The sequence below is a fragment of the Symphalangus syndactylus genome, chromosome 19, assembly GCF_028878055.3.
Source record: "Symphalangus syndactylus isolate Jambi chromosome 19, NHGRI_mSymSyn1-v2.1_pri, whole genome shotgun sequence".
Classification (NCBI taxonomy): Eukaryota; Metazoa; Chordata; class Mammalia; order Primates; family Hylobatidae; genus Symphalangus; species Symphalangus syndactylus.
The window spans coordinates 88,551,703-88,623,791 of record NC_072434.2 but is presented as its reverse complement, the minus strand read 5'-3'; the positions used below and the strand labels follow the sequence as shown (position 1 = coordinate 88,623,791).

Sequence of the window (72,089 nt, the reverse complement as noted above, 5' to 3'; positions counted from 1 at the left end):
CTTCTTTGACTTGGTAAAAGAGAACTAGAAACACAAAAATGTGAAGTAGAAATTGGCCAGGCATGGTGGCTCATGCCTGTAATCCCAGCACTTTGGGAGGCCGAGGTGGGCAGATCACCTGAGGTCAGGAGTTTGAGACCAGCCTGGTCAACATGGTGAAAAACACAAAAATTAGCCAGGTTTTGTGGCGGGTGCCTGTAATCCCAGCTACTCAGGAGGCTGAGGTGAGATAATCACTTGAACCCAGGAGGTGGAGGTTGCAGTGAGCCAAGATCACACCACTGCACTCCAGTCTGGGTGACAGAGCAAGATTTCATCTCAAAAAAAAGAAAGAAAGAAATCACTGGATAGTTGGATAGTTTTTTTTTTTTTTTTTTGGAGACGAAGTCTCACTCTGTTGCCCAAGCTGGATGGAGTGCAGCGGCGCGATCTCGGCTCACTGCAAGCTCCGCCTCCCAGGTTCACACCATTCTTCTACCTCAGCCTCCCGAGTAGCTGGGACTACAGGCACCCGCCGCCACGCCCGGCTAATTTTTTTGTATTTTTCGTAGAGACGGGGTTTCACCATCTTAGCCAGGATGGTCTCCATCTCCTGACCTTGTGATCCGCCCGCCTCCGCCTCCCAAAGTGCTGGGATTACATGCGTGAGCCACCACATCTGGCCAATCACTGGATAGTCCTAAGTCCATTTTTAAAAAAAGCCTAAACATCTTTTTCCCTCTGTTTCCTATCTCTTCCCTCTGATTTTCCTTTCTTTCTTTTTTCCCTGAAAACACTGGTGATCCCCTAAAGATAATATCTCTTCTCGTCTCTGCTAAGCAATTGTTGTCTCTACCTAAACAGGTACAGTGTAAATAAATCACAACCAAACATTACTTAAGGGCAACATCCTTCTTGCTCATCTCTCCTGAGTCTCTGCCAAGTGAACCAAAGAACACAAATAAACTACACTCCCACTCTTTAAAAGTCATGTTTATTTTCCTTGATTTTAAAATTACTCCACTCATTATGGAGAGTTTGGAAATCACAGAGAAGAAAAAAAAAGTCACAAACTCTTATAATCCCACAAACTCTGGGGTCATCTATGTTAAAATTTTAGTCTTATTTTTAAGTCAAGAAAAGGGCACTTATATATAAAAAAAGAACTAATACCAACAGTAATATTCTGAATTTTTTGTCTTTTCTTGACCTTATAGCAGAAGGTTTTCTCCAGGTCATTAAACGTTCTTTGAAAACATAATTTTTAATGGCTGCCTATGATTTCTTCATTTAGCTCGCCCTTAATTTATGTAGCCAGATCACTGTTGTACCTTTAGGTTTCCAATTGTTCAATGTTATATATCATTCTGTGATAAACGTCCTTGTACACCAAGTCCTGGGCTAATCTCCGAGAAACCCAGATGTCAGTTGAGATCATGACATTCCAGGTGACATTGTCTCAAAAGTCCCAATTCTGGTGGAAGCCAAAGTCATCCTGAAGGTTTCTGCCAATTGACGGGGGCGTGGCCTGCTGGGGGCTGCCTTCTGCTCCTAGACCATGTCGATCCTGCCATAAAACCGGCTCCTTCTTTGGATTTCACAACAGAAAATCACTCACAAGAAGCAGTACTGTGTTTAGAAGACACTGCTGAAGATTTTGGGGGTCCGGAGATGGTGCCACTTAGTGATCCTCTTCCTCCTTCCCATTTCTACTCTCCACTCTCTGGTCCTTCTCCTGAGTCATGCAGAGCTGTGACCGCATCCTGGGCAGTGGTGAGGCCGCTTGACAAGCAGACCCTTAAGCGTAGGGCTCATTTCCTACCCAACCATTGACTATAGCATTGTTTTCTCAGCAAAAAATTCTGATGCCAGCGGTTAATTCTCACACTTAGGAGAGATGATAGCATACCAGGAGAATTACTAGGTCTAACAATATGAATACGAGACATTGAAAAATGTTAAAAACCAAGGATGAGAGATGTGTGGATAAGAAAAGAAACAACAGCACCGTTCGTTTTGATGTTACTGTTTTAGAGACAGTGTCTTGCTCTGTTGCCCAGGCTGGAGGGCAGGGGAGCAATCATAGCCCACTATTACTTTGGATTCATTCAAGCCTTCCATCTCAGCCTCCTGAGTAGCAAGGAGTATACCACCATGCCCAGCTATTCATTTATTTATTTATTTATTTATTTTTGAGATGGAGTTTCGCTCTTGTTGCCCAGGCCGGAGTGCGATGGCATGATGTCTGCTCACCACAACCTCCGCCTCCCAGGTTCAAGCGATTCTCCTGCCTCAGCCTCCTGAATAGCTGGGATTACAGGCATGCGCCACCATGCCTAGCTAATTTTGTATTTTTAGTAGAAATGAGGTTTCTCCATGTTGGCCAGGCTGGCCTCGAACTCCCAACCTCAGGTGATCCACCTGCCTCAGCCTCCCAAAGTGCTGGGATTACAGGCGTGAGCCACTGTGCCCAGCCCCAGCTATTTTTTTTATTTCTGTAGAGTTGGGGCTTTGCTATGTTTTCTAGGCTGGCCTCCATCCCCCAAAGGGTTGGGACTATAGGAGTGAGCACAGTTGTTTAATTGTTAACATTGCCAGACTCCAGGAGCACCATTTTAATGTGAACAGCCAACTTAGCCCTTGGGGCTGGGCCCGGGAATTACATTTACCTATTAACAACCTGAGAATTGTTCATTAGAAAGGGATTTATAGAAATAATGCTGCACACCTACAACCATCCGATCTTCGGCAAAGCTGAAAAAAACAAGCAACCAGCAAAGGACTCCTTGTTCAATACATGGTGCTGGGAGAACTAGCTAGCCACATGCAGAAGACTGAAACTAGACCCCGACCTTACACCATGTACAAAAATCAACTCAAGATGGATTAAAGGCTTAAATGTGAAACCTGAAACTATGAAAACCTTGGAAGATAACTTCAGAAATACAATTCTGGACATAGAACTTGGCAAAGATTTCATGACAAAGACATCAAAAGCAATTGTAACTGTATTAGTTCATTCTCACGCGGTTATGAAGAAATATCTGAGACTAGATAATCTAAATATAAAGAAAAGAGGTTTAATTGACTCATAGTTCTACATGGCTGGGGAGGCCTCAGGAAACTTACAATCATGGCAGAAGGCACCTCTTCACAGAATAGCAGGAGAGAGAATGAGTGCCAGTAGGGGAAATGCCAGACGCTTAGAAAACCATCAGATCCCGTGAGATCTCACTGACTCTCATGAGAAAAGCTTGGGAAAACCACACCATGATTCACTTATTTCCACCTGGTTCAAATAATCCCCATTTGACACATGGGGATTATTACAATTCAAGGTGGGATTTGGGTGAGGAAACAGAGCCAAACCGTATCAGTAACAACGAAAATTGACAAATGGGATATAATTAAGCTAAAGAGCTTCTGCATAACAAAAGAAACTATCAGCAGAGTAAATGGACAGCCTACAGAATGGGAGCAAATATTTGCAAACTATGCATTCAGCAGAGGTCTAATATCCAGAATCTATAAGGAACTTACATTTACAAGCAAAAAACAAACAACTTCATTAAAAAATGGGCAAAGGACATGAGCAGACACTTTTAAAAAGAAGACATACATGTGGCCAACAATCATATGAAAAAATGCTCAACACTCCTAATCATTAGAGAAATGCAAATCAAAACCATAGTGAGATACCATCTCACACGAGTCAAAATGGCTATAATTAAAAAGTTAAAAAAATAATAGATGCTGGTGAGGTTGTAGAGATAAGGGAATGCTTATACATTACTGATGGGAGTGTAAATTAGTTCAGTCATTGTGGAAAGCAGCGTGGTGATTTGCCAAAGAATTAAAAATGGAATTACCATTCAACCCGGTAATCCCATTATTGTGTACATACCCAAACAAAGGTAAATCATTCTATCATAAAGACACATGCACACATATGTTCATCGCAGCACTATTCACAATAGCGAAGACATGGAGTCAATCTTAAATGCCTATCAACGGCAGACTGGATTGAGAAAATGTGGTACATATACAACATGGAATACTGTGCAGTCATAAAAATGAATGAGATCATGTCCTTTGCAGCAACATGGATAGAGCTAGAGGCCATTAGCGTAAGCAAACTAACAAAGGAACAGAAAACCAAATACTATACGTTCTCACTTATAAATGGGAGATAAACAATGAGAAAACATGGATACTAGGAGGGGGACAACATACATGGGGGCCCCCTTGAGAGAGGAGGGTGGGAGGAGGCAGAGGAGCAGAAAAAGCATCTGTTGGGTACTGGGCTTACTACCAGCATGCCAAAACTGTCTGTACACCAAACCCCAGTGCACACAGTTTACCTATGTAACAAACCTGCACAGCCAGGCGTGGTGGCTCATGCCTGTAATCCCAGCACTTAGGGAGGCCGAGGCGGACAGATCACCTAAGGTCAGGAGTTTGAGACCAGCCTGGCCAACATAGTGAAACCCCGTCTCTACTAGAAATACAAAAATTAGCTGGCAGTGGTGTCACGCACCTGTAGTCCCAGCTACTCGGGAGGCTGAGGCAGGAGAATCGCTTGAACCCGAGAGGTGGGGGTTGCGGTGAGCCAAGATCACGCCACTACACTCTAGCCTGGGCAATAGGGTGAGACTTCATCTCAAAAATAAACAAACAAACAAACCTGCACATGTAACCCTGAACCTAAAATAAAAGTTAAAAAAAGTGATTTATATATGATCTAGAAAACTGAAAGTCTGAAGAGACTCTAGTCTCTGCCTAAACTCCACCCCTTCCCCCTAATCCCCTGACCCCTACTCTTTCTCACACTTTTGTGAGATCGGATTTAGAGGACAGGTAACATATTACCTGTTATATTAACAGATTTATCCTAAATAAATCAAAAAGAGTATCCTAAAATGAGATCATTTCTCCAAATAAATCAATTCATTAAATTGTATTTAAAGGTGGCAGTGCCCCCTTCTCTGCTGTTTTGCTGTCAAATTTTCCAAGCTTACAAGTGTCCATTTGCCAGTCCTGTATGTGAAGGCATCCAGTCAGTCTAGCAGTGGACTCTGACACTCTCCGCCTCTGGCCTTCTGGAATCTTTTAGCCTCGTGGCTGGCACTCAAACCCAGATGTCTGAGTTTCCAAGGCTGGTGTTTTTCCATGTATCACAGAAAACTCCAAGAGATGTCTGCAGTCTTACTGTGGCCATCATCACTTTCACTCTTGTTAGACAGTGGGTGCTTCAGGTCAGATTTGGCCACCATACCTTTAATTCCCACTCTCATTTGGCTCATGTGAAGTGTTTAAAAACCTCTGAAGAAAACCTCTCCTTCTCGCACCTTCCTGAAAGAAAACACAGACTGCTCTCTCTCCCTCACTGCTATCTCTCCCTGACTGCTATCTCTCTCTCTCTGACAGCTATCTCTCTCCCTGACTGCTATCTCTCTCTCTCTGACAGCTATCTCTCTCTCTCTGACAGCTATCTCTCTCCCTGACTGCTATCTCTCTCTCTGACAGCTATCTCTCTCTCTGACTGCTATCTCTCTCTCTGACTGCTATCTCTCTCTCTGACTGCTATCTCTCTCTCTGACTGCTATCTCTCTCCCTCACTGCTATCTCTCCCTGACTGCTATCTGTCTCTCCCTGACTGCTCTCTCTCTCTGACTGCTATCTCTCCCTCACTGCTATCTCTCCCTGACTGCTATCTCTCCCTGACTGCTATCTCTCCCTGACTGCTATCTCTCTCCCTGACTGCTATCTCTCTCTCTGACTGCTATCTCTCTCCCTGACTGCTATCTCTCTCTCTGACTGCTATCTCTCTCTCTGACTGCTATCTCTCTCTCTCTGACTGCTATCTCTCTCCCTGACTGCTATCTCTCTCTCTGACTGCTATCTCTCTCTCTGACTGCTATCTCTCTCTCTGACTGCTATCTCTCTCTCTGACTGCTATCTCTCTCCCTCACTGCTATCTCTCCCTGACTGCTATCTCTCCCTGACTGCTATCTGTCTCTCCCTGACTGCTCTCTCTCTCTGACTGCTATCTCTCCCTCACTGCTATCTCTCCCTGACTGCTATCTCTCCCTCACTGCTATCTCTCCCCCACTGCTATCTCTCCCTGTCTGCTATCTCTCTTGCTGACTGCTATCTCTCCCTCACTGCTCTCTCTCTCCCTCACTGCTCTCTCTCTCTTGTGGAAGAGAGGAGAGCCTCCTATTTTGAGCTGTGGCCTGTGGAGGAGAAAGCCCCAGGTGCATCCACAGGGCGGTCTCTCTGAAGATTCTGGGATAGCCCTGTAAGAGTTTGGTGTAAGAGGCCAGGTGCAATGGCTCACACCTGTAATCCCAGCACTTTGGGAGGCCAAGGCAGGTGGATTGCTTGAGGTCAGGAGTTCGAGACCAGCCTGGCCAACATGGTGAAACCCTATCTCTACCAAAAATACAAAAGTTAGCTGGGCATGGTGGTGTGCACTTGTAATCCCAGCTACTCGGGAGGCTGAGGAAGGAGGATCACTTGAACCTGAGAGGCGGAGGTTGCAGTGATCTGGGAGCACGCCACTGCCCTCCAGCCTGAGTGACAGAGCAAGACTCAGTATTTAAAAAAAAAAAAAGAGTTAGGTGGGAGGAATGAGTGCCTTCTCTGATTCAGGCGTTCTGGCATGTCACCTCTAGGGGATTGAGGGGGGACCCTCATTCTGTAGGGCAGAGGGATAACCTTTTACCTCCATCCCCCAGATGTGCCCCAGGATCTCCTGTAGACACAGCCTACCTCCCCATCCTATAACCCTCACCAGCGAGCACACTTGGGGTGCTGGCGACTCATCCTGGATCCTAAAGGAGGCTTCCTGAGGATGGGCCTAGTGAACCAAACTTGGAAACAGAAGGTGAGCATGGAGACAGCAGAGCCCAGCCCGGAGGGAAGATGGCCTGGACATGAGTCATCCGTCCTCATCATTCACCCAAGGATTCGATGTTCCTTTGGCTGGCATCTATTTTCTCTTTGCAAAACTATTGATCCTGCTGCCAAATGTACCCTAAGCCTACCTTATGCATCAGTGAGATGAATGATAAATTCAGTAACCCGAGGGCACAGTAACTAGAGGGCACAGAGGACAGTGCCTTGGACTTTCATCAGTAGACTTAACACTGGTTGGGCCACGGTCCGAGCAGAACTGAAATTTAGCAGGAGATGAGGACAGTAACATTTGGGTTTGTTCACCAAGCCCCCAGCTTGGCACCAGAAATTTTTGGCTTTCTGCAAACAGCTGCACAGAAGCAGTGGCCAAACCCAGCTAGTGTGTGATGAGTCATCTTGCGTCAGCATCGTGCAGCACAGACATCCTATGAGGGCTCCTTTAGCTGCTGTGTCTGGTTTGGGCTTTTTCCAAAAGACGAGGGAGCCAAATACCTAAGCCCCCACACTAATGAGCACTTTGCGATTCCATGTAAGCAAACTTACTTCACCTCCCAAGACGCATCTACACTCCTCATTATTCATTGGCTGGCCCCGTGCAGCAAGGCCGAAGAAACTGACTTGACTTAAATCAGAAAAATGAAAACGGAGAGGACTTGGCAGTATGTATCTTTAGGAAAGCATAAGACAGTGTAAAGTCCTTCTCTTTCTTCTGAGGCCAGGGCTTTAGACTACAGTAAGGTTAGTCATTGAAACCGATTTCGAGTCTAAAGTTTTACCAAGTATGATGATAGAATCAACTTCTCTAGAGATTTTTAATATATTCATGTGTATATGATTTTAAAGTGGACAAGGCACTTTTCATACGCATGATCTTATGTAAACACAACAAAACTCCAAGAATCAAACATTTATTATGACCTCAATTTTACAGATGAGAAAACAGGTCCCTAAAAATGAAATGATTTGCTCAGGGATGATGTCACAAATCACCGATAGAGCTTAAATGCAGGAACCAACATTCTGACTCCAAATCCCATTGATGTTTTCCCCAAACGATACAAGAAATGTCTTAAATGAAAGCCCACGTAAATATTTTGAAGAATCCTTCCAGCATCTTACCTAGACTGTTTTATGATGCTGAGAAATTGATCTACACGTGTGCATCCCTCACATGGCCACAAGATGGCAGGGTAGCCTCGATGATTGAGAAATTGGCTTCACTCCTTGCACCAGTAGAGGGCTGTAGTTCCATGTTTCAAAAAGTAAGACATGGGGGGGAAAAAAAAGAAAAGAAAAGAAAAACAAAACAAAACAAAACAAAACCCATCAGTGTCTACACTGATGAAATAGGATGGTGGGAGGTTTGTTTTTCTTTTTTCCTTTTCTTTTTTAAATTAGGCAGTGAGAGTTCAAACAAACAAGTCTCCATTTTCACCTCTGTGTTTGCTTTTGGAGGCACGAGGTCAGGACTTGGGCCAGCCGCCTAGCCTACATTATTCATCTGTCCAGTTCTAGCCCTGGAACAAATGTGAAGAAATGAAGTAGCTTCAGTGGAAGGAAAACAGTGTTGTTATTGTTACTGGTGACAGTTCTATTTGCCAACAAACATAAAAACATACTTTGGAACCCAAATGGGCTTGTCAGAGGGAACTTTTGTTCCATGTTTGGGCTGGGATGCTTCCAGATAGAAATCAGGCTGGCATTTGAACTTCAGGAGGCAGGGAGAGAGCTGTGCACAGCAGCTACGACCCGAAAGGCCAGGCCATCAGCTGCAGTTTTCATCTGGGTGTCGTTTGACCACAGCCCACGCGGCTCCGGGTTGCCAACTGGGGTCACTGCCCTGAATGGGTATTATGGGGGAGGAGAGCAGGGCAGGCAGGCCAGAAGGATGGGCTCGCCACAAAAGGGGATTAACAGGCTTTGGATTCTGAGTTTTTGGAAGGTGGTTCTCACTTTGGGGCTTTGGGATAGTGAAAGCGGTCCTGATTCTGGGGGATTTATTTGCTGTAAGGTCTCAATTATCCCAAGACTGTTGGCAACACCTCGGAGATCCCTTTGCTACATGGATTAATTACTCCAGGGATAAAGCCATCCTCGCTGTGTCTGCTGGTGAGTGTTTAGGGTCTGCAAACTCATGTAAATGCCAGTCTAAGGAAGCATAATTCAGAAGGCCAATCTGCCCATCCCCTGCTACTGTTACATAATTCAAGTTGAAGGTCCCATCCACAGCTGTCCGGGGGCTGCCTCCTCCCTCGCAGATGGGAGAAGCTTGCTCGATGGACTGGACTTACGCTAATACGATATCTATTTGGAAAGAAGAGATGGTGATAAATTACTACCATGGTGAATATCATTAAAACGCCGCAGAACCAAAAGCACTGTATGAATGTTAACTCCAGGCGCCTCACATCGCCACTCTGCAAAGCTCCAGTATCACCGAACACTTTAAATTGAGCTCTGAAGCTGGAAAGGCATCTTAGAGATTAGCGGGTCCAGACGTCCGTGTCTAAGACAGCAAGTTCCCCCTAGGAGGAGTTCAAGAAATGTTTGGTGAATGAGTGAGCCCTTCATTTTACAAATCATGTAACAGCCCCTGGGAAATGAAGCGATTGACCCCATTGCACACCTCATTGGTGGCAGACCAGGCACTACAGCACAGCTGGCTAACTCTCAGGTTAGTCCTGTTTCAATTCCATTTTGCTGCCTCGCATTTAAAAAAACTCATTTTTATTTTGTTGTTTTTTTCTTTTCAAGCCTCTTTTGATCTACAGTTTGCTTCAGAACTACACAGTAATGAGGCAGAAGCCTCTTGGTTCTCACCTTCAGATTCCTTTGGTCTCAATTTCCGACCTCTGGGCCTTGTAAACCTTAACTGGCTCTAGAGCTAAATAGTTCAATTTCCAGCATTCGGCCTCAGATTTATGGACACTTATGATAGAAGACTCAAATGTATTCAATAGATCAGGGGTTGCAAACTTTTCTGGAAAGGGCCAGATAGTCAATACTTTAGGCTTTGCAGGCCATACAGGCTCTGTCACAACTATTCACTTTTGGGGTTTTAGTGCACCAGCAGCTGTAGAGAATACATACATGAATGAGCATGGCCATGTTCCAGTGTAAGAGAAAAACAGGCAGGAGGGGAAACAGATTCGGCCCTTGGGTCAAAGTTTGCTGACATCACAAAGGAGGACTTGGTCTGTGACTTAGAATTTTCCAGCATATTCCAGATCTAAGCAAAGATGTATCATTCATTTTTGTAGAGTCCATTCACGTTCCCAGTCTATCCACCCACCTTAAGAAATAAAATTCTTAATTTTTTCAATCAGAGACTTGACAGTCCTTATGAGGAAATGTATCTGTATGGTGCTCTTGGCTTTATGTGTCAGGCAGTTGGGGTTTGTGAGATAGTGTCTTGGCCTGGGCTTCTTAACAGGCTGGGTGGTTTAAGCAACAACATTTTATTCCTGCGTTCTGAAGGTGGGAGGCTGGGAGCGGGCCGATCCAGAGTCTGGCGAGGGTCCCCTTCCTGGTTGGCAGGTGGCTTTTTCTCACTGTATCTTCACGTGGCAGGAGAGAGTGAGAGAGTGCTCTTGTGTCTGTTCTCATAAGGGCACTAATTCCATTCATCAGGGCCCCACCCTTACGACCTGAGCATCCCCCAAAGGCCCCACCTCCAAATACTCTCACATTAGAGAGTCAGGCTTCAACATGAATTTTGGGGACACACACACATTCAGTCCATAGCTATAGGCAGGTAAAGCCAACACAATAGCAAACTTTAGAGATAAAGAAACTGAAGGAGGAGAGTTGGAGGCTGGAATCTTAACTGTCTAATATGTGCCCAACACTATGCTATGCCAAGCACGGTACTTCATCACTGACTCCTTGCAAGATCTGGGGGAGATTTTCATTATTATGCCAACTGTATAGATAAATACTGAGAGATTAGATAATGTGCTCAAGTCTTATTCTAGGAAGCAGCAGTGCTCTGTCTAGAACTCTATCTAGTTCTGTCTGACTCTAATGCGTGCTCCATCCCCTGCCCCACACTGAACAGTTCAGTCTTATGAGTCATCACCTGTTCGAGAGGCAAGGATGGCATACTAATAATCTGTCCACACTAAATTCCCATACACTCGCTAGGAGCCTGATGTTTGTTGAATGTTAAAGTAAGTGCTTGAAGGGATGATTAGTTGTGTTTTTTTGTTTGTTTGTTTGTTTTGATGGAGTCTTGCCCTGTCGCCCAGGCTGCAATGCAGTGGTGCGATCTCGGCTCACTGCAACCCTGCCTCTGGGGTTCAGGCAATTCTCCTGCCTCATCCTCCTGAGTAGCTGGGATTACAGGCGTGCCTCACCACGCCCTGCTAAATTTCTGTACTTTTAGTAGAGACAGGGTTTCACCATGTTGGCCAGGCTGGTCTCAAACTCCTGACCTCAAGTGATCCACCCCCCTCAGCCTCCCAAAGTGTTGGGATTACAGGTGTGAGCCACCACACCTGGCTGACAAGATCTTTTAATTGTACACTTTAATCTAATATTCTCTTTAAAAATAAGTGTCTATCCCTGTCCCAAATCAGCTTCGCTACCAGATTTGAGTTATTAGGTGCAGGAATTCCCCCCTTCTTGCGCATGATGTTAGGAGAGGTGGTGGTAGTTTAGGAGTCCTCCCGTGCCCAGTCAGTGCTGGGGCAGGTGTAGCGGTGCCCATGGGAGGCAGGGCTGCCAGGCTGTGTGTGGGGCCTGGGGACAGAGCTCCTACTTCCTCATAGAATCCCTGTCTTCCGCTCTGGGTGGTCACAGGGAAGTCACTGATGGAAACAAAAGCACCATCCAGAACCTCAGAGACTGATTCTCAAAATTCACGTCCAATGTAGCCGTTCTGGGATGAACACAGAGTCTTCGGGCCGACGCCCTTTCCTTTGGTTGGTTGGGAGTGATGGCTCGTGTTCATGTGACTTTGGAGAGGCTGTTTCTCTCCTGTCAGTTTCACTTTCCTTCTGGGGCTGAACCGGGCAATCCCCGATGCCCCTTCCTGTTAGAGGAAGAGAGAGCAGCCGGCGACATGCCACGGGATCTCCCTGCGAGGCTGGAAGGGTAGTGAAATCATTTGAGATAAAAATGTAAGAAGGACTGAACTTCCCGCGGATCCAGAGGCCACCCAGTGTGTGGCAAATTCTGGAGACTTTTTTCCTGTACCTGGACTTCTCCTTTTTGGAGGCAGACCTCAATTCATCCCCAAAGAGAAATCTGAAATAGCAGAAAGCATTTCAAACAGGATAGGAATTTGGGTTCTGCCAAGATCCAGGGAAGACGCAGGGTGTGAGAATTTCAGGGGAGGTGATGGAGGGGGTGGGTGGAAAGCGGCTGGTGTCCCCACTCCTCTCTCAGGAGGCCTTGCTGGGACAGGCGAGCTCAGGGTGTGCAGCTTGTTTACTTGGGGCATGTGACTCACCAGCTTCACGTCCGTTTTCTAGTCGGTAAAATTAGGGCATGGGTGATCATTTCAAATGTGTGCTACATGCCAGAATCTGGGGCTGAAGGGGCAGGGCTTGCTTTTTTATTTTTTCTTTTTTCATTGTAATCCTTTATAATATAAAGGATTTGCCTCCTTGCCATATTTGGTGCTAAATTATTTTCCAGTTTTTGTTAACAGTTTTTTTTTTTCTTTTTGAGACAGGACCTCACTCTGCTACCCAGGCTGGAGTGTCGTGGTGCAATCACAGCTCACCGCAGCCTCGAACTCCTGGGCTCAAGCGCTCTTTCTGCCTCAGGCTCCCAAGTAGCTGGGAGCACAGGCGCACACCGACATGACCGGCTAATGCTTTTGATTTTTAGTAGAGATGAGGTATTTCTCTGTTGCCCACGCTGGAATGCAGTGGCACAAACATGGCTCACTGCAGCCTTGACCTCCCGGGTTCAAGTGATCCTCCCACCTCAGCCTCCTAAGTAGCTGGGACTACAAGTGCACACCACCACACCAGGCTAAGCGTTTTTGTTTACTTTTAAATTTTCTTTATTTTTTGACATGAGAGCATTTAATATAATTAATTCTAGAAATATTTTCTTTTTTTGAGACAGAGTCTTGCTCTCTCACCCAGGCTGGAGTGCAGTGGCACCATCTTGGCCCACTGCAACCTCTGCCTCCCAGATTCAAGTGATTTTCCTGCCTCAGCCTCCCAGGTAGATGGAACTACAGGCACCCGCCACCATGCCAAGCTAATTTTTGTATTTTTAGTAGAGACGGTGTTTCACCATGTTGGCCAGGCTGGTCTCAAACTCCTGACCTCAAGTGATCCATCCACCTTGGCCTCCCAAAGTGCTGGGATTACATGCGTGAGCCACTTGTGCCTGAAAATAGAAATATTTTCTTTCATAATTTTTTTCGCATTGTTTTTATGCTTACAAAGTTTTTCTTTCTCATGTGGAAGAGATCAGGTATTTATGTACAACTTTTAATGGTTTTATTATTTATGTTTAACTTTAACATATTTTTGTTTTTAAAATTTGAAATTAATTCGTACACATTAAAAAATTCAAGAAACGTGTTTTGTGAGAAATGAAAATACCACATTCACACACAATTGCACTACCTTTCCCAGAGACAACTACTACGGTTAACAATTGATGGATGAATTCTTCAGACTTTCTCTCAATTTGAGGCGTGTGTGTGTGTGTATGTGCACACATGTATGTGGCATTTATTTTTACATAGGAAAATATACATGTATATAGTACATATCATTCAACAGCTTGGTTTTCTTCACAGGACACTAGCTTTTGGAGATCTTTCCATGCCAGTGCACATAGCTTTGCCTTATTCTTCTTAACTGTGTAATATTATACAGTGTACATGTACTGTAATTTACACGACTTTGAAATTCATTTAAAATTTGTGTCAGTGAATGGTGTTAGGTGAAGATGCAAATGGATTTCGCTCTCCCAAATAGCAATCCTCTCCTGTGTGCTGGGGGGATGTTTTCTTTTTTTTTCCTTTTCTTTTTCGTTTTTTGAAACAAGGTTTTGCTCTGTTGCCCCGGCTGGAGTGCAGTGGTGCAATCTCGGTTCACTGCAGCCTTGAACTCCAGGGCTGAATCGATCCTCCCATCTCAGCCTCCTGAGTAGCTGGGACTACAGGCACATTCCTTAAGCCTGGCTTATTTTTTGCAGAGACAGGGTTTCACTATATTGCCTGGGCTGGTCTTGAACTCCTGGGCTCAAGCAATTTGCTCCCTTTGGCCTCCTAAAGTGCTGGGATTACTGGCATGAGCCACTGCACCCGGCCCGGATGTTTTTACAGTTTGCTTTTTAAGATAATGCAGTGGACAACACATTTTAGAACTAAGGAGAGCAAAATCTGTATACCACATGGGAAGTATCATTTTTTCCTGTTTTACACCTGGGCAGGTAAGGTGTAAGGTGGGAAGTGGGAGGTCAAGGGGTCGCCCGGGCTACACATCTAAGTGTGGAGCTGGGACTTGAATTCAAGTCTCCTGACTATGAGTCCAAGCTTTCCTTGCACTGCAGCCAAGAATTTAAGAAGCTTCACCAATAAAGAGGCAAAGAATCCCTTCCTTTCTCCCTGCCACCTGCTCTCCCTTCCTTCCTTCTTTGGACAGTTATTTATTGAGCTTCTACTGTGTGGCAGGCACTGCGCGAGGGTTTGCCATGAGAAAGCCTCACGACTTGCAGAAGGTAATTATTCTCAGCTTCAGCTTCCTTATGTGTGTAATGATCTGTGAGGTACAACGAAGCTCTAAGATCCCATCAGAAAGATTCATCCAGTTAACCAGGAAATTAAATTCACCAAATCACCAGTTGCCTTGAGCACTTTGTTTAAACAGCAAGGATTTACTATCTTATTTGGAGAACTTCATAGGGTTCCCTCACTGGAAGGGGTTCCGTATAATCCATTGGTCTGTCCGACCCCTTGCTTTGGACAGGTGAATGATAAATTTTTCAGGAGAGACATTGCCTAGTCTTTCTATTTCTTTTTGTTGTTGCTGTAGGTTTAAAACAACAATTGATTATCTCACGGGCTCTGTGGCTCAGGAATCTGGGCCTGGCTGGGCCGGGTTCCTCTGGCTCAGGGTCTCTCACCAGGCTGCAATCAAAGATGATCTTGGGATGGAGCCATCTTAAGGCTGGGCTGGGGGAGGATCCACTTCGCAGCTTACTCACTGGCTGTTAGCAGGATTAGTTGGCAGGATTCCTTTCCTTACTGGCTGCTGGCTGGAGACATTCGTTCCTTGCTATGTGGGCCTCTCCACTGGGCAGCTTGCAACATGGGACCTCACTCTCTTCACAGCAAGTCAGCAAGAGAAGGTGTGCTAGGATGGAAGCCACAGTCCGTTGTCACCTCATCTTGGAAGTGGGGTCCCATCACCTCTGCCACAGAGGCGGGGACCATGGGGGGACATCGACCACAGTAGGAATTGCCGCGTTCCTTAGCAGAAGCATAGAAAGGCCAGGGAACTCTGCTGAGGTCATACAAGAGATGGTGGAGGAGCTGGGTGACAACCCAGGTAGTCTGGTTGCAGAAGCTGCTCTCGTTGCTCCCATGCTACACTGTACTGCCCCACAGTTAGAATGCCAGGGGATGCATTCCCTGAACTTAGAGGACCAGAGGGCACAGGCTCAATCATGAAAGGTACTGGCTAGGACAGGGACACTTAGCCTTTTCCTTGCCACTGCAACTATTGTGAAATACAATTAGAGGAAAAGTTAGCATCTACTTAATGATGGCTATCTGGTGCCTTTCCTTTGTCTCAAAGTTAAAAACACATGCATTTGCACATGATGATTTGAAAAAAAGTATGCAAAAGGACACAGAGAAAAGTGTATCTCCCACACCTCCTTCCCCCGGCACTTCACTTCCCTCCTCAGTAGCAGCCCCCAGTACCAGTTTCTTGCCTGTCCTTCTAGAGATATTCTCTGCATGTACAAGCTTGTGAGAACAGCCTCTTTTGGTTGTTTTTAAAAAATACACACACAAGAGTAAAAAGGCAACTCACAGAGTGGGAGAAGATAAGGACGCATCCAGTATTTAGTAAAAACAAGCAAAAATCCTACAAATCAAGAAGAAAGAGATGGAAGACCCAACAAGAAAATGAATGGAAGACATTTTACCAAAGGAGAAAGCAAAATGGGCCTTGACACAAGAGATGCCAAACCTCACTGGTCATCAGGGAAATGTACAAAATGGCAACGAGATGCCCCCTTAACACGTGGGGATGGCAAAAAGAGGGTGGGAAATGCCAAGAGCTGGTGCATGCCAGCAGGGTATGAGTGAGCCAGTTTCTCCACAGCCTCGTCAACATGTGGGTTGCCACCATATTTTATAAATCACTCTTATAGGTGTGCAGAAATATCCCATTGTGGTTCCAACATGCCTTTCCCTCATAGGTAGAGAAGCCTAAAGTCCCTTCACATGCTCACATGCCATCTGTAGGTCTTCTTCTGTGAAATGCCTGTTCAAGTATTTCCCATTATTTACTTGGATTATCTGTCCTCTTATGGTTGAATTTTGAGAGTTATTTCTATATTCTATATTAAAAGAAAGGAAACTTCTTTTAAAGTTTCATTGATAATTTTTTTTTGAGATGGCATCTTGCTATGTTGCCCAGGCTGGTCTCGAGCTCCTGAGCTCAAGGAATCCTCCTGTCTCAGTCTCCCAAAGTGCTGGGATGACAGGTGTGAGCCACTATTTCCGGCTCCTTGTTCTTTGCCTTCAAAATGGACGTTAGCTATTTCTGGCCTTTGTTCTCCCATATACATTTTTTTTTCTTGCATCAGCACGTCAAGTTTTATCTGAACTCATCAGATTTAGAGAACTGTGGAGAGTTTCTAAAGAATTGGCATCTTTATGATATGTAGTCTTCTCATTCATGAATGCGGTCTAATCCTCCATTTATTCAGGATTTCTTTCATGCCTTTTGATAATATTTTGTAACTTTCTTCAAAGAGCTTTGAACATTATTAGAGGAGAACCTTGCTCTTTGATCTTGGTTTCTATCTGGAAGGATTTTCCCCAAGCACACTTCCTTCCCTTCACCCACTTCACCCTTGGAGAGAGGTAATGGCCCATCTAATGTCAGATTAGCAAAGACCACCTAAGTTTAGCTCCATCTTTTTTTGGTGGGTGACTAAAAGCCTGCAGTGAGGAGGCATTTTGTTTGTTTCTCTAGGGTAGGTTTGTATTTTGCTGGAGGTCCTGTTGAATACAAGCTGTGGCAGTAGCATCGTTATCTCATTCCTCGCCTCAGAGAAAAAGTTTCAACATTTTCTCATTAAATATGATGTTTCCTACAGGTTTTATATAGATGCCCTTCATCAGTTTTAGGTAGTGTCCTTCTATTTCTAGGTTGCCAAGAATTTATGTCATGAATGAATGTTGAATCTCATCAAATTATCCTCTGCATTTATTGAAATGATCATACGATTTTTCTCTTCTATTTTGTCTACGAGGTGAATTACACTATTTTTTGGGATAATTTTTAATTTTGGTGTCATTTAAAACATATAAAAATTGAAGATTTGCACAAGAAACTCTTATAACCCTTTACCCAGATTTACCAGTTGTTTACTTTTTGCCTCATTTGCTTTATCGTTCTTTCTTTACACACATATATATGAGCATGTTGTTTATTTTCGGTACCATTTTAGACTAAATTGGAGATAGTATGTCCTTTTACCCCTAAATACTTCACTTTATATTTACTAAGAACAGAGACATTCTATGGCAGGAATTCAATGAAGGCAGGAAATCAAACTCTGATACATTCCTATTTCATATGTGTGAATATTAAACCAACTTTGCATTCTTAGAATAAACCCCACTATGGATGACATGATGTTCTATCCTTATCATATTTTATTGATGTTGATTGGCTTGACTTTGCCTATCTCCCTTTTTTCCCTTTTTCCCTCCCTTCCTTCTTTCCTGCCTCCCTTCCTTCTTTCCTGCCTCCCTTCCTTCTTTCCTCCCTCCCTCCCATATTTCCTCCCTCCCTCCCTCCCCCTTTCCTTCCTCCTTTTCCCCTTTATTTCTCCCTTCCTTCCTTCCTCCCTCCTCCCTCTCTTCCTTCTCCCTTTCTCTTTTTCTTTCTTTTGTATTTATGAGAGAGTTGACCCTATAATTTTCTTCTTGGTAATGAACTTGTTGGCCCTCAAACAGTGAGTTGGGAAGTATTCTCTCCTTTTCCATTCTCTGGAATAGTTGTGTAAGATTCGTACTATTTATTTCCTTAAATATTATAAAGAATTTACTCCTGAAGGCATGGAATTTTTTTTTTTTTTTTTGAGATGGAGTCTCTCACAGTCACCTGGGCTGGAGTGCAGTGGTGTGATCTCCACTCACTGTAACCTCTGCCTCTTGGGTTCAAGTGATTCTCCTGCCTCAGCCTCCCAAGTAGGTGGGATTACAGGTGCCTGCCACCATGCCCAGCTAATTTTTTGTATTTTTAGTAGAGACAGGGTTTCACTATGTTGGTCAGGCCGGTCTCAAACTCCTGACGTTGTGATCGGCCCGCCTCTGCCTCCCAAAGTGCTGGGATTATAGGGGTGAGCCACCACGCCCAGCCAGGCATGGGAAGGTCTTTTATTTAAGATTCACTTTAATAGCTGTAAGAACAGATTGTCTCTCTTTTTGTGTCCATTTAGTAAGTGATTTTTTTTTTTTAAAGTGGTCATTTAATCTAATTTTCTAGTTAATTGTTATAAAGTTGCTCATAATATCATTCTATTATCTTTTTAATATATGAGGATATAGAGTTATGTCTCCCTTTTCATTTCTAGTGTTTTTAATTGTCCCTTCTCTCTTTTTCTCTTGATTAGTCTTACTATGGGCTTATTAATTTCATTAGCCTTTTCCAATAACCAGCATTTGGCTTTGCTGATTCTCTCTTATATTATTATGTTTGCTTTCTGTTTTATTAACTTCTAGTTTTATATTTTCATTTTGTTCAGTTTACTTTGTTTTGTTTAATTTGCCATTTCCACCTCCCCCAACTTCTTGAGATAGATGCTTGAAACACTGATTTTCAGTCTTTCTCCTTTTCTAATCATACTCATTTAAAACTAAAATTTCTCCTTTAAGCATCACTTTAGCAGACTTCCCTAAGTTTTGATATGTAATATTTATCATAATTTCTAAATACTTTCTCATTTTTGTTGTGATTTCTTATTTGACTCTTAAATAATATAGCAGTGTATTACTTAATTTCTAAATACATGTAGGGATTTTCTAGCTTTTATGTGATTGATTTCTAGTTTAATTTTAGTATAGTAGGATAATATACTCTATGATTTTGATATTTTCAAAGTTGTTAAGACTTGCTGTGTGGTCAGTATTGTAAAGGGTGCAGGTGCACTTGAAAAGAATGACTACTATTTAGTTCTCGGGTACAGGGTTCTAAATGTGTTAATCAGTGCAAGTGTCTTAATCATATTGTTTAATTTTTTTATATTATTACCAAGTATTTAGGTCTTCTTTATTAGCTACTGAGAGAGGCGTGTTAATATAATATCTCTCCCTGTGATTTTGGATTTGACTGTTTCTCCTTTGGTTAAATCAGTTTTTGCTTCATATATTTTTGGTCTATGTTATAAGCTATGTGCAAATTTAGAATTATTACATCTTCCTGACAGATTGAATCTTTTTTATATATAGCTGTAAAATTCTAATCTGATAATCTTTGCTTTTTGTTGAATTTAATTAGGTTTCATATGTGGGATATATTGTGACTTATCATTTCCAATGTTTTTCTTCAAGTATCTGTTTGGCTACTTTTTCCCCTTCTGATTCTTTTTGGGACATTGATTCCCCTCTCCTGATCATCCCTGCCTCAAGACTCCCCATTTCACCTTTGTCCCTCGTTGGTTTGGAATTCCTCAAACACCCATTGATCATAATCACACCTACCTCCTTTTTGCTCTAAGTGTAAACAACTTTAGTTTTGCTTTTTAAATAAAAGTTATATTGTATTTGTATTTTTACTCTCCATAGTTAATTATAATTGATATTCTATCAACTTTCATACTCATCATTTTTCTTCCCTTGCATACCACAATTTCTCTTTGGGTTTAATTGTCTTTTCCCCCACCTTGCTAAAGGACATCTTATAGTGAGAATCTATAAGGGTGGAAGCAACCTTAATCTTTGCATATCTGTGAACATTTTTATATCACTCTCACTGTTAAATGTTAGTTTAACTCCGTAAAAAATTCCAGGTTGATGGTTATTTCTCCTCAGCATTTTGAAGCTATTATTCCATTCTCTTTTGACCTCCACTGAAGATGATATAAAATTTGTCAAATGCCTAATTGTTATTTCATTGCAAATAATTCGTCACTTCTCTCTTGTAGCTTATAAGACTTTTTCTTTACCTGTGTAGTTCTACATAGTTTCACTATGATGAATCCAGCTGCGGATTTACACTAGAGAGCTGAGAACACCTTTCTCTAGAATTTCATGTCTTTCTTCAATTATGGAAAATCATTAATTATTAGCGTTTACAAATATTACTTCTCTGTCATTCCCAACATTCACTTATTTTTGGAATTCTATTAAGTGAATCTAGGAATTTCTTAATTTAGTCTCTGTATTTCTTAACTGCTTGTATGTGTATATATATATGTATATATATTCAATATCGGATATATGTATATGTATACAAACACACACACATATATAATTAAATTTTCTTTTTCTTTTTCTATTTTTAAGAGACAGGGTCTTGCTATGTTGCCCAGGCTGGTCTTGAACCCCTGGGCTCAGCCTCCCAAAGTACTGGGATTACAAGCATTAGCCACCGTGCTGGGCCTCATTTTTTCTTGTTGTTTCTCTATGCTGTGTTATGTAAGAATTCTTCAGTATTCCCTTCTAATTAACATATTCTTTATTTGATTGTGTCAAGTCTAGCTTGATCTCATATACTGATTTTTTTTTTTTTTTTTTTTGAGATGGAGTTTTGCTCTTGTTGCCCAGGCTGGAGTGCAATGGTGCAATCTTGGCTCACTGCAACCCCCACCTCCCAGTTTAAGCAATTCTCCAGCCTCAGCCTCCTGAGTAGCTGGGATTACAGGCTTGCACCACCACACCTGGCTAATTTTGTATTTTTTGTAGAGACGGGGTTTCACCATGTTGGTCAAGTGGTCTCGAACTCCTGACCTCAGGTGATCCACCCACCTCGGCCTCCCAAAGTGCTGGGATTACAGGTGTGAGCCACCGCACCCGGCCCTACACTGAATTTTTAAAGGAATCTATTTTTATATTTCAAGCCTTCTAGTTGATTCTTATTCATATATAACCATTCTTTTATTTTTCCCTCTCCACATTTTCTTGATGTCTTAAAATGAAAGATATTATTTCATTTATATCTTTGTGCATTATAAACATCCTTTTTTTTTTTTAAATTTTTTTCTCCACACCCTTCCTCCTCCAGTGAATGTGCACTGTTATGTTTCAGGTAGTTCTGAGGACAGCCTTGATGCCAGGGCTGGGCAAAAATAGCGGGCTCCCACTTCCACTCTCAGCTCCCAGAGGCATGTCCTGAGCCGTATCGCCAGGTCATCTGCCCAGGAAAGGAACAGGGGAGTGTAAGAAGATATCACTTTCTAGACTGTTCCATAACATTGATTTAATCAGAAACCAATTCACATTCAGGGTCTTAACTTCATTCTCATTAGATTTCTTTATGATTTGGGATTGGGGTTTGTGCTCTGATTGTGGGTGGGAGATTTGTGTGTGTTTTCTCTCTCTCCACCTCACCCTCTCCCCGCGTTTCCCTCTCCATCTCGGTGATTTCACAGCCGCTTCGAGTTGTTGCATCCAGCTCTCTAATCCTGAATTGTGTCTACTGTTACAGGGCTCTCCTCCCGTATTAGGCAGGGTTCTCCAGGGAAAAAGAACACGTAAGATGCTTATGAGATTCACGTGGGTTTGTTGCGGGAATTGGCTCCGGCAATTATGAAGGCCAAGGAGTCCCGTGATCCGTTGCCTGCAAACTGGAGAACCAGGAAAGCTGGTGGTGTCATTTTCTTTCAGTGCAAAGTGCAAAGGTGAGAACCAGGACCTCTGATGTTTGAGAGCAAGAGAGAACGGATGACCCAGCTCAAAGAGTGTGAGCTAGTCCACCCCCTTCCTCTGCCTTTTTGTTCTATTTGGGCCTTCACTGGATTGGATGGTGCCCACCCGCATGGGTAAGGGAGATCTTCTCACTCAGTCCACTGACTCCTGTGCAAATCTCTTCCAGAAACACCCTCACAGACACACCTTGAAATGATGAGTTACCAGCTACCTGGGCATCCCTTTGCCCAGTCGAGTTGACACATAAAATTAGCCAACGTACCTACCCTAGCGACATCAGGGCTATCATATCCACAGACACTACATTTGATTTAGGTTCTTTGTCACAAAGGCTTCGTTTCCACCGGCTACAAAGCTGAAGCCCCAGATGCTATTGTGTCAGCAGCTTACTTACAACATTTCTTTCATGACCCATCCGAGTCCCTGCCTGCAATGAAAATTATTCCAGTTCCCCTTAGGCTGTCCCTTCCTACAGGATGCCAGTTTCACTGATAACTAGTGACCTCTGATAACAGAGGTAATTCTTCTGAGCCCAGTTATTTTGCTTTTGATTTGGGCAAAAATAAAGGGCTCCCACTTCCACTCTCAGCTCCTAGAGGGATGTCCTGAGCCAGATCGCCAGGACATCTGCCCAGGAAAGGAACAGGGGATAAGATATAAGAAGATATCAGCTGCAAAGACCATCCTTCATTGTTTCTTACCTGTCAGTGCTATGTCTTTGCACTCAAGGCGTGTGAGACAGAGCATGACGTCCCTGCACTGGCTTCCCCAGGATCCTGTCTTCTTTTTGAGGCTCTCCACACCCTTCCTCCTCCAGTGAATGTGCACTGTTATGTTTCAGGTAGTTCTGAGGACAGCCTTGATGCCGGGGCTGGGCAAAAATAAAGGGCTCCCACTTCCACTCTCAGCTCCTAGAGGGATGTCCTGAGCCAGATCGCCAGGACATCTGCCCAGGAAAGGAACAGGGGATAAGATATAAGAAGATATAAGAAGATATCAGCTGCAAAGACCATCCTTCATTGTAAGAACGATGCTGGAGGAGAGGACGTGGAGGGATAGTGGGCTTGTTCTCTCCCCTGTTCCACTCCACCGAACTTTTCCAGAGAAAAATGAATTTTTTTTCTTTTTTGAGACAAGGTCTTGCTCTGACACAGAGGCTGGAGTGCAGTGGTGCAATCACGGGCTCACTGCAGCCTTGAACTCCTGGGCTCAAATGATCCTCCTGCCCCAGCCTCCTGAGTAGCTGGGACTACAGGTGTGTGCCACCATGCCCTGCTAATTTATTTTTATTTTTGTAGAGATGGAATCTCCCTATATTGCCCAGGCTAGTCTTGAATTCCTGGGCTAAAGTGACCCTCTCGCCTCAGCCTCCCAAAATGCTGGGATTACAGATGTGAGCCACTGCACCTGGCAGAAAAAAAGTTTTAATTGCCAGAAACATATGTGGAAATACTGAAAGAGCAAGAAATCAGCTGCCTAAATTTTGTTACCTTTTTTTTTTTTTTTTTTTTTTGACAGAGTCTCACTCTGTCACCCAGGCTGGAGTGCAGTGGCATGATCTCAGCTCACTGCAAGCTCCACCTCCCAGGTTCACGCCGTTCTCCTGCCTCGGCCTCCCAAGTAGCTGGGACTACGGGTGCCTGCCACCACTCCCGGCTAATTTTGTTTTTGAATTTTTAGTAGAGACAGGGTTTCACCATGTTAGCCAGGATGGTCTCGATCTCCTGACCTCATGATCCGCCCATCTCTGCCTCCCAAAGTGCTGGAATTACAGGTGTGAGCCACCACACCTGGCCAGTAACGATAACAATTCTCTTTTTTTTTTTCTTTTGAGACAGGGTCTCACTCTGTTGCCCAGGTTGGAATGCAGTGGCGTGATCTTGGCTCACTGCAACCTCTGCCTCCCAGGTTCAGGTGATTCTCCTGCCTCAGCCTCCTAAGTGGCTGGGAGTACAGGCATGCACCACCACACCTGGCTAAGTTTTGTACTTTTAGTAGAAACAGGGTTTTATCATGTTGCCAAGGCTGGCCTTGAACTCCTTGGCTCAGGGGATCCACCCACCTCAGCTTTCCAAAGTGCTGGGATTACAGGCGTGAGCCACTGCACCTGGCCACCTTTTTATAATTCTTATGACACTGTAAATAATCTCAAAAGTTCCCAATTAGATAGAAAATAAAAGTAAAGAAAAATGGGCCAGGTACAGTGACTCACATCTGTAATACCAGCGCTTTGGGAGGGTGAGGCAGGAGGTTTGCTTAAGGCCGGGAGTTCAAGACAAGTCTGGGCAACATAGCGAGACCCCGTCTCTACAAAAAATTTAAAAATTAGCTGGACATGGTGGTGCACACCTGTAATTCTAGCTACCTGGGACTGAAGCAGGAGGATTGCTTGAGTCTAGGAGTTTGAGATTGCAGTGAGCTATGACTGTGCCACTGTACTCTAGGCTGGGTGACAGAATGAGACCTTATCTCAAAAAAAAAAAAATAAGAGAAAAATGAAGAACATTTTTTATGTAATTGACTATAGTACAGAATAGAATTGGAATTTAAAGTTGCTATTGTAGTTATTTTCTTTTATTATTTTAGAGACTGGATCCTACTATGTTGCCCAAGCTGGTCAGAAACTCCTGGTCTCAAGTAATCCTCCCACCTCAGCCTCCCAAAGCCCTGGGATTACACGAGGTGAACCCTCCTGCCTGGCCCTGTAATTTTATGTTACTTATTCTTAATATATTTTCTTTAAGAAATATTTGAAAATAATTGTTATTTAAATGACCTAACCTTGTATATTAATTAGTTCCTGATATTTCTGGAATAAAGGATTCCTGTGCTGTGCAGCTGACGTGTAACTAAATCTGCACATTGTGTAAAACTCTTGGATTGGAACAAATCTAGAAGATGAATTTTTTTCCAGGATAAAGCTGAACCTAACAGCTCACCCAGTGTGAATATTCTCTTTACAGCCTGTTAAACAACACAGTTATAGAGGCACATGCGGTTTCGTGTGTATGTGTGTGTGGCTACGAAGGGTTAAAATCTCAGGTTCTCTTAATTCTGTGAGCATGTGGTGGCCAGCCCAGAGCCAGATTGAGCCATGTTAATTTCCCAGAAGATTTCAAGGAATTATTTTTTGAAAAGGGGAAGTTTGGACTAATAAAAACCAGGATAACCTCCGGCAGTCACATGGAAAAGAATAGAGACAAATTACTCCCGGTTTGTTCGACATTGTGGCCGGGGGCTTTCTCTAACCAAACCAGACTGCTTTGTTTTTCCTTCGTTCCAAATAGAGAAGTGATTTCAGTCATGTTCTGGGGAGGGTTCCTCTGTGCTCCCTTTCTTGGGTTCGGCTCTTCCAGAGGCGCCGTAGGCACTATGAGGGCTCTGGTGTCATCAGGCCCCAGGTTTGGATTCCTGTTTGGCCACTTCGGGGAAATTTATGTTTCCCCTCTGAGCTTCAATGTCTACAACTATTAAGGAAGATAATTAACCTCATAGCCATCATGTTGAAGATTTGGATATGATAGGGTCTGTAATGTGCCTGACACATAGTAAAAACTGAAAAAAAAATGCATAGAAACGCCTGGATTGCCCTCAGATCAGCTCCTTTCTTCAGGGTCTGATAGCTGTGGGAACCTCACCTCTTTTGTAAACAGCTCCCTGCAGGTTGTAGCCAGATGATTGACAGAGGTTTTGTGTACACATTAAGGCATTTTAAAATAAAATATCAGTTATCTATTGGCTATGTAACAAATTTCCCCCAAAATTAGGAGCTTAAAATAATTTTTTTTTTTTTTTTTTTTTTTTTAAAGAAATAGGATCAGCGGCCGGGCGCGGTGGCTCACGCTTGTAATCCCAGCACTTTGGGAGGCCGAGGCGGGCGGATCACAAGGTCAGGAGATCGAGACCACGGTGAAACCCCGTCTCTACTAAAAATACAAAAAAATTAGCCGGGCGTGGTGGCGGGCGCCTGTAGTCCCAGCTACTCGGAGAGGCTGAGACAGGAGAATGGCGTGAACCCGGGAGGCGGAGCTTGCAGTGAGCCGAGACTGCGCCACTGCACTCCAGCCTGGGTGACAGAGCGAGACTCCGTCTCCAAAAAAAAAAAAAAAAAAAAAAAAAAAAGAAATAGGATCGCAGTCTGTTGCTGAGGCTGGAGTGCACTGTTGTGATTGTGGCTCACTGGCTCATGGTAGCCTCAACCTCCTGGACCCAAGCAATTCTCCTACCTCAGCCTCCTGAGTAGCTGGAACCACAGGCATGCACCACCATGCCCAGCTAATTTTTTTTTTTTTGGCTTTTATACAGAGATGGGGATCTCACTATGTTGCCCAGGCTGGTCTCAAACTCCTGAGTCCAAGTGATCCTCCTGCCTTGGCCTCCTAAAGTGCTGAGATTATGGGTGTGAGTCACTGCACCCAGACAAAACAGAAACAACCATTTTATTACGCTCATGGATTCTATAGGTCAGGAAAGCACAGCTCCATGATGTCTGTGGCCTCAACTGGGAGAACTGAAAGGTGGCGGGGGGTAGGGGGGCAGTGATCCACCCACTGGGGGAAGAAAACATTTAGAGATCTGTTCACGCACATTCCCAGTTGTCAGTTAGGACCTCACACTAGGAACACCCACACATGGCACCTCCACGTGGCTTGGGCTTCCCTGCAGTACGGCGGTTTCGTACTTAGACGGCAACTGATGGCCTGAAGGCAAGTTTCCCAAGAAAACCAGGCAAAAACGGTATCACTTTTTAGGTCCTAGTCTTGGAAGAAGTCACATAGCATCACTTCTGCTGGGTCTCAAGCCCTTCCAAGTTCAAGGGGAGGGAACGTGGACTTCACCTCTTGATGGGAAGAATGTCAAAGTCATATTGTGAGAACATGTAAAACGGGAGATGTGGCATCTTTGGAAAATACAACCTGCCCCAGGGCTGAGTGAGTCAATAGTGAGTCCTCAAAATGTTTCACTGGGCCTGGTGAAGTATGAAAAATGTACTTGAGGAGAATAGCTACAAGGCCATTGCCACTGTGGTTCGGGTGGGAAATAATGAAGGCCTGAAAAAAGCAGCAACAGTGACGATGGAGAGAAGGAGGTGGCTGTCAGAGTTGGCCCTGGGATAGAATCACTCTCCTGCAGGCAGCGCAGAGGAATATGAAAAGGAGAAAGAAGAGTCCCAAGGCTCTGACATTTTGAACCTGGGTGCCCGCAGGGTGGGGCTGCTGTTATCTGAAATAGGGAAGTCACAGAGAGAAGCAGGAAACCTCCTCTTCCCTCTTTGCTCACCACATGCTTGTTCCTTCCCCAGCAACTCGGGTGTGTGTGTGGCTTCAATCTATTTTGCATGCATGTCCTTTGCTTTTCACAGATCTGGACATGAGCTCAGATCCTGGGGCCTCAGTAAATCCCTCCAGGGCTGGGATGACGACCTTTCAGAGATGACATCAAGGGCTGTGCCCGGAAATGAGGCCATTTATGGAGCTGATTTTCAGTCCAAGTCTGCTGTTAACTTTCAGCTTTACCTGTATAACTAAACGTCCAGGAAAAAGCAGCTGGACATGTGGAGCTTCTGCAAACTTTTTCAGTGTCATCAGGAAAAGGCACCAGCAAACATCGCCTGATGAAACAGCTCAAGTTCACTTTATGTGGCACTTGGAGGTCAGGCCCTTAGGACTCCATATTTCATCATGTTCTTTTTTGTTTGTTTGTTTTGAGATGGAGTCTTGCGCTGTCCCCCAGGCTGGAGTGCAATGGCACGATCTTGGCTCACTGCAAGCTCTGCCTCCCGGGTTCACACCATTCTCCTGCCTCAGCCTCCTGAGTAGCTGTGACTATAGGTGCCCGCCACCATGCCTGGCTAATTTTTTTGTATTTTTAGTAGAGACAGGGTTCCACCATGTCACCCAGGCTGGTCTCTAACTCCTGACCTTAAGTGATCTGCCCACCTCAGCCTCCCAAAGTGCTGGGATTACAGGCGTGAGCCACTGCACCCGGCCAGGAATTACTTTTAGAATCGTCATGTGAACCATTATCACTCTATACCTTGTTTTTTGACCCCAACTTGCCTTACCCACTATATAACTCAGGGCTCTTTTATTTGCAAGTGACAAGAATTAAATTAAGTGAAAAAGCAAATTTATGGGCTCGTATAACTGGAAGGCTGGAGCATCTGGCCTTAGGTGTGACTGGATGCAGGAGCTCAAATGATGTCCTTGCATCTCCACCCTTTTCACTTGTCTCTGTAGGTTCAATTCATTCTCGATCACTGACAATGGACTTCCTGCATGCGCTACAAGCAACTCTCCCAGGTTAGTAACCCCAGGAAAAAGAGAGCCTGCTCCCACCTACCCCTTCTTCCCCACTCCCACCATCATTCATACCTCATTTCTGGGCAGGACTCTGATTGGCGCAAACTGAGCTATGTGCCCATTATTGTGCTTAAAAAAATAGGGAAAAAGCACATGTTCTGGGCAGGCAAAAATAGTAGTGGCCAGTGGCTACCTCACCTGCTTTGGCCATCATCCTTGACGCTGCATAGCCTTGAACTATTTCCCAAACCTACCCTGGTGCTTTGTTAGAAACACTGATTCTCAAGCCCCCATCCCAGGCCTACCAAGCCAGACTCCACAGTTTAACAAGATCCCCAGGTGATTCTTCTGTACCTTGAAGTTTGGGACAAGCTGAGTAAAAGGAGAAAGGGAGCCGGGCACGGTGGCTCATGCCTGTAATCCCGGCGTGAGCCATGATTGGGAGGCCAAGGCAGGTGGATCACCTGAGGTCAGGAGCTCGAGACCAGCCTGACCAACGTGGTGAAACCCTATCTTTACTAACAAATACAAAAATTAGCTGGGCGTGGTGGCACCCGCCTGTAATCCCAGCTACTCAGGAGGCTGAGGCAGGAGAATCGCTTGAATCCGGGAAGTGGAGATTGCAGTGAGCCAAGATTGTGCCATTGCACTCCAGCCTGGGTGACAGAGCAAGACTCTGTCTCAAGAAAAAAAAAAAAAAAAAAGGAGATGGGCAATGGCTGTGAAGGGGCTTTCCTTTCCAGAGAGGAGCCTGAGCAGGTTCTGCGCATGGCAGCGTGATGGTGGCAGGCAGCCAGCCTCCCCAGGTTAGCCCACAAGGAAGCAGCAGGCCTGGGCACTGCATGGGTACCCCAGGCAGGGACTCAGAGACCAGAACTGGGGCACAAAGTCACAGCTAGAGTAAGCCATGACGCTGGTTCTGCTCAACTGTTGAACAGGCAACACCTTGAGTTCCCTGAGTGCAGCAGGCGGGGTGCTGTAGCCTGGGTGGGCTAAGCCTGTGGAGGGTGTCTTCAGCGGCTTCTGCAGAGTAGAAAAGAAAGCTTTGAGGCCAGGAGAGTCCATTCCCAGAGTTTTACTGCAGGCAAAAGGTGAAATGACTTTTCTATTTTTTATTTTTTAATAAACTTTAACTATAGTCAGTTGTTAAAGTGTTTCTGAAATTTGGATCCTGTCTAGTTGCAAATAGAGCCATTTCATGCATAAGAGTTTATGCAGAACACAATCTTACCTAGACAGACCGTGCCCGTTTCCAAGTGAGTTATTCGTAGGAGTTAGACATGGAAATTAGAGAAATTCTTAGTTGACTCCATCAGTTCCCATATCTTTATTTATTTATTTTAAAGAGCGTATTCCTGTAAGGAGGGCTGCAGAAATGAAAGGCAATGGAAGTTTAATTAGATAGAAAGGTTTCGAGGCCTAGAGGTCTGGGCCAAAGACTGAAATTGCTTCCTGCTGCTTGGTTCAAGGCTCTGAGGCCTTTGCAAACCCAACATGGGACCATGACACCGGCCATAATGCACGGTGCTGGGGAGCGGCTTCCCCCGGGACTCGAGGCTGTCCTGTCCTTTCCTGGGCCTCTCACGTGGTGTTCCTCACATGCACGCGCCTCTCAGGACTGCACCACAGCCCCACGGTCCTGTGAGACTGGAAGATGCTTTCGCTGTCAATAGACTCCCAAGCCCTGGAGTGTGGGGGTTATGGAAACAGGCTCTAAAATCAGACACGCTGAGTCCAAATCCTCTTTTTTTTTTTTTTTTTTTTTTGCCACTTATTAGATGCATGATGTTGAGTAGCTACATAACTTTATTCTCCTCAACTATCAAATAGGGCTAGTGATAGGCTGGTTATGAGGATGACACAGGAAAGGGTACAGGAAGTAAGGAGGGAGAGGTTGTGTCTTTTTCCTGATCATATTCTGAGCTCTTGGCACAGCACGTAACCAAATGTGAAAGCACTTAGCTCTGCTCAGAACATGGCAAGCACTTAATCAATAGCAGCTATTATTATTATTATTATTTAGTGTCTATAATAACGTTTTATTAGAATGTAGTCAGACTCATTTGTTCATAAGTGGCTACAACAGCAAAACTGAGTATTTACGAGAGCTCATATGACCTACAAAGCCAAAATATTTATTACAGGTTAAGTATCCCTAATTTGAAAATCCAAAATTTGAAGTGCTCCAAAATTCAGAACTTTTTAAGTGCTGACATGGTGCTCAAAGGAAATGCTCGGTGGAGCATTTTGAATTTTAGATTTTTAGATGAGGAATGGTGAACCAGTATAGATTGCACATATTCCAAAAATCCCCCAAAATTCAAAATCCAAAACATTTCTGGTCCAAAACATTTCAGATAAAGGATACCCTTGTCTGGTCCTTTGCGCAAAACATTTACCAACCCCAGTTCTATGTGACAACTTGGAGTTTTCATCTGTGTTTTAAGGTTAAAACAGGAAAACAGGATGTGACTAGTGAGGTATAATATTTTTGTTTCGTAAGTGTAAATTTTAGTTCATACGTGAACATTTTTTCTAATTTTGAATTGTATATCTAAACTTGAAAGTTATTCTTCTTGGCTAGGCTTGGTGGCTCATGCCTGTAATCCCAGCACTTTGGGAGGCCGGCAGGTGGATCACCTGAGGTCAGGAGTTTGAGACCAGCCTGGCCAACATGGCGAAACCCTGTCTCTACTAAAAATACAAAAATGAGCTGGACACGGTGGCAGGCCCCTATAGTCCCAGCTACTCGGGAGGCTGAGGCAGGAGAATTGCTTGAACCCAGGAGGCAGAGGTTGCAGTGAGCCAAGATCATGCCACTGCACTCCAGCCTGGCAAACAGAGCGAGATTCTGTCACAAAACAAAACAAAACAAGAAAAGAAAGTTATTCTTCTCTTTTATTTGTTTGAAAACAACAAAAGCAACTAATGATTAACACTGCTGTACACTGTATTAGTGTACAGGGCTGCCATAAAAAGACTGAGTGGTCTAAACAACAGTAATAGGAGCTATGACTATTCCTGAACTGTTGTTTGATTTTGTATGGTGACTTCCCTCAAGATGCTGCCTAGTAAGCGCACGCTCTCCCTTCCCATGGCATGAATATCAATTAACATTACTTTAGTCTTGAGAATCTTATGACATTTCTTTCTCGAGATAATTGGGGACATCCTTAGGTTTTGGAGAAATGTGGAGTCCAGAAAGAATTTACAATTACAATATACATTTATTGGTCTTGATCACATTAATAAGAAGGTACTGCCACTTCCCACTCATTTTTTCAGGTTCCCATGGCTCCTTTTGTAGATATCTCTTTCTGTGCACAACCAAACAGGACGTGGGGGACTTGAGTTAGGGATTCCTCAAGAATTTTGGAAGTAGGTTTATGTTCACACACAAGGATTTGGGTTCCTGGTTTGGGTTCATTTTTCCTCCATTCATTCAGCACAGTTGTTGGGAACCTCGTCTCTGGAAGGCAGGGTGCCATGCGCTGCAGGTGAGGAAAAAAAAAAGCCAGTTTTACGTAATGAACTTCTCCTCCATGCCTCTACCTTAACCCAGTTCTGTGGCCACGCTTGGGAACTAGCATTCAGGGTCCTACCCATCTTCCCTGGACTCAGCACAGGCTCCCTTCTTCAAAACTTCTCCAACTGCCTGAAAGCCAATGATTCTATAATCGGTATCTTTAGTCCTAAACTCCTTTCCAAACCCATGACTCAAACGCTCAAGTCTTGGGGAGAAATTCACAGGATGTTGGCTGCGCTTCCATCTCAGGTGTCTTTTGTGTATCTTCTTTGTGAACGTCAAACCAGTTTGGTTTCACCAGAATTTTTTCAGGGCTGTGAAGATCGAGGTTTGGTGTGTTTGTTTATTGGTTTCCTCGTTGGCAGTTTTTCCTGAGTGTGCTTTGGACACTTCTTTAGTGATTTGCCCAAGCAGACCTCTTCCTCTAGAACGTTCTGCTCCTCTTGCTTCCCTGCCCTCCTCTGTTTAATAATGTGGCCCATCCCAGAAAGTTTTGTTCACATGTTTCTCTGAGAGATGTCTTTTTAGCACAGCCCTGCTTGCACCAGAATAATCCTCCCTTGCTTAGCTCTTTGGAGTGTGCATTGCCTGAATCCCTGAGGGTTCTGGGCTCCCAGTGTCTGTGTCAGGGTTACCTGTGCTTGCCCAGTCTCCTCTACAGCTGGCAAGTTCCAGAAGCACTGGGAACATCCTGGATGTTCCATCTCACAGAGCCTCCAGCAAACTTTTCATTAGCTGGGTGACCTTTGGCAAATGACTTACCCTCCCTTTATCTGTGAAAAGGGGATCTTATAACCCAACTCACAGAATAATTCATCCAACAGTCTGGCTCAGTGCCCCACACATACTCAGCATTTGACGCATTTTTACTTTCCTTCATTCTCTGTGCTGCTTAGATGTTCAGTAACTATTTCCTGAATGAATGCATTAATTAATAAATATATACCTGGGATGATTTTCCATTCCAAAGTGCTCACAGCCCTGTTAATGTTTCTCTTCATTGAAGCTGATGACATGATTACGTAAAAGACAATGGTAACTACGAACTATTTCTCCTTCCTGGTATTGTTTAGGACTTGAGGTAGGAAAAAAGAGTAACTCAACCTGTGTAAACACTAGCTATAATTCTTTGAAACCTTTGCAAGCCTGGTAGAAGAAAAAGCCTATCTGTTGTTGTTTTAATTTGCATTTCTCTGATTACCAGTGATTTGAAGCACTTAAGGAAAAACAATAGAAATATGCTTTTTAAACTACTTGAAGGCTACTCACGGTTCAAAAGCCCCATCCCAGCCTACTGAGCGCAGAATTTAGAATGGGTAGATATGCACGCTTGTGCCATCAAATTCCCCAGACTGCCCAGGTTGTGAGGTCACACAGAATGCTGTAGATGAATTGTGTGGCCAAAGAAGAATGGTGTTTCAGCCAGGGCAGCGCCCTGGGAAGCCCCAGAAGTGCCAACATGATCCTTGGACCAGCCTACGTGATGCTTTACCCTCTTTCAGTAGCCATAAAGCTCCACAGACATTTCCTCCTTAGAAATCTTTCCTAAGCTCCTACCTATGGCCGAGTTCCCGGAGCCATCTCACCTTTCTGGTAGGATCCTTGAGCATGCCTCTCCTGGCCAGAGTCAGAACTGAACTCCTCAAGACCCGGGGAACGAGTGGCCTACCTCCTTCCACGCAAGACCCATGGCCCTAGGTGCCCACATCTGAGTTCAGGACAGACTTTTTCCCAAGGTGGGCTACAGTGAGAGCAAATATGCTCTCCCACGGGGGCTGGCCTGCTCCCTGCAGAGCCCAACCTGAGCCTCGGCCTCCCTTGGAACAGCCTTCAGGACACAATGAACTGGGCTATGCAGTCTTGGAGAACGCTGCTTGTGGGGCTTTTGTAGAATGGTCAGAAAGGGCTCTGGCAACCCTTGTCTGGTCTTTTCTAGGGATTCTTGCCTGCCTAAAGGGATGATGGGCTTCCTCCATCCCCCCAGTCTCTGCTCTCCCCCTCCTGTGAGCTAGCACTTGAAAAATATATATGCAAAAAATATATACCAACCAAGAGCTGAACATAATTTTCAGAGACCATATAATCTAAACCCATTTGTAGAAAAGTAAGAATGGAATGTGCCCATCCTGAACAACCTTTTATGTGATTATGCACCACAATTTGATCAAGTGAGCTCAAAGCTTCCCATTCTGGAATCGGATCTTTGCTATACCTTTGCTCAACAAAAAGGCCCACTGAAGTATATATTTCTAATATAACAGAGTAGAGATGAATTCCGAAAATCTATATCTTTAGATAAACTCGTTCACAATAAAAGATGCTGGCTTTTTCTTGGCTTCTAACCATCAAAATTACACACATGTCAATAGGTAGGTAGGTGGGTAGGTAGATATTGAAAGATAAATACATGGATAGACAGATAAACATAAATACAGAAAGATAGCAATAGATAGATGATTGATAGAGCAATAGAGATAGAGAGAGAGATAGATAAGATGACTGACAGATATAGAAATAGACAGATGGACAGACAGACAGATGGATAGATAGATAAAGATGATAGATAGATAGATAGATAGATAGATAGACAGACAGACAGACAGACAGACAGATAGATGTGCTGGTTTCAGCCAGGTTCCTTGAGTCCACATACAAACATGCACCACAGTATTCATTGTTGTTTCTAGTAATGATTCAGTCAGGCAGGAACAAACCAAGGTGGGCATCAGAAATGGGTTCAGGATGCCTCTGAGGAGGATTATCACCTGCTGAGCGGGGACTATACCACTCATACTTGAATAACGGAGACAGAGGAATCTTCAGCCAAAGGTGAAAGCTTCGAAGATTGCTATCAGCCTAGACCTTGACCCATCTTACTAGATAGCAAAGCAATCAATAATTATTTACCTAGTGTCTGTGAAGAAGCAGACACTGACTGTGTTTCTGAGAGAAATACAAAAAAGGGGAAGAAACAATAGGAACCAATCTTTATCTCATGTAGAAAGAGCACTGCTAGAATGTAGTCGATATCATGTAGGGCGGTAAAGTGTAGCCAACACCTTCAAACATCTTTATGAGAGAAGCACTGTGACCTCAGATGACTAATTGGCTGGAGTGGTTTAACGTAGTAATGAATGACCTGGTTGCAATTCTGGTTGTGACACTTACTAGCTGAGTGATCTTGGGCACATTCACACCTCTGGGTCTCAATTTACACCTCAGTGAAATGGGGATAATAGTTGCTACATTAGCTATTGCATAGGGCTTTGGTGAGGAGCAAATGATGTAATTAATAAGAAGTGCTTAGAATGGTGCTTGGCACATAGAGAAAGCCCCTCAACAGCTTCAGAACTTAAATGGAGAGGCCTGGCTACAGGTGGCTGCAGGTGCCAGAAGAGGGGGAAGGTGCTCTGATGAGGAGGCCAGGCAGCTTTCAGGGAAGCTCCATCTTGCAGTTTTTGATCTTTTGTTACGAAAATGTTTCATCACGCAACACTATAGAGAGAAAAGTTTAATGGACACAACTCATTTCTTGGCTATATCCACTGTTAACATTTTACCATATTTACTTTATCTATTAAAAAATTTTACTAACATATTTTAAAGTGAATTACAAATATCACTACATTTCATCCGTAAATGCTTCACTGTGCGTCTCCAAAACATAAGGACATTTCCTTTCAGAACCATAGCATCATCATCTTATCTAACAAATCAACAATTCCCTAATCTAATACACAGTATCTTGGAGTTTTTTGTTTTGCTCTGTTTTGTTTTGTTTTTGTGGTAGTGTCTTGCTCTGTTGCCCAGGCTGGAGTGCGGTGGCATGGACATGGCTCAACTTCTCAACTTCCTAGATTCAACCAATCCTCCTTCCTCAGCCTCCTGAGTAGCTGGGACCACAGGAGCATGCCATAATACCTGGCGAATTTTTTAAAAAATCTTTTTTGTAGAGTTAGTGTTTCACCATGTTGCCCAGGCTGGCAACTTGAAATATTTTTGATTTCAAAAAAGACTATGCTGGAATGGAGACCATTTTGTAGACAAGATGTAAGTCACCATATGTGGGAAAGAATGCTCTGGGTACTAGGATAAAGAAAGCAGTGTATCAATTGGCCACTGTTCCCTTGTGGAAGTTTACCCTCTGCATACTCGTGGAGAAACATAGCCTGGCCTGAGATCCTTAGTGTGAATGAGCTCATTACAATTTGCTTCTTTTGAAAGGAGGAAAACATGTTTTTGAAGGCTGCTTGACAGACAAGGAGGATAATAATAAATGACATGCAAATTTCTTAATTTCACTTTGGCTGGCTATGTGATTGCTGCTTCTGAAATACAGGATGGTGATGGAGCTTCTTTTTCAATGAGATTTCTTGAGCTCTGAGTATATGTTGGGCTGTCCAGCCTAACTTGCCTGATAGCGAGGTGGGGATCATTCTGACCTGAGAGGGGTGCAGTAAGGACACATCTGATGAAAATTGGCCCTAAATAAAAAGTAGAGAGTTGAATTTTGAGGCTGTTTCTTGGGTGGATAGGCTGTAAAGGGTTGACTGAAAAGCTGCTTAAAGTTCTTTTTATAGCTCTGTTGCTCACACATGAGAAAGCAATTTCATTGATTGGCTTTTTGCACTTAACTTTTGTCTTCTGGTTGTTTTTCTATTTCTCCCTTTGACTCTACATGTTGATGGTAGGATCTACCCGCCTTGGTCCCAGCATGGGTGCTCCGGGATGCCCAGTTCAAACAACCCTTACCTCTTCTCCCAAGAACAGGTGTGAGAGCCCCTCCTCATCCCTCTATGGGAGACCCATCGGTGCCCTTTGGTCTCCATGTTGGATGGTGAGAACCCCACAGTATAGGGTAGTGGTCAAGGACATGGGTTCTGGAACAAGACTACCTGGACTCAAAACCTGCCTTCACCACTGTTGCTGGTTCCCTTTTCTCAAGGGCAGGGAAGAGCCAGCCCTTGAAATATGCCATTCTCTTATATTTACCTCGTTGAGAAAATATTTTCATTTGTTCTGGAAAAGACTGTCCTTCCCCAAGAATGAGTGAACCACTTTCTTATGTAATGAAGAAAAGTAGCAACTAGAAATTGGGGGTGAATGTGGATACAAGATGAACATTTGTATCCTGCTAGCTGTTCTTAACTGCCTGGTTTACTTCGTTTTGGTAGAAGGAATTCACTTTCATCTCCCCTTCTTTTAATAGATATTTATTTTCTCTTGCCTGTGGATTTTGTGTACTTAGAATAAAAAAATCACAATATCCCAGTTTCACGATAGAAAATGACTGGTTATGCAGAGGAGCATTTTTATGAGATCTGAAGGTCATAACCAAGCATAAGCCAAATACAATTTGATTGTGTACAGCTATTATTTTTAAACAGTAGCCCAGCACTTATAAATCCCTGTAGTGAGATTTGTAAGTCATACTGTGCAATCTTCCATAAATTTAAAATAAAATCACCAGCTTTAAGCAAATCATGAGCTTTGAATAATCTGTAAGCAGTGCTTGTAGATGCCAGTCCTGACTTTGAAATATGTGAATATTGAGCCTTACCCCCAGCCCATTGACATTGTTCAAAAGTCTCCTGAGCCACGAGTCCTGAACAGAAAACTTCCCAAATAGGAGCATGGCGAACAATGCCGGGCATAAATCTAGAGAGGTCTTTAAGCTGGAGAATAGAATTTTTTACAAGATTGAGAGCTGGGAAGAAGTGCTTGCTGAGAAGTGTAGTCAATTGTTTAAATCATTGGAAACAGGGAATTTAAGCAGCCTTGTGTAACATTCGGCATGAGAGGAAAGAAGCGTAAATGACAGAGTCAAGGAATCTCTTCCGTTACTTAGCTGTAAATGAAAGCTATGTATTTTATCAGGAACCATATGAATGAGCCACCTTACTGGTAATGCATGCTAATGATTTCATGAAGTACCATTAGGTTGGAATAAGAGGATACAGCTGTAATCTTACTCTTTTCCTCATTCAAGGCCATAGGCATCACAGACCTTGGGACCTGGTGGCCCTTGTTCAGATGCCACGTTACTGTAGCCACTGGTTGGCTGCAAACCCAGTGGAAAACCATTTGCATTGTTTGGAAGGATGGATCCTGACTTTTTTTTTTCTTCTTTTTTTTTTTGAGACTCATTCAAGCCTTCCATCTCAGCATCCTGAGTAGTGAGGATTATACCACCATGCCCAGCTATTTACTTATTTATTTATTTTTGAGACAGAGTTTTGCTCCTGTTGCCCAGGCTGGAGTGCAATGGCTTGATCTTGGCTCACCCTGCAACGTCCACCTCCCAGGTTCAAGCGATTCTCCTGCCTCAGCCTCCCAAGTAGCTGGGATTACAGGCATGTGCCACCATGCCCGGCTAATTTTGTATTTTTAGTAGAGACGGGGTTTCTCCATGTTGGTCAGGCTGGTCTTGAACTCCCGACCTCAGGTGATCCGCCTGCCTCGGCCTCCTAAAGTGCTGGGATTACAGGCATGAGCCACTGCACCCAGCCAGATCCTGACTTTTATACAGGTACCAAGATTCCTTACCGGGTCCCAGCCACTGTGACAGATACTGCTAATTGTTCACCCAACATCTCTGTCTCCCTCAGGCATCCTTACTTAGAAAGCCCAATTTTATATGGGGTAGCAACACAGTTCACAGGGCTGCTTTTCTCAGCCTTTGTGCAGCTGATGGAATCCATTTAACACAGTTCCAGTCTTGAGATATGGGAAGAGGTCCTTGGAGAACATGTACTTTTTAAGTCAAAAGACTAAACTTTACCAAGGGGAAGCTCTCTTTTCACCCTTTGCTCTTCCTCCTAGAATGCAGATGTCAAAATATACAGATGATATTCAGTAAGTGACATGGAAAGCCTGACGATGTTAAGAATAAGTGAGGAGTGGAAAGATGAAAAGAACCTGGGTCCCCGAGAACATCTCACTGAGCAGCCAGACCTGCCCTGACGACAACCCCCACACTTCTTGCCTGTGCGAGAAAGAAAGCCTTAGCTCTTTCCGTTTCTATAGCAGTGTTTTCTGTTACGTGTAGCCAAATGCATTCTTAACTGATGCTAATCCAAAGAGAGGTTCTTCCAGAAAACCTGAACCAAAGTCGCGTAGTGATTTATTAACTTCCAGAAAATAGCACATTTTTAGCCTCAAAAAAAATCCAGTTTAAAGAAAACTTTTTTCTGCATTTCTTTTTTTTTTCTTTTCAAACCAGGTGATTTCAGATATCAATAACATTTCCAGTGTGTGAGGGGAGCAACAGTTCTGTGCTTTTGACAATGTATTACTTCCATCCTTCTATTATCACCATCTTAATGAAAAAAGCAAGTTGACTGTGATATTTCCGCTTAGTGTTCCTGCTCTCTGTCTTGCTGCCAAAGCCCTTTGGCATTGATGGCTGAACAACCCAGCACTCCACAAAAGGTCCTGTTACTTTAGTTTATATAGCACAACCTTGACCACATGCCAGATAGAGGGAAAGCATAAGGAACAGTATCAGATGCCCTCGTGTACATTTTATTTATTTTAAAATGTCTTCATTTAATTAAAAAATAAAAATTGGCCATGTGTGTTTTAGTAGTCTTCCCAGAAATAAAACCTACTTTAAAGGGAGTTTGCTTGTCCTGAGACGCCCAGAAACATCTTTAGCCACACTCCAGTGGAAAGGTGATTTGTGTCAAAGTCCAAGTGAACCTGCCCGAGTCATTCTCCAGTATAAATGAGCCAGGGCCAGTCTTTGTTTCAACCTCAGTAATTAAATCATGTGGTCAGATACAAAGTGAGAACTAGAAACTAGACCAGAATATTTGTATGGGCACCCAATAGACTTTTTCATCTGTATTAACTGTGAGATAATCCCAAATTGGGACACATATCGCCTGAAAATAGAGTGCATGTGACTATTCCTGAAGTCACAGGCCATTAAGTCTGGGCCATGCATTGACCATAGCTTGGCGAGGGCTTAGGTCATGCACCACCTTGCATGTTGTGTCTTGGCCACTGTCAGTGATATCAGCTGTTAGTCTCAAGATGGCTAATCCGGGTCATTAAGGTTTAAAGACTAGTTTCACCTGACTGGTCAAGCAAGCTTTGTCAGGTCCTGAAAATCCAGAAAATAGAACAAAAGTCAACAAGCATAAATCCCTAGTCCAAGGGGCCAGAGGCATGTTTGAGATAGTTAGAGGACCTTATCAAGGATTGAAGCAGAATTATTAATGCAACAGATTTTTCTAGAGCTTGCAAGTTTTCCTGAGCACCCCTACTTAAAGAATTCTAATACCCCTTTTGAAGAAAGCCCATTTCAAGCTTACCTGACTAGCACTTCCAGACTTAAAGAGCTCTGCATCCCTTGCCAGCGAGCCTTCTACAACTGCAGGAGACTAGCAGAGAATCCGAAAGTCTTAGAACCCTGATTTGGACAGACTGTCATCTCCTTGCTGCTCGGAGTGGCCCCAATCCTATAAGTCCTGACAGTCTACACTGGAGACATGGAGAGAGCCACAGGATAAATCTGGAGTATTTTCCTGGAGCATTAATTCTGCTTGATGGTAAATAACCAAGAACACTTTTAGGCTTAAACAGTATATTGTGGAGTATAACACAACATTTACATGACGTTTAAGAATGAACACAAGCTTTCTGTTGGGTTGTGTTAGGCACTCAGATTGAGTCTTGTCTGTGCCAGCAGGCGCTCCAGTGGGCAAGGTTTGAAAGGGTAAGTGGGTGATGGTGCTTATCTTTCTCTGCCTAGCACTTTCCTGAACAATGCAGGAGAGAACAAGGACAAAAGAAAAAAAACCACTCAAGGTCTCATCCTCTGAAGAAAACCACATGTGACATCTTGGGGAACATCTTTCAGGATGCCTCCCAATGCATACATACAAGGCCGGTGTGTGGATTCCCTTTTACATAAAGAAGATCATACTTGTGTGCTTTATAACACACAGGAATTCTAAAATTTGCAGATCAGCTTGATTTAAGTTGACTCAAATAAATTAAGAGTTTCAAATACCTACTCATAGCAAACAAGGTCACACACCAAGCTGAATGGACAAAGCCTTTTACATCTAAGAGGAAATAAATACTCGCTTTCTCTCTCTCTCTTCTTTGAGATCGGGTCTTGGGTCTTGCTCTGTCATCCAGGCTGGAGTACAGCACAGTGGTGTGATCATACCATAACTCACTGTACTCTCGAAGTCCTGGGTTCAGGTGATCCTCACACCTCAGCCTCCTGAGTAGCTGGGACTACAGGCCTAGTCCTGGCTACTGTGGCATCACCACACTTGGCTTTTTCTTTTCTTTTTATTTTTTAGAAACAGGATCTTGTTGTGTTGCCCAGGCTGGTCTCAAAACTCGTGGCCTCTAGCGATCCTCCCTTCTTGGCCTCCCAAAGTACTGGGATTGCAGGCATGAGCCACCGCACCCAGCCTCTTTCTTTTATTTTTAAAAACAAGAAATAGGACTTATGGGTGCTCAATAAGTGATGGTTGGATGCATTCCAAGGCTGGAAGGTAAGAGGCCATCATCCTCTAGGTCAGAAGGAACCTGTCAAAAGGAAAAGGCTTTCGAGTCTTTTTGGTTGTGAGGCCTGGACCCACCAGAGCATCTCTTTCCAGCATTTTGGTGGTTTCACCATTGCTGACGGTCTCCCATGAGCATTCAGGGCTGGGATGAGACCTTGGATGAAGAACCTAGAGAGCTGAGCCCATCCTGTGAGCCCAGATGAGGGGAGCAGGGCAGGGAGGCAGGAGAGGCATCCATGGAGGTCCTGGGCACAGCTGCTGCCCAAATGGCCAGGGTGTCTATGCCAGGAAACCCAGCCTCAGACGCACCTGCCCAGCCTGAGGGTGTGGGCTTCTTTGAGCAAAAGCTTTGTTCTGAGAGTGACTGTGCAAAGTAGTTCTATAAACAGTGGCAGAACTTCAGATGGGGATTAAAGCCCCAAACCTCTCTCCTCTGTGTGTATTGCTAGAGGGGACAAGTCTGGGCCTGCCCTCTGCCTGGATTTCCAGTGCCTACTAGAGCTTGCTCTCTCTCTTTCTTTCTTTCTCTCTCTCTCTCTCACACACACACACACACACACGCACACACACACACACTGCTTATACTACCCTGAGTATAGTCTGAGTGCCTAGAAATTAGGAAGCACACAGCAGATTAAGACACTGGCCTTTGAATCGACTGGGATAGGGTCGCAGCTCTTACATCTCTAAGCTGTAAGACCTTGGTCACCTTACTCAGCTCATCTGCAAAATGCAGAAACCAGCTCCCCAGGCAGTGAGGATTAGATTACACTCATGTTTGGCATGTGCCTTGCAGAGTGCCTGGATCAGAATGAGTGCTCCATAGATGGGAGCTGCTAGAAAAATCGACTTAAGGGCTCACCTCATCAAGCTCCAGACTTCTTGAGCTGAGAACATAGTTGCTGTTAGGTGTCCAAACATTCTTTTTCTTTTTTTTTTTTTTTTTGAGACGGTCTCACTCTGTCGCCCAGGCTGGACTGCAGTGGCATGATCTCAGGTCACTGCAACCTCTGCTTCCCGGGTTCAAGTGATTCTCCCACCTCAGCCTCCTGAGTAGCTGAGACTACAGACACCTGTCACCACACTCAGCTAACTTTTGTATCTTTAGTAGAGACAGGGTTTCACCACGTTAGCCAGGCTGGTCTCAAACTCCCGACCTCAAGTGATCCACCTACCTTGGTCTCCCAAAATGCTGGGATTATAGGTGTGAGCCACCATGCCCAGCTAAATATACTTTCTTTACTAATGGAAGAAGGTCTTACTCCTAGTTGGCCCACGTTGAGTGGAGATACACACGTTCACACAGCTGCAGGCACACTGCTTGAAGAGTTGCTAGATCTGCATACTATCCGTGGCAACAGTGAATACGTAACAATGAATAACCCTTGACACCTTGGCCCCTGCTGCTCTTGCTTCCCAAAGCCTTCCTTCTGGGGTCTGACCACTCCCACACGTACACGGCTACCCTCTCCCTTTTCGGTTCTTTATGTGGGTCTTGGCTCCAACTAGTCTCTGAATTCAAGCAACTAGGATCTATGCTTATATATCCCTGTTGGACTCTGGCCCTGCACATTGGTTAGGGGCAGTATAGCTTACTGGCTAAGAACACAGGATTTATATTCAGACAGCAGTAGGTTTAAATTCCAGCTCTGCTATGAACCACAGATAAAACTGGGTGCAAATTTTTTCAGGCTTTGCGCATCTCAATGTCCTGAACACTAAAATGGGGGTAATAACAGTATTCAAAGGTTCTTTTTTTCTTTTATCTTCCATGCCCCAATAGTTGGACAAAAAGGGTTCTTATAGCAATTTAAATTAGTAATATTTATAAAGCATGTGATGGATACCAAATAAATATTAGCTATTGTTAATTTTATTAATAGTTTTATTAATAGATTTTTAAAACTAATTTAGTGCTAAAAATAAAACGTGACATGATGGATGACTCTGGACTTACAGAAAGAAGAAGCCAAGGGTATACCTCAGGCTCATTCTTATTTTTTATTATTTATTTATTTGAGACAGAGTCTTGCTCTGTTGCGAGGCTGGAGTGCAGTGGCGCGATCTTGGCTCACTGCAACCTCTGACTCCCAGATTCAAGCGATTCTCCTGCCTCAGCCTCTCCAGTAGCTGGGACTACAGGCACCCGCCACCAAGCCCAGGTAATTTTTGTATTTTTAGTAGAGACGGGGTTTCACCATGTTGGCCAGGATTGCCTTGATCTCTTGACCTCGTGATCTGCCTGCCTCGGCCTCCCAGAGTGCTGGGATTACAGGCGTGAGCCACCGCACCCGGCCAGCTCATTCTTATCTTTAAGGTGGGTTCAGAGAAAGGAGAGGGAAATGGCCTTCACTCTGGCAAAGAAGGAAGGAAAATCCCCGGTGACTCATTGGGACTTACTGCTTTGCTCAAGGCTCGTATTGTCATCTTGTGGCAAGTTCTGCTTTCCAAGACCATTGCCTGAATACTGTTTATGATACTTTTTGAGGAAAGACATTCATTCATACAAGGTAAATAGAATTACTGTTATGCAAAGTAGGAAACCCACAGCAGTGTTTGGAGTCCTTTTGGACAGTCTCTTTCTTTTAAAAATTATGTCTCTTAATTCTTATTTATTTGGTATCTTTTCTTCTTTTCTCCACTGTTTCTAGAAAAAACAAAATGCATGGCCAGTGCATGGTGGCTCACCCCTGAAACCCCAGCACACTGGGAAGCCAGGGAGGGCAGATGGATTGAGCCCAGGAATTTGAGAGCCTGAGCAACATGGTGAAACCCCATCTCTACAAAAAATACTATAAATTAGCTGGGCGTAGTGGCGCACGCTTGTAGTCCTGGTTACCGGGGAGGCTGAGGTGGGAGGATCACCTGAGATCAGAGGTTGAGGCTGCAGTGAGCTGTGGTTATGCTACTGCATGGCAGCCTGGGCCACAGAGTGAGACCCTGTCTTCAAAAAAAAAAAATAAAATGCAGCCTCCACTATGTTAGATCATGTAACTACTTAAAACTCTTCTAGTGTTTTCCATCCCGCTCAGGACGTAATGCCAAGTCCTTACAACAGCCCACAGAGCCTGCAGGGCTGGGCCTCTCCACCCTCGGGTGGCCTGCTTCCTACCCACTCTGCTCCGTTGCTGCACTTCAGCCACACTGACTTGCTGGTAGTTCCTGGAATGCATTCAGCAAACATTCCCACAGTGCCTTTGCACATACTGCTCCCCTGCCTGAAATGTTCTTACCTCCGGTGTCTTCATCCTCACTCCCTCACGTTTCTCAGGTCTCCGTTCAGAGGTCATCTTATCCAAGGGGACCTTCCTGACAACCCTGTCTAGCACCAGCCACCCTGTCACTCTGTCTCCTTACCCCATTTGGCCTTCCTGCATTGCACTTATTACCTCCTAAAGTGTGTGTGTGTGTGTGTGTGTTTAATTGTCCAACTTCTCCTGCTAAGATGTAAGCTCCTTGAGGACAGACATTGTCCTTAGCTCGCCGCTTTGAACCCAGCTCCCAGCACCGTCCTGACGGTCAGTGGGCGCCCAGTAAATACTGAATGAATGGATGTTGAGTGAATGATGACAACCTGACTCTCCAGACTGTGCATGTGAGTGCAGAGGAGGGACTACTTTCCAAATGCACTTCACTGTGAGAGGCCTCAGATGCTCCGTAATCGGTGCTGACTCACTCCACGGATGAGAAGACCCCAGGTGGGTAGTCAGCTTCCTTCACCATGACGTTGGCCTCCGTGACTGTTTTAAGTGCTAAGCCTGAAACAAAGCATAGGCCCCAGATGAGGTGATGAGTTCCCAAAAGAAGGTCTTGCATATCCCACCGGTTCAATACATGTTTGAACAAAAGTACTAAAGGAAAAGGGGGAGGACGTGGCTATGGAAAAACAGACCTTATATGGTATATGCTGGTTTAGTTTTCTTTGCAAGAGAGTTGGGACAGAGGATTTCACAGAGTCAAAGGAAATACTTTTGATGACCTCCTACCTTACTTTCCTTCTCCTTGGTATTTTGTGTGATATTAGGAAATCAGAGAGGGCTTTATTCTCTATTAATCAGAGTATATCTTGGAAGATCAAGAAGATGTTCAATGCCCTTCTCACTATTCAATCACAAACTTCCACCAAGATAAAAAGATGAAAGTTACTTCTTACAGAGATGGATTTTTAACAGTGCTTTTTTAAAAAAAGTAAGTGCTCTTTGTAAGGAAAGGAACAGTCAAGTAATGCAGAAGAGAACAAGGAAGAAAGAAAAATGATCATTCAAGATCTTATCCCATGAAGAAGCTGCAGTAACATTTTTGCGAACATCTTCCAGGATACCTCTCAATATATACGCAACGTAGATGTGTGGATTCCCTTTCACCTACATGGGATAATATCATACAATTTATATAAACTGATTTCTTTGCTTGATACTATATTATGGGGGCATCTTTCTATGTGTGAATCTTTATTTTTTCTTTTTTTCTCTTTAATAGCTTTTTTTTTTTTTTTTTTAATAGAAGGTTTGCCGTGTTGGCCAGGCTGGTCTCGAACTCTTGACCTCAGGTGACCCACTGGCCTTGGCCTCCCAAAGTGCTGGGATTACAGGCGTGAGTCACTGTGCCCAGCCCATTTTTAATAGCCTTTAATGGAACAGTAGCATGGCATTGTGACTAGTCAGTTTTCTATTGATAGATATTTAGGTTGTTTCCAACTTCTTGCTATTAGATAAGGTTGGATGAGCAACTCAATGGGTGTGGCTTAGGAAGCTCTTGTCTCAGCTGAATCTTCAGTCATCTCTGGCATTCCCACTCAGGAAATCCCAAACCACTAGTGGCCAATGGTCCCTGTCTCCATGCCTAGCCAGAAAACACGGTCTTCAAGGCCCCAGTTCTTCATGTCATTCAAATTGGTTCTATTCATGTGTGGGGAGGTGGACTTGCTTACTTACTTTTGTCTTCCTAAAAAAATTCAGCAATGCTTTTATATTGTACTTGGCATCAATTATTTGCACCCCTCTAGAATCCATCCCTTCATTTTCTGATGACAGCAATTCCTGAGGAATTACTCTTCTCCTGTTGCATGTAGTCTTGGTGAACCTGGAAGTGGAGGTGGTGGGGCAGCCATTAAAACCCTATGTGGTTCCCTGCAGCAGCCAGCCTCCACTCCATTCCTTCCCTCTCCTGCCTCCTCCCTCACCGCACAGCCTCCAGGTCACAGGTTTGGAACCTACTGGGGTTGGCAACAAAGCAACTCGTAAGACTGAGCAGTATTCAACAGAGACACCAGGAAACCTGGAGAAGTGGTTGTGTGTTATCTCAGGGACCTTAAATATTCCCTTTCCTTTGCTTTGGGGCACAAGAGGAACATAGGCATGAAATAACAAACTTCAATGCTATGTGGTTTTGTTCTTTAAAATGTCTTCTCTTTTTGTCCCATCATTGAACTTGTCAGGGAGGCTTCTCTTGGCTAAACCCCACTGCGCTGGGTCAGAGCATGCCTCACTATTATTAACCTGTTCGACAGCTGAGGACGCTGAAGCACCCAGAAGCTACGTGACCCGCCCAGGATCAGGTGGCAGCAGCCAAGCGTCCTGGGACTTGCACTCTAATGGCAGGCACTGCGCTTGGCTCGGGCTGAGCTGTCCTGGGGCACGCAGCAGCATCAGCAGCAGCCAGGAAGCCCGGCTCCTGTTACAGGGTGAGGTCTCGAGCTGGGGGCTGCTCTTCTTTTTCAGGCGTCAGTGTTAAAACAGCCATAGAAAGAGCTGTAGAAGAGCCTTTGGTGATTTTGCTTTGGAGTGTGTCTGGTCACAGAGTCTGCAGATGGGTGACAGCATTTTCATTATGTCTGTCACCATCGTGGGGGGATTAGGAGGCCCCAGGGTAGGGAACTGAATAGTTCACTGCGGCCCTCCACTGACAACACTAGGTACTGACGGGTATCAGTTGTTCAACCTCAATTATAGGGACAGAGGGGGTGGCGGCAGGAAGGAAACGCACCCTATTGAATGTCTACTCCCAGCCAGGCTTCGTTTGGCGCGCCTTCCTGTAGATTGTTTCATGGACTCCTGGTTTCAATGCAGAGAGCTCAATCAACAACTTCAACTTCTCTCCTCCTCTTCCTCCTCCTCCTTGGGTTGAGGAAATAAAATCATCAGAGCTGCTAAGCAGAAAGTAGCCATTATAATATGATGGAGACAGACTTTTAACTCACGGATGCCTTGGTTCCAAAGTTAAGCTTTTCCTGTTACTACCCCGGCCATCAGTAGCGCCTCGGGGCATGCAGAGTTTTGCCCCGAATCCCTCTAAAGTGCGAAGCCTTTCGGGGAAGGGGCACTTCTGAGTCTCATAGACCCCTGGCCTATGTCATAGACCCCTAGACCCTGGCTTCCGCTCCCATCTGATGGGTCATCTGAGCAGAACCATGTCAAAAGTTGGTGTTTTCTCTGAAACGCTCTGTCTCCCTCCAGAATGCGGTTGGCTCAGGGCACCATTTTGGCTGCAATCCCGCAGAGTTTCATTTTCACTTTTTTATTGAAAAATCGAGATCTGGGGAATTAGAGCCTTTCCATATTGATTTTCCAGGGGCAAGTGAAAATTACATTCTGTACAGGACCAAGAAAGTGCCACCTTCCATGGCAACAGGGCTGACGGTGGCGATGACGTGCAGGGAAGGGGACGATGGGGCAAACAGACGTAGTTTCCGTGTAATTTTTTCAAAGTGAAAAGGTAAAAAAACTAATTTGGGTTCGTATAAAATGACTTCTGGAATTAGAATTTTATTTATTTATCTGTTTATTTGTTTTTATTTAGTTTGTTTGTTTGAGACAGGGTCTCACTCTCGTTACCGAGGCTGGAGTGCAGTGGTGCTATCTCAGTTCACCGCAGCCTCCACTTCCTGGGCTCAGGTGATCCTCCCAGCTCAGCCTCCTGAGTAGCTGGCACTACAGGCATGTGATACCATGCCCGGCTAATTTTTTGTATTTTGTTAGCAGAGACGGGGTTCCACGACGTGCTTTGTGTTTAGTTGAAGGGAAAGTTGAGGAGAGAGAGGTGAGAACTTTAGAAAATATGAATCTGAGGTTTCTCCTTTGAGCAAGTCGGGTGGTGCGTCAATCTGCGTTTGGCCCTCTCCCCCGCCATCACCCAAGCCTAGTGTTTTAGGACCGTGGGGAGAACCAACCAGAGTTCTGGTGTATTCATTTACTTCGGGGTCCAGATCTTTGTTCTGGTCTCAGATCTTTCTCTATCAACTTACTATCTAGAGGATCTTTCACAAATTCACTAAATTTCACTTAATTTCCTGAAACTTGACTTTTTTCCCTGTAAATTGGGAGTAATAAGAGAAACTACCACATAAGGTCGTAGTGAGGATTGACTGAATAAATATTAGTTGATTGATCAGATGAATAAACAAGATAACTCATGTAAAGCACTTGGTTTTGATAGACAGGTGTCTCTTATGTGTAATAACAATATCCTATTTCCTGGCTAGGCCAAAACCCCAAGAAATTTGAGGTCTCACGGAGTTTGTGGCATTGAGGTCAGGTGGATATATTTGAGCTATGCTTTTCTATTTTGGATTTTATTTCCTCTTTTCTGTTCCATCATGGTAAATGCTTCCTAGCTGGTAGTGGGCGAAAATCTTTTATCCCTTGCAAAGCCACCTTCTGGGGAAAGACCTTCCGTGAGTTAATATCCAGAAACAACTGGTTCCTTTCTTCTTGTCTTCTTCCCTTTCCCACCCTCTTTAGCACCTGTAAGATGTCCTATTTTTCCCCCTTTTCCATATGCAGGCTAATTGTTAACATCAACCAGAGCCGTGAAAGTGATTCTGGCAGAAAATGAACATGTCTCTGCGAAGCAGGTGAAGAGCCCGGGACTTTGGAACAGACACATTGGCAGTGGCGGGGATGAGACCCCACCAGGGAGGAGGTGCTGAGCCCAACTGCAGGATGTCTCTGGGTGTCCTCCAGGCACCCCAGCTTTGAAGGCCCCCCACCAACCAGGGATCCACAAACGTTTCAGCCAGATGTGCAGCCCTTGGAGCAAGTCGTTAAACAACTGCTTTGAAGATGAACAGCCCTCGGAGCACGCTAAGTAGCTTTATTATTGTCGTGTAGTGTGTGTCACCCTGCGGAGGATTCAACTCCCAGCACTGTCACCGCTGGGGAATTAGTGAAAGGCAAACTCAGCCGGAAATGCCATGCCGAGTGCCGAAAAAGAGGAGCGAATAAAATGCTGGGGGTGGGAGGAAGGGGACGGTGAGTGCCTGAGCTTTGAAATTCTGCCACTGAAAGTTCTCCCTCATGGATCCTCTTCCAACCCGCCCCGAGTGCAACAACTGGACGCGCCATGTGACAGGCGCTGCAGACGGATCACGTTTCACTCATGCAGCTGTAATATCTGGCACACAGGTGTTTGGTTCTGTGTTTGCCAGCTGCTCTGCAGCGCTCTGCTACAATGGAGAGGGGTCGGGGGGAGGGGAACCCTCACACTTGTTGCTGCCAAAAGGGAGGAGGGAGCTGGAGATTCCTGCTCCCCGGCCAAGAGTTCAGCATTTGACTCTTCTTGGATCTCCCCCAGTGCCTGCTGTAGAGGGTCCTGGGGCCTCTTCTCATGGGCTCACCCAGGACCCGGCTGTGGCTGGCTGGGAGGGCGAGCAGGGCGTCCGGGAAACCTCCAAGCAAACTGGCCAGGGCCCCAGGAAGCCCTGTGCGGAGGCAGCGCGCCCGGGGGTAGGAGGCCACTGGGCTCTTGAGTCAGCTTCCAACTTCACCTCTGAGCAATAGTGAAACCTCGGCCAGGTTTCTTGCCCTGTCTAGTCTTAGTTTCCTAATCTATGAAATGGAGTATGTAACTCCTGATCCACCGGCCCTCCTCTGTGAGGACTCCATGAAGCACTCAGGGAAGCAGCGTTACTTTTGTTATTCCCGCCTGGGGAAGGTGGGACGGGGCAGAAACTCACCGGGCTCCTGGGCCATATCCCCGGACCCCTGTCATTCAAGCCTGGCCCAGCTGTTCTGGGTCTGGGTCCCAGATATCAGCAGCATCTAGATATCACCAGATACCACACAGATCATCAATTTTCTGCTCTTTTTCCCTTCTCAGGGAGGAAGAGGGCTGGCCATTCAGGACACTGAAGTCACCGAAGAAGGGTGGCAGCAGGGGAGACTGGGGGTGGACTCCCCAGCCCGTGCCCGCTGGAAGCCCCCTCTCCTTTCCCTTCTTAGCACCTGCCGGATGGAGCGTCTATGCATCTGGACTGTTATATGGAGGGCTTTCTCCCACCGTGGACTCTCTGGAGGCTGTGGACTGTCTGCTTTGCCCATCATTCCGTCCCCAGCTCGTTGTCTGCATGAAGTGAAGACTTGATAAGTGTCTGCTAAGGGAGTGAAGGAGTAAGTGGGTGGATGAGTGGGACAGTTTTCTCACTGCCTCAGCTGCTCCCAGCCCTACTTTAAGGACAGAGAATATGCATGTTTAAAGGACAGATGAGTGTCTAATAATCCCAGCATGTTGGGAGGCTGAGGCAGGAGGATTGTTTGAGGCCAGCAGTTTGAGAGCAGCCTGGGCAACATAGTGAGACCCCCATCTCTGCCCCAAACAAAGAAAATTAGTCCAGCATAGTAGAGTGCACCTGTAATCTCAGCTCGTGGGGAGGCTGGGGCAGGAGGATGGCTTGAGCCCAGGAGTTCAAAGCTGTTGTGAGCTGTGATCATGGCACTGCACTCCAGCCTGGGCATCAGAGCAAGACCTCGTCTCTTAAAAAGAAAAAAGATGGATGCCTGATCACACATGACACATCCAGCTCTATGTCACATGTCACTCCCCAGCCTCAGACCTATCCCTTGCATCCTCTCCCCACCCTTCTTCTGACTCCTTGTCCTGCTTGGCTCCCTGCTAATGCGCCCATGCCTCGCCTTCTCTTCCTACCTCCCCTCTCCTGCCCCATCCCCCTGTTGCTTGACTCTCCTGAGTCTGGGAGTTGGAACTACCCAGGTCACAGCAAGGCTTGTAGGAAGAAGAGTACCATGGGAACCCAGAAGGCTAAGGCCCAGCCAAGCTCTGTGCTTTGGACATGGAGACTAGCGGTTGTCTTTCTGGGTTTGCAAACTTTGTGAAATGAGCATCCTCCGCTCTGTATCCCTCTTGTGCATATTTTAAAAGACACCACCCAGCCTCATCTCTTTCAAGGAGTTTGTTCCCCACTAACTGGGCTGGACAGGTGAGAATGCTCTTGCTACAGTCTTCCCCAGTTCTAGGCCTGGCTCATGCATGACCTATATATGCTAAGCTAGATGTCCTGTACATGCTAATCTAGATATCCTCTACATGCTAAGCTGGATGTCTCTCCTAGAAGAGCCGCCTCTCTAGCTAAAACCCTCTCAACTACCCTTCTACACTTATTGCCAGTGTGCAATTTATTTTCCCTTCTGGACCTTCGAAGGAAACTGATGTTTATTGAGCACCTGCTGTGTGCCAGATATTGTGCTTAGCACGTTATACCAGCAAGTCATTGAAGTGGCCGCTGTTACTCTCGCCCACTTCACAGACGGGAACACTGAGGAACAGAGACGGGAAAACTCTCTCAACATCATAGAGGTGGTAAAGGGCAGAAGTGGGATTTGAATCCTAGTCTGTAGGATTCCTAAGCCTTTGCTCTTGCTGTGCCGTTCAGAATGGGGATAAGCGAACAGCCATGGGCTCAGGGCCTGCATTCTTTCTCTCCAGGCAGCAGTGTCCTCTGGGGCCATAATGCCATTCATTTGTTCAGTCATTCACCCAGCAAGTAGGCACTGGACACCTACTGGGCACCAGGCTCTGTTCTAGTAGCCAGAGATAAACTGGATGGACAGGTCTCCCTTCTAAAAGTTTATAACACAGCACAGAGGCAAAGGTTGAATGGATAAGCACCCAGTTTAATTAATTGGTTGGTTGTGATGGTACTAAGTCCTATGAAGGAAAAGTGTGCTGTGTCGGGAGAAGCTTGTCTGGGGAAATCAAGTCAGGCTGCCCTGAGGAAGGGACAACATTCCCACCTTTGCTGCCAACCAGGCTAGTGTCTTGAAAGAGAGTAACTCCAGGTGAGGACAGAGTCCCGCAGACAGGGGAGGAGTGCCCATGCGGTCCCATTTCAGGCAGACGTTGGCTGATCAGGCATCACCCAAGTCCTCATGTTCAGGTCTGAAAGGATTACAGCCATGTTTAAAAATACCTAAGGGAGGACAACCCCGCGTCAGAACAGGACCCGTGATATTTTGGCACTTGCTGGCCCACGGACAGACACTGCTTCTGTTTGGGTCTGTATTTTTCCTGATGCCTGAGGGATAGTCCTGGTGACCCTCACCGCGGCCACTTCAGCAGGAATGGAAAATCACTTGCTGAAAACATAAACAGAGCATATAATAATTGGCAAGACACAGGCAGCTAATCACCATTCTCTCTCCTCCTGCCCTTCCCCTGATCCTGTCTATGACACATATTCTCCATGTTTTCTACCACATGCTTGCTTTTCTCTTGAAAATATACAGAACAGCTCTTGGAAGCTCTCTACTTAATCCAGGTAGACTCTCCCTGTGGGCATAGACAGCAGCCCAGGGAGGCCTCAGTCAGGAGTCTGCAGAGCCCCCTCGGTGATGACAGAAACCACAGAGAAGGCAGAAGCCCAGGTGCGTCCGGGCTCTCCCTCCTTCCCTGAGGACTTTGGTTTCTGATGGGGTAGAATGAGGCCCCCCTTGGGTCCCTCCTCTTCATCACCCTAACAAACCTGCAAAGCTTCCTTTACTGTTGCCTTCGGAATCTCCTTCCAGAGTTGTTCTGGGCAAGCTGGACATCAGATCTCTATTGATTTTTGTTCCTACCGAGATATGAGCCAGCCAGAGGGACACACGAGAGGCTTAGCCCACCTTTCCCACTATCTAGGTGTTTAGGGCACTCTGGGCTGCATAAAGGGAAACAGTGAGATATTTTCCACAAAATCCCAGAAAGGAGCAGTGGCTTCCAATCTTGTCCTTACTCAGCTGGGCACGCAGCAGAGCCTGGCACAGATAGGTCGATACGTCTCTCCCCAGAGCACTCTAGGATTGCCAGGACTCAGGAGAAGGAAGCCACTCCTTCCCACAAAGCGTCTGGGGCCCTGGTTTACAGAGTCTTCACTTCCAAGCAGCCAACTCTCCAGGTGAGTCACAATTCAGCCCCTGGAAAGGAATAGGGAGACTCAGGCTGGGAGATGGGCTCTCAGTGGCTAGAAGGCCATGTAGTGAGCTCAGCTGACTTCAAATATCCCACACGACGCTGCTTTACCTGGTTGGAAAACAAATGGGTAATCCACTGGCTTGTTGTGTCCACATGATGAAAAGCTACCAGAGTGTTTTGTTTTCCAATGCCTCCACTTGAGTGGCTGCTCTGGCTGTTGAACATAGCCTTAGTCAGAGCACTTTCCTTTTCTTTCGGCATGGATACTTATCCACTCTTCAGCCTTTAGCAATCTGTATACCCTTGAAGCATCAACATCCATATCTATAAATTGGGGTTTTCTCTGAAGAAGAGTGAGTTACCAGATGTGTTGACTTTCGAATGGAAAGGCATAAAGACTGCACGATCCAGCAGTTGTCATTTTATTTCTATTTCTTCGTTGCCCACAGTCCCTTCACTTTTCATCCAGCAGTTACCTTGTTGCTGACTCCAGTTTCCTTGGGACCATTTCTCCACAACTCAAGGGGTTTTCTTTCTTCTTCGTGACTCTGCAGATGTGAGGTGGTGGGGACGCGAGGGGGGTATCATGAAATCTTAAGCTTGGAAGAGTTGATGCAAGGTTGTCTAACCTATGTTCCCTGAATACTCTCAAATTACCCCAAGGTTTTTTTGTGGGCATTTTTTTTTTCTTTGAGACACGGTCTTGCTGTGTCACCCAGGCTAGGGTGCAGTGGTGCCATCATGACTCACTGCAGCCTTGACCTCCTGGGCTCAAGAGCTTCTCCCACCTCAGTCTCATGAATAGCTGGGACTACAGATGTGCGTCACTACCCCCAGCTAATTTTTAAATTTTTTGTAAAGATAGGGTCTTGCTATGTTGTCCAGGCTGATTTAGAACTTCTGGGCTCAAGCAATTCTCCAGCCTTGGTCTCCCAAAGTGTTGGGATTACAGGTATGAGTCACCACACCCGGCTTCATCTTATTTTAAGCAACCATATAATGCGTGTCATCTCAGCCCTCATGGTTTGGAGGTTTGTGAGGAAAGTTGCTTTTTTGGGGGGCACTCAAATTTCCCATTTTCCTGTGCCATCTGCACCTGGTCAGTACAGACTGGTCTACAGTAGCCAGGAGGAGCTCTAGAAGTCTGTTTACAGATCCTTCCTTCTTTTAAAAAGGAAGTGTGTGTGTATATGTTTATATCTCTTTGACTAATTTATGAGTGTGGCATTTGATGATCTCAAACAATAAATTTTCTAATAGCCTGGAACCGACTCATGAAGCCCTCCAGCCCCCATACACTTTTAAGCTCCCATTGAGAAGAGCTCTGTGAAGATCAGATTTTTTGTTTCACCCGGTCCCTTTGGAGATGAAGATTTAGAATTTGGAAACTGATCCACCCTTGTCCTGAGAAAAATGGAATAGACCACTCTACAGGCTCTGTGACAAGGAAAATGTTAAACGTGTTTAGGTACTAGAAGACTCTTCTGGAAACAGACTTGTGTATCTTGTTTTTTACACTACCATTTGCCATATTATGCATTTGAGATCACTGGAGAGGTCTACCCTCTTTTTCCTGGGAGAGTTAAGAAGAGCTGCTGTCTACTGAAATGTGGGTGAAACTGGTTCATCATCCACTCCCAGTGATAAGTCAGATCTGCTCTATCATTATTACCAACCCTCTGAGAGATGCCACAGGTACCAGGAGGTTTCTTTAGTTCAGTGAAAATTGAGCCCAAGTTTATAATTTTTTAAAATTGACTTTATTTTGCAGGGGGCAGTTTTAGGTTCACAGCAAAATTCAGAAGGTACACAGATTTCCTCTATTCTCTTTGCCCACCCACCTCCCTGCCCCTTCCACAGAGTAGCCTCCTGTGTTGTCGACATCTCCCACCAGAGTGGTACATTTTTTACAGTGGATGAACCTACATTGACACATTATCACCCAGAGTCCATAGTACCATAGCATTATTTTCTTTTAAAGCAGGGTCTCACTCTGTCGCCTGGGCTGGAGTGCACTGGTGAGATCGTAGTTCGTTGTAATTTGGAACTCCTGGGCTCAAGGGACCCTCCTGCCAGTTTTCTCAGTGGGTGGAACTACAGGTGGGTGCCATCAAACCTGGCTAATTTTAAAAACTTTTTTGGTAAAGACATAGTCTCACTATGTTGCCCAGCTGGTCTCCAACTCCTGGGCTCAAGCTTTTCTCCTGCCCAGGCCTTCCAAAGTGCTGGCATTACAGGTGTGAGCCACTACACCTGGCCTCATAGTACTCCAGCATTTTGACCATTTGTCAAGCCCCTCTTCAGAGCTGCAGGGAATAAGCCCTTTCTCTTTTTCCCATGACTATTCCTGGGTATTGGAGACAACTATTGTGTCTTCAAAAGCCATGCACTCTTCTTCAGGAAGGCTGTATCCCCTGGATCCAAACCACTTAGAAGGGGATCCTTTTGGCTGGGCATGGTGGCTCACACCTGCAATCCCAGCACTTTGGGAGTCCGAGCGGGTGGATCACCTGACGTCAGGAGTTCAAGATCAGCCTGGCCAACATGGTGAAACCCCTGTCTGTACTAAAAAATAGCTGGGTGTGGTGGAAGGCACCTGTAATCCCAGCTACTCAGGAGGCTGAGGCAGGAGAATAGCTTGAATCTCGGAGGCGGACGTTGCAACGAGCTGAGGTCATGCCATTGCACTCCAGCCGGGGAGACAAGAGTGAAACTTAAAGAAAGAAAGGAAGAAAAGAAAGAAAGAAAGAAAGAAAGAAAGAAAGAAAGAAAGAAAGAAAGAAAGAAAGAAAGAGAGAGAGAAAGAAAGAAAAAGGAGAAAGAAAGAAAAAGAAGAAAGAAAGAAGGAAAGAAAAAGGGAGAGAAAGAGAAAGAAGGAAAGAAAAGAGAGAAAGAAAGAAAGAAAAGAAAGGAAAGAAAGAAAGACAAAGAAAGAAAAGGAAAAGAAAGGAAGGGCGGGCTCCTTTTGGCTTTTACCCAACCAAGAACTCCTAGTGCCGGCAGGGTGTGTGCCTGGCCCCTGAGTCCTCCGTGACTCCAGCCTGCTGTGCAGGCTTCCTGTAGTCCTCTGGTACCAGCTCTAATGCTTCCTTTCCTTGTTGAAAATAATTGAGAATTGATTAAAGCACCTTAACAACACGTCTGTTGGGAGGCCTGGGGTTCTCAGCTCTATCTCTGGATTTCTGTGAAAAAGTTCAATTAGGGTAAAAATGTCAAGCAGAAATGTGAACACAGGAAGACAGAAGTGGTTGCGTAGTCTCCCGGGCCATGATGTAATACCTACAGAAGACAAAGAGGAACTGCTGGGACGACTTTGGTCCTTGGAGTTTGTCAGGAGAATAGAGCAGTACTAGTTTTATTGAAGGATATGGCAAAAGTTCTACTGACCCAAAACCTCATAAATTAAGACCCTCGACCAAGGATGTTCTTGAGAAAAAAGCAGTTTCACATTAACATGAGACCAGGGGCTGGTCTATTAATCACCCTCCAAAACATACTCCTCGGCATTCTAATTCTTCTTTAATAACATGTCATCACAGTTATTAAAATCTGCAGTTTTCTCATCAAAACGGGTTCTATTTTTGACTTGTACCACCACTGGGGAGAAAGAGTTGGTTGTATTTAATGAGCAGATTTCATTCTACTTCTGGGTCCTGTCCACTTTTTGTGTAGTAGGTAGTATTTTCTGAGTGTTCCTAATAAGAATTCTAATAAAATAAAATTTGATGATAAAAATAATAATCAAGGAGGATATGAGCGCTGAATCATTGAACTCGCCATTGGCAGAAGCTCTGTTCTTGCTGGAGGCTGCAGTAGCTGCCCAGCCTCATGGGGACTGGTGAAGGGGTCCAGTAGAGCCTGTTCATGTCCCTTCCTTCCCACTACCATGACCCAAATCACACCTTCATGCTGAGACTATTACCCATGCCCCTTTCTGATCTCCCTGTTTCTGTTCTTCCTCATCCATCCTTCCCAGTGGTCAAACTACTTTTCCTAAAACATTGCTTTGAGATTGTCACTCCCCTCCTCAAATGACCCTTCATTTATAGAGGCATTTCTTACACTCTATAAGAATTAATTCCATTTCAGGGAATATTTTCCATGAAAAAAATGATTTTGTAGACCGAACAAAATTTAAGGGTTTCTTTACAGGACTTTTTGGAGCCTTGAGATGCTAATAAGCTTGGCAAATTTTCAGGCGTGTCCCCCAAATTTACTTGACTGGGATCCTGGCAGGAAACAGATGGCTCACTGAAAGGAGTCGTTGTGGGGACTGTCAACAAAGTGTCAACAGAGCAAGAAAACCGGCAAGGGGATGATGAGGCACCCGGGGACTGGCAACAGAGGGAAGCTGCTCCCACCTGGGGCTCCACTGGGAGGGAAGAGAGCAGAGCCCGGCGGCAAGGAGCCTGCGGAATAAATATGCTGGCTTCTTCCTCTCTCAATCCCTCATACCGACTGAACCCAACCCAAAGCCAAAGGGCATGAGAGTCCAGATCACATGGTAGAGGCCAGACTCCCAGGGAACAGAATGAGACAAGGAAGGATGGAGAGTGGGATCCAGCCCCCATCCCTCAGGGAACATCTGTGAACATCTGGGAGAACACTAGGTTTTTCAGGGGACACCGGCATAAAGCATCAAGTCTGCACTGCTAGGCTGGGTGTTTGAGGCCCCACATCATCAGCTTACGCCAAGCTCCCATCCTTGTCACCTCCCCACACTCCCGTGCCACAAACCCCTGCCTCTACGAGGCTGGGGAACACATCCTCGACTTTCAGGCCTTGGCCTCCAGCTTCCATCATTCCCCTTGTGGAGACAGCCATCATTTGCAATCCTCAGCTAATGTCCATCCCTTTTTTCTTCTCCTCTAGGGACATCGCTGGCCACTACAGATAAAAGTTCACTCTTAATTGGCCTCAGTGGCAGGGACCACTGTTTCCAAGTTAAAGTAGCCACTGTCTGAAAGATGAAAGCCTGCGGCTTCCAGGAGTGAGAGGCAATCAGAGAGATGGTGTTTAGGTGTCCCTAAATGTCAGAAACACTGGAACATTTCAGCGGCTTTGGGGGACAGAATATTTGAGATCAAGGCTGTCCTGGGAGACTCAGAAGCTTTGGCCTGGGACCTTCTGCACTTTCAACCCAGGTTACTGATTTTGCCCTTACTCTGATTTGCACTTACATTGGGAGTCCACTTAAGTGTGAGCAATGTTCCATCCTTTCTTTCTGTAAGAAGCTCTGTGATCCTTGAGCCCACAGATGCTTGCCGTTTTTCCCCTTGCCCTGAGCTGTCACAGTAGTATGGGTACAGGGTGGATGCCCCAAAGGCGCTGGGAGTGGGCTTGAAGAAGGAGCCAGCAGTGAGTAGCTGCATAGAAAAGAGAGATGCCATTTCTGTTTAGGGAGTTCATTTTTCTGGAGACCAGGATGAAGCTGTGCCTTGGATCTTCCCAGCCACTGGCCAGCAGACTGTGTGTGCTGCAGGGACCACGACGAGTGGCGGCTGGGAAGCCGGGGAGATCAAGGCTCCCAGTGCAGCAGGAGGGGCCCTCGAGCCTTGACCAGGGTCCCCAGCTCTCTCTCCTTCCTCCTGTCTGGGTTCAGGAGCTGCAACAACAGCTCTCTTTCACAGCCAGCCAACTCCCCCACACCATTCTGTTCTCTTGTCTGAGTTTCAGTTTAACTGGATAGCAAATGAAAGAACCTCTGGCCACCACCTCCCGATTCAGCAAGAGGCTACTTGGGAGAGAGTGTGACGTTTCGTGGGAACTGAGGATTCAGGAATGTTAATCTCCCTTTCCCTATACTTACGTCAACATGCAGGTTTCAATATTCCAATAATTTCCACATTATCTGAGCTTTTCCAAATTATCTGATTGGTGGGTGTACAAGCTGGTGCATAACGGCTGGAATGACACTTCCACAAAGGGGCCATGCTACAGGTTTCAGATTTTAAGAGAATCAATGAAAAGAATTGCATTCTTTGTAGCATAACATTTTGGGGTTTTTTTTGAGACAGGGTCTTGCTCTGTCACCCAGGCTGGAGTACAGTAGCCCATCTCTGCTCACTTCAACCTCTGCCTCCCAAGTTCAAGCAATTCTCCTGCCTCAGCCACCCAAGTAGCTGGGATTACAGGCACGTGCCACCACACCCGGCTACTTTTTGATTTTAGTAGAGACCAAGTTTCACCGTGTTGGCCAGGCTGGTCTCCCAACCTCAAGTGATCCGCCCACCTCGGCCTCTCAAAGTGCTGGGATTACAGGTGTGAGCCGCTGCGCCCAGCCCTTTGCAGCATAAAGTTCTAAGGAGACTTTAGGCCCTCAGTTCTTCATGGCTATTTAGGAGGCTCTTGTCTAAACCTCAATCTTTTATATATATATATATTATACTTTAAGCTCTAGGGTACATGTGCACAATGTGCAGGTTTGTTACATATGTATACATGTGCCATGTTGGTGTGCTGCACCCATTAACTCGTCATTTACATTAGGTATATCTCCTAATGCTGTCCCTTCCCCCTCCCCCCACCCCACAACAGGCCCCGGTGTGTGATGTTCCCCTTCCTGTGTCCATGTGTTCTCATCGTTCAATTCCCACCTATGAGTGAGAACATGCGGTGTTTGGTTTTTTGTCCTTGTGATAGTTTGCTGAGAATGATGTAAACCTCAATCTTGATGTGTCTGAGGGAAGATGCTTCACTTTGCAGTGAATTCACTCTGTGTGTGTGTATGTGTGTGTGCCCTTGTGTGTGAGTGTGTGATATTGGTGTTGGAGAATAGACAAGGTTAACCCAGAGTAATTGTTATAGTCCCAGGGATTAATTTTCAATATTGATACTCAAAAATGAGTCTTTGCTATTTTTCCATGTCCTCTTTATTTTTTCAAGATTTCTTTGAGGTTACTTTATTATATAATTTTGACTTTATTATTAAAATTAAAAAAAATTTTCAAAAGCTTTTGGCGTATAAGTGGTTTTTGGTTACATGAATGAATTGTCTAGTGGTGAAATCGGATATTTTAGCGCAGTGCTCACCCAAGTAGTGTACATTGTTCCCAATATGTGGTTTTTATCTCTCACCTCCTTCCCATCCTCCCCCTTCTGAGTCTCCAAAGTCCTTTATTCCACTCTATCTGCCTCTGTGTACCCATAGCTTAGCTCCCACTTATAGGTGAGAAGGTATCATATTTGGTTTTCCATTCCTGAGTTACTTCACTTAGAGTAATGGCCTTCAGCTCCATCCAAGTTGCTGCAAAAGACATTATTTCACTCTTTTTTGAGGCTGAGTAGTATGCCATGGCGTATATATACCACGTTTTCTGTATCCGCTCATTGATCGATGGGCACTTAGGATGGTTCCATATCTTTGCAGTTGTGCCATAATGAACATATGCATGCAGATGTCTTTTTGATATAATGACCGCATTTCCTTTGGGTAAATACCCAGTGATGGGACTGCAGGATCAAATGGTAGATCTGCTCTCAGTTGTTTAAGAAACCTCCATACTGCTTTCCATAGAGCCTGTGCTCACTCACATTCCCACCAGCTGCAGATGAGCGTTCCTTTCTCACTACCTCCACGCCGACATCTATTGTTTCTTCACTTTTCAATAATGGCCACTCTTGCAGGAGTACAGTGGCATCTCATTGTGGTTTTAATGTGCATTTTCTTGATATTTTTCCCTGTTCTATTTAAAGGTTTCCTCTTCTCTCAGGTGAGGTTGGAAGAAATAAAGAGGCGATCGATGAGAGGGTTCACCTTCCTGAACCTGCAGAGGAGCTTCCTGGGCAGCATCTCTGCTTTTAGTCGGAAGCAGAGCCTTCCTGCCCCAGCATGTTCCCTCACCCTGTGGACAGAGCACGGACAGTGCTGCCCTCTGTGTGCCCTGCTGGGCTGCCCAGGAGGAGGGGGAAGGGAAGGGGAACAGGCAGGTGACAGTGCACAGTTATTTTCCTCCTCCACTTGGGGCACGCCACAAGTCCCTGCAGACAGAGGGTCACTGGTTAAGGAGTACAGTCATTCGGGCTCCTCTGTGTGTCTGTAGGGTCCCCAGTAGGAGTGATGCTTCCCCCACCCATTGCTGCCACGAGCCGGGAGCCAGCACCTTCTTTCCTTCCTTGGTTGCAGTGTAGGGAGCCTTGGACTGTAGATGCTTGGTGAGCCCTTCCTCCCAGCTTGGGCACCAGAGGACCCATTTCTCCTGGTGATGATGCTTCCCTAGCCCATCCCTGCCCACTCCTGCCCCTATTCCCAGAAGTAGACGTGTCTCCTCCTCCTTCCCTTCCTCACCCTCAGGGAAACCCAGTTTCCCCAGCACTGGGCCTGGCACTGGAGCCCCTTGTCTTTTAAATCGGCATTTTCACATTGCAGCACTTTAACCCTGAGGAAAAACCTACGAACCCCGGGGACCAGGTGAAGCACTGCAGAGCCTTTCTGTTAACTGTGTCTCAGGCTCCGATTGATTTTCACTCACTCAGTCATGCCGTGGTCACACACAAGATGGGCAGGAGAGCAGCAAGGAGGCTATTTCTGTCATATATTCCCAGTCCTTTTTTTTTTTTTCATTTAACACATGTTGTGAGTATCAGTCATTTACAAGGTTCTGAGCTTAGAACTTCAGAGAACCCCCAATGCTTAAGTCCCTGCTCTCAAGGAGTTTGACATTTAGAGGGGCTAATGAAACAAACATCACCCCCAGGCAAGGCAGACCAGAGTAAGTGGCCACAGAAAGGGCCTCATGGGTCCGGGGAGAAACTCAGCAACCCTTTCCTAGAAGAGTTCAACTCGTGGGTCCCAGGAAATGCACATTTGAGTGTATTCTTTCATTCGTGATCTCCATCTCCCAAGTTGGTGCCTGCTTGTTGCAATCCAAGAAAATGGGTTGGACACCCATCTGGGGACCCTGGAGGGAAGTCCTGGATCTGAGAGGGAGCCTTGGGCCTTCTCCCTTCAAGCTGGATTTGTCAGGAATATTTCACTCTATACCAAAAGTGACATAGAGTTCTTTCCGAATTTCCATTATCCTGGGAAACGCCGCTGGAAACACAGAAACTCTTTTGATAACGAGAGATGAACAAGTTTGGAAACAAGAGCTTCTCTCTTTTTCCTTTTTTCCTTTTGGCGGTATCTTCTCTCTCTGCTCCACAAGTGCAATTCTGCAGGTGAGATAGCATTTCATTTTTTTTCTATAGAGATGCTGTTTCTCACATCCTCCCTCTGGCCTCTCTCTTTAATTTGACAAAGAATCTCAACGAAGCCAGTTACACGATGTGGGGCAGAGGCTGGGAGACAGCACTTACATCGTACATTCCCCAGCGCCCAGGCCCTGAAGCTGGCGAGATTTCTTCTCCCAGCTCCTCCCCGCCCCTGCCACATTCAGCTTCCAGATCACAAAAGCACACACTGTCATCCGCTCACTGATTGGCATGGCCTGATAGGCACCTCTCACAGTGGGCGCTTTGTGCTTCTCCCTCCAGACAATTGGCAGGAGAGTCAATAGCCACACAGTCTCCTGGGATCTGTCCCTTGGTTCATTCCAGCCACACTGGAGCCTTTCCACCCCGTGCTGCCAAGGGTTCCTCCTTCGAGGGCAGGGTCAGCACCACCCCTGGGTGAGGAGAGGTGAGAGGACGGATTCCAAAGCCACCCTGTTGACAAAAGGGGTAGAAAGAGATGGGCCAACGCCCCAAACTCTGTGATTGGAAAGCAAAGAAGGAAAACGAAGATTATGGATGTGCAACAGGGCTTTGATTTATTTGATTTTGATTATTTGGTGAAGAACTATTGACCGGAGGGAGATGAACGTCCTTACTGGGAACTGTCTAGTAAGCAGGTGTGAAGGAGGGCTGGTGTGAAGGTGCTGGTGTCTCAGCATGCCTGCTGCCCTCCTTTTCAGTCTTCCTGGTGCTGAGATATTCTGTGCTGCTTCCCAAACTCCTCTCCCACCTGCACCTGCCCACATGCTGCTGAAAGTGCTGGATGGCATAGACTTTTACATTATGTAAGAACATGTATTATTGGACATTCTTGCTACCAACATCCAGCCCACATCTAAGCTCCAGATCTTTTTGGAATCATTCCAATGTCAAACTCAAAGTAAAACAAAATTGATTTTGAAAACCTTTTTGAGTTTCTATACTCACTCACCCCATAACAACTAGAATCTCCTGCCCGCTGGTGTCCTGGCCCAAAGCCTGGGACTCCCTCTCCAGGAGGGCACCGATGGACCGTAGCCTGCTGCTCCAGCATTCTTGGCCTGTTTGTTACAGGCCTGAGATGTGCTCCTTTCATGCTTTTTAATGTCACCACTGAGTTGGGGGCAAAAATATGAGCCAACTTGCAGGAGTCTTAGGGTGTGCAAATCCCTGAAAGAGGTGTACGTGTGCAATGTTGTATTGACTTCTAAGGCCCCCCCCGTGTGTGTACATGCAGTCACACTGCATCCTCACAAAAGCCCTGGGAGGTTCAATACACTTGTCCTCATTGTCAAAGGAGGACACTGAGGATCGCTGGAGCCCAGGGATGTGAAGTCCCTTCCCGAGTTAGAGCAGAGTGGCTGTTTGAACTATGATATCCTGTTCACTCATTCTCGTCCCCTTTCACCAGGCATCATGCTTCCAGAGCCTGCTCTTGGATTCCAGGCCAAGACAAGAAGGAGGAAGAAGCAGCCCCTGAGGATTGCTGTACAGAAAAACATGTCCTATGCTCCTCTGTCACTCCTCTGTCCTTCAGCTCCTTGGATTTACGTTGCTTCCCTCCTGAGGGCCTGCGAACAGAACTGCCCCGGTCAGCAATAGGAAGGCCCAGAAAAGCAGGCATCTGCCACGGTGGCATTCCTCATCTCACGACCCGTCCCGGGCCTGCACGCAGACACCCCCTCTCCCAGGCACCACACCGCTGCCTGATCCTTTCTTCTACCCTGAGACTTGGAGGACACAAGTGTGACTTACATTGTTTCTTGTAGCACTTTAGCCACTGGCTCTCCCTTTAAAAAGTCTTTGGATTCAGGGCCGGGCGTGGTGGCTCACGCCTGTAATTCCAGCACTTTGGGAGGCCGAGGTGGGCGGATCACAAAGGTAGGAGATCGAGACCATCCTGGCTAACATGGTGAAACCCTGTCTCTTCTAAAAATACAAAAAAATTAGCAGGGCGTGGTGGCGGGCGCCAGCTGCTCGGCAGGCTGAGGCAGGAGAATGGCGTGAACCCGGGAGGTGGAGGTTGTCATGAGCCAAGGTCATGCTACTGCACTCCAGCCTGGGTGACAGAGCGAGGCTCCATCTCAAAAAAAAAAAAAAAGCCCTTGGATTCAGATGCTGGTGCCATGCTTGCACAGCCTGCAGAACCGTGAGCCATATAAACCTCTTTTCTTTATAAATTACCAGTCTTAGGTATTCCTTCATAGCAACACAAATGCACCAATACAACACTTCACCTATCTTATTCTCATGCCAACTTTATGAAAAACAGATGGACCATTCCACAGATGAAGAAACTTAGTCTTTGAAGCAGTTATAGCCTCTGGTTTCTGTTTTTAGAAACAGCAAAAGCAACATGAAAAGACAGCCCTTCTCTGATAAGGGGCCGCCTGATAACACTGGCTTCCCTTCCCCACACCACAGCAGGCCTCGAAGAGAAAGCTCTTTATACTGGCCCAGGTAGGCTTGGGCGCCTGGGGTCACACCCCTTCCTCTGCCCACAGCTTCCCGGGGACTGTGTCCCTTCTGCCAACCTTGCCTAGGCTGTCTGCAACTTGTGGTCCAATATATATACAAAGGCTGATACATAATTATGTATATATATATAGACACACACAAATATATACACTTACATGCATATACATATACGATATATACATATATTTATATACATATTCACTTATATACAGTACATATACATACACCTATATGTATAGGTATGGATATATGCATCTACATATACAGATATACATATGCATTAGTACACATGTATGTGTGCACATATACATGAATAAAAACATATGCACATTCCCATCTTTTATTGGTTCTTACTATGCACCCTTGCTACAAACTGTGCTAAACACTTGATATAGTTTGGATGTCTGTCACCTCTAAATCTCATGTTGAAATGTAATTTTTCAGTGTTGGAGGTGGGGCCTGATGGGAGGTGTTTGGGTCATGGAGATGGATCCCTCATGAATGGCTTGGTGCCATCCTCTTGGTGATGGGTGAGTTCCCACTCTTCCCAGTTCACGTGAGATCTGGCTATTTAAAGGAGCCTGGCTCCTCCTCCTCCACCTCTTGCTCCCTCTCTCACCGTGTGACACGCTGGCTCCTTTTTCCTTCCGCCATGACTGGAAGCTCCCTGAGGCCTCACCAGAGGCCAAGCAGATGCTGGTGCCATGCTTGCACAGCCTGCAGAACCTGTGCCATACAAACCTCTTTTCTTTTTCTTTCTTTTTTTTTTTTTTTTTGACACAGAGTCTCACTCTGTCACCCCAGATGGAGTGCAGTGGCGTGATCTTGGCTCACTGCAACCTCTGCCTCCCGGGTTCAAGTGATTCTCCTGCCTCAGCCTCCCCAGTAGGTGTGATTACAGGTGCCTGCCAAGATGCCCAGCTAATTTTTTGTATTTTTAGTAGAGACAAGGTTTCACCATGTTAGCCAGGCTGGTCTCGAACTCCTGACCTTGTGATTCACCCGCCTCAGCCTCCCAAAGTGCTGGGATTACAGGCGTGAGCCACTGTTCCCGGCACCTCTTTTCTTTATAAATTACCAGTCTTATGTATTCCTTTATAGCAATGCAAATAAACGAATATAACACTTTTCTTATTTTATTCTCACACCAACTTTATGAAGTTTGGAAGGACCACTCCACAGATGAAGGAACTGAGGCCAGGGGATGTTAGTCAACTCCCCAGGGTTACATGGCTGGCAAGTGGCATAACAGGGATTGAATCCGGTGCCTCCTCACTCCAAGGACCATGCTCTGCTCTATGCTATTCCCTAGCCCTTCACAGCCCAGTGTGCCCCTGGGATGAAACCCTCAGCCCTCCAAGGGTACCAGGCAGGCACTGGCTTGGATTCCCTTTGGGGTAAACCAGTGTGGCCACATTCTTGCTCTTTTCCCAGACCTGAACTTTTTTCCTTCCTATTCACTAATGTTATCAAAACAAACAGAGAGCATGGTTTATGGTGCATGAGGCTTAATTTGACTTAATATATAGACCGCACATATTCCTCAGGAATCCATTAAGTTTAATCGAGTGCAGGCTGTAGACCACGTCTGAGGAAGGACCCGGGTCATCTACAGTTCACGTGGCAGAAATGAGTGAGTCACTCGTTGATGGCACAGCCAGGGCTGGATTACCTTGCGGCTTCCTTCCTTAAATGGACAGAGATTCCAACTGCTGCGTGAATAACAAAGGCCTTAATGTCCCATTGGCCAGTGGAGACCAGGCCAGTAAAGCAAAGGAACCTCAGCAGCTGTTTTTTTCCAGAGTGCTGAAGGCTGCAATCTTAACCCTGCTCAGCTGTCATGGTGAAACCTAGTGGGGTCCTGCCAGGAGAGCACAGATGGCTCAGGGCCATCGGTCCCACCCCTGGAAAGCCACAGTTGGAATCTGTGTCCTGTGGACAGGGGTCTCCCATGCAGTGTGCTCTGTGGCCAGCCCCCTGCCCAGGGAAGCATTGCTTTTTCACTTGAAGGGATCTGCATTATTGAGTAATGCTTCGGGCATAGGAAGAACAATACTTAAGAATGCGCAGGACGACAAACTTTATCTTCTCCCTCAAACTTTGTTTTTGTTCTTTGGGTTTTTATTTTTTTTTTCTTTTTTGAGACAGGGTCTCACTCTCTGTCACCCAGGCTGGAGTGCAGTGGTACGATCTTGGCTCACTGCAACCTCCACCTCCCAGGTTCAAGCAATTTTCCTGCCTCAGCCTCCCGAGTAGCTGGGACTACAGGTGCCCACCACCATGCTCGGCTAATTTTTGTATTTTTCGTAGAGACGGGGTTTCACCATGTTGGCCAGGCTGGTCTTGAACTCCTGGCCTCAAGTGATCTGCCCACCTCGGCCTCCCAAAGTGCTAGCATTACAGGCGTGAGCCACCAAGCCTGGCCCTCCCTCAAACTTTGAATGTCTTATCCACTCTCTTCACTTTCTCTTTCCTGCTTTTTTGTTCTCGACACTCCATTTGTGTCTCTGGAGGACTGGCTAAGTATTAGATAACTATTAAATGACAAATAATAATGACATTTAATAAATGTTAAATGTTAAATGTGCAACGTGCTTCCTTGTTAATTAAGCTAAAAAGAGGAATACAAAAGTTTCCATGTATGTGAGGGTCACCCTCATCTCAACTTCTGGTTCTTTCCTGAAGGAAGTCTGAAAAATCAAGATTCCCCGTTCATTATAATGCCCCGTAGAAACGGATTATTCTTCTGATGAAAAGGGGGAAAGGATCGATGGTAAACAAAAAATGCTGAAAAGGAGATTGGGAGCAGAATAGCTTAGAGGTTCCAAAGATGACTTGCAGAACCCACGCACAGGGCTTTGAGTGCTAACTCTGACACATTGTTGGGGGACCTTGGGCAAGTCCCTTAAGGCCGTCAGAACCTCAGCTTTCTCATTTGTGAAGTGGGAACAATAATACTGAGACTACCGTGAAGGCAACGCGAGGTAACGTGGGACGCTCCGTAGTTCGCAAGAGCTCAGGAAATGCGGGCTCCATTTCCCTCCTCCTTTCCCCTCTTAAAGTCTTGCTATTTTTCAGCTGAGTACGAACAACACTGGGATGGGCTTTGGCAGATCATTTAAGGCAAGTTGACTGCCCAGAAGAATTTGTTCCAATCCTAAGGCCTCTCCATATTAATAGGACTGATTGTGTCAAAGCTGATGGAGTCTTTGGTTCCTGGCCAGGGTGCAGAGGCATGAGGGCCTCTTTCATGCTTATGAATGACTGGGTTTGGTGAGCTTCTTTGATGAGCTTCTTTGTCCATATTCAAGGGAATGGGGTCAGTGTCCCTTCCCTAGAAACACTGCACCCACATCTTTGTCCCTTAAAGGGCTGCTTTGTTGTGTCTGCTGTTGTTTTATCTAAACTTTCTTTAAATTGACCTCCTTTCTCTGCAGTATATGCTAAAATAATTGGCCCCTGACCAAATATTTCTGAAAGGAGCCCTAATGCTTTTGGTTAAATGCCAGATAAACAAGTCTCCTACTGGGAGAGGGTCCTCTTCTGATGGACCCAAAGACTTGTGGAGCGTGAGGCACTGACCACTGTCCTCTCCGCAGATGGAGAGGCTCCCCAGGGTCTGTCCGCCTGAGGATAGAGCCTACCCTTCTGTGTGGTGGCACCATCTCCCCACTTTTTGTCTGTCTGCCCTGCAAGGCGTCCCTGTCCTCTGGCTCAGCTACTGTTCCAGGATCAACAAACATGTTGACTTACAGTAAGTCCTCTTGGCTCCCCCATCCCCTGCTCCCTCCCATTGCCCAGAACCATGACATGGAATTAAAATGTGGCTGAACACCCAATGAAGCTATTCTGATTTGAACCCAATGAGTATGACCTGACACTCCACGAGGCTGGTTGGGTTTCAGTGGCTAAAACTGCCCAGCGTGCTCAGTTATTTCTTGACACAGATTTGACTCTCTAAATCGGCCTCTCAAAAAAGGATGGTGAGCACTACAATCCCGTTCTGAGGATGAATTTGAGAAAGAATGACCTGGAAGAGTACAAATCAAAATGTTAGCATAAGCTACATCTCCAGCATGGGATTACAGTTTATTTATTTTATTTTATTTCTTAGCTGTATTTTCTAAAATTTCCCTAATAGTCATGTTTCATTCTTGCAATAAAAAATGAAAATTTATGTAATTATTGCTAAAACTGTGGCCCACAAATACATCATTTTTTTTTCCTGTAGGATGAGCCAAATGCTGACGGTTTTCCTTTTTTTCAGGTATAAATCATTATTTGCTCTGTGTGAGTTGGTGAGTGCTATTTACAAGGCTATTTTAAACTAACAAGCTTATTTTGGAAGGTTATGATAGACTTAGAGGGAATTACAGGATTTGAGTTGGGCAATATCTTGGACACAGTGCCTGTTATGATGGACAAGAGAAGAAATGACTAAGTGCCTCTTTGGCGAAGAGGGAGCCGGAGCAAGCCACTTTAGCTTCCAATGAATTCAAGTAATTACCTTTTTTATATGTCAGTAAAAAACTTCAGCAAGCCCTAGAGAGGCTAGGTGTGGATGGTGTCTCTCTTTAACACTTCTTTTCCCAAGACTGGCTAAGGAAAGAATTTGGCTGGATTAGGAACCTTAGTGCTTGCAAGGGTGTGTGTTGAGGTGTTTTTCTGGCGAGGGTTTAACTCATGTTTCAGAACAACAGGGCAGCATTTAGAACATAAAAGAGACATGCAAGATGACTTTCCCGCCAAGGGGATGCCCTGGGTTTAGGTAACACTGAACCCTGTGGATGCGCAGAGGTGCTTCCTGACCTGCACTGCAGCTTGCAGAAGGTAGAGGGCGCCATGGGTGGAATTCCCACTTGCCTCCCATTTCCGCTGTCAAGTTCCTTAGCTTCCTCTCTGTCCCTGAGTAATGGGACCGGCTGATCCTGTGTTTCATTGAGTGCTTGCTTTCTGCCTCCAGGACCCCAGGGAGACCCAGGCCCGCCAGTACCCAGGGCCTGTGTGTGCAGAGTCCGGGTGTTGGAGGCCGCTGCGGAAGGGCTGGCACGGCGGGCTGGGCCGGGAGCCGCAGCGCCCCAGGCGTGGCGTGCCGAGTCTCAGCAGAGCAGACCGGGCTTGACGGACGCTGGCTCCGAGGAGGCCGGGCGAGCCCTCCATTTTGGAAAGGCTCGGGAGACGTTGAAAGGATCTGGCAAGGTTCAGGCCTGCTACAGAGAATCGGTGCTTCTCCACCCGCTTGGATTTGGTGAACACTTCACAGACACAGGCGGCGATGCCAGCCTTACGACTAAAGAGACTTCCAGAATATCCTGGGGCTAACCTAAGGGAGGGCTGCTGGAGAAGAGTGGCTAGGATGGGGACCTGTGATATTTTCATAGAAAATGAGCGTTTCGTCTGTGCAAACAGTGCACAGGAAATCTCCTTTGCCGTTACACGTTGGAAATGGTTTTGTGTTCAGAGCCAATGCGGCGGCTTGGGGTCTAGTGTTGAAAAGAATCATAACCCTGATCCTAAAGAGAATATCAGCCTCTGGGAAATACAATCAAACATAAAGTTCATTCCAGTATCTGGCCCAAGAAGGCACGCCAGGGGAACTTTTCTTTATGTAATAGGGATTCCCATCAAAGTTGTTCATAAACCGTTTTATGATGCTGTGAGTTGTGATGCAAATCCTGTTCTCTTATTGACTTATGTTACGGGTTTGTGGACTGCCCAAATTACAAAAATAAATCTTAGTTTGGGCTATTATAAGTTCAGAATTTGTGATAGCTCAGATGTGAATCTATGAACGTTTATCTTTGTCTACTTAGTTACCTGTTTCTTCTTAGAGAATACAGATTAACAGGACAAAAAAAAAAAAAAAAGCCGTGATGAACAATGTTTAAAATCATTGACGAAAGAAATTGTTTCCAAGCACCCACAAGTGAATAAACACACATGTATTGAACACTGCTGGTCACCACGGGGTGGGGGTGGGAGTAAGGATATAAAGAGAAAGAGGAAGTCTCTGCCCTCAGCATTTGAAAGCAACACTAGGTGAGGTGTGGTTGCTCCTGCATGTGTCCCAGCACTTTGGCAGGCCAAGGCAGGAGCATCACTTGAGGCCAGGAATTCGAGACCAGTCCGGGGAACATAGCAAAATAAAAAAATTAGTCTAGCATGGTGCTGTGTACTTGTAGTCCTAGCTACTTGGGAGGCTGAGGCTGGAGGATCTCTTGAGCCCAGGAGTTGGATGTTACAGTGAGCTATGATTGCGTCACTGCACTCTAGTCCGGGTGACAGAGTGAGACCCTGTCTCTAAAAAAAAAAAAAGTTAAAATTAAAAAAACAAAAACAAACACCAAGGGCTCAAATCACTAAGGGGTCAAATAAATTTAATACAAGACAGAGTGCTTTAAATATATCCCTTTCATTCCCAACCTTCTTAAAAGAGGAAATTATGTCTCTTGCTGCCTTCCTGTACCTCACACTCAAATCTCAAACCGACGAAGCCTGATTTCTTTTAAAAACCTTTTTTTAATTTTCAAAAATTAGTTTTTACTTTTTAGAGATTATTTTTTGGAGACGGAGTTCTCACTATGTTGCCCTGGCTAGGCTCCAACTCCTAGGCACAAGCAATCCTCCCGCCTCAGCCTCCCAAGTAGCTGGGACAACATGCATGTACCACCATGCCTGGCTTGAAGCCTGATTTCTAATCCTTCCAATCAACTGAAATGCTTAACATTCACTAATCAATAGGCAGTCAGGAGCCTGTCTTCAGCTCTCCTCTTGCTTAAATCCTAGCAGCATTTGATGCTACCAATTGTTTTCTACTTCTTCTTACACTATGATCCCTGGATTCTTTCTCCTGTCTGGTTTCCATCCCAGCTTGTGAATATTCTTTTAGAGGC

The 72,089-nt window shown here is 45.4% G+C and overlaps 2 long non-coding RNA genes across 2 annotated transcripts in view; one reads left to right on the top strand and one right to left on the bottom strand.

The window, feature by feature from the left end:
* Window positions 1-31,494: 31,494 nt before the first annotated feature.
* LOC129458067 (uncharacterized) lies at window positions 31,495-42,512 on the bottom strand. Its single transcript, XR_008649527.2, has 2 exons — window positions 42,206-42,512; window positions 31,495-31,778 (listed from the first exon to the last, which is right to left on the bottom strand). It is a non-coding gene; the product is annotated as an uncharacterized lncRNA (long non-coding RNA).
* A 27,603-nt stretch (window positions 42,513-70,115) lies between these two features.
* The window catches only part of LOC129458068 (uncharacterized), a 6,246-nt gene continuing 4,272 nt past the window's right edge, over window positions 70,116-72,089 (top strand). Inside the window, exon 1 of the long non-coding RNA XR_008649528.2 lies at window positions 70,116-70,419. This is a non-coding gene — a long non-coding RNA (uncharacterized lncRNA). The remainder of the gene's footprint in view (window positions 70,420-72,089) is intronic.